Genomic DNA, 59791 nt, shown 5'->3' on the forward strand with positions numbered 1-59791 from the left:
GGGCAGAGGCCGCTCGGGAGCTCGACGCGGGGTGGAAGGCCTCGAGCCGAGGCAGCTGCTGGCCTCCCGCCTCCCTGTTACACCTCTCCGCTCGTTTTCTAGGCCTGTAGTTTTCCAGGCAGGGACGTTTCCCCGAGCGCCGGGCGCTGATTATCCAGAGGTGTACTCGGCCGAGGGGAGCGATGGTCCAGGAAAGCCACGTACTGGTGATTGAAGTGTGCTGCGTGGGTTGGCAAGCCCCACTCCAGAAACCTTACATCCCCGCCTTGCTTGCCTGTAAAAATTGATATCCAGAGCCTGAGGGACTTGGAGCTGCGGGCCCATCCCCAGGGAGGTGGCAGCTGGAGCACAGTCTGGAGCAGACAGGTCTGAGGGATGAGTTTGAAGCAGGGAAGCGAGCGAAGGCTTCGTGGTAGGGGAGAACTAATGGAGCCAAGGCAGAGATGAGGGAGGGAAGGGAGAGGAGAAAGCAAGAGGCGTTGAAGACACCTGTGCGTGCACAGGGAAATCCAACACTTCCTCTCTTTAAACTGGGAAGAGGGCGAGGGGAAAGTTCAAGAATACCACATTGATCTTAAATTCTGGTTTTAAGCCTGACCATTAATCCTGCCATTACATGCAGCGCTTGACTCTCTTTTAAACACAAGGAGGTGACAGGATAACGACTCTGTCAGAACATCGGGCCTTACAGCGTTGGAAGAAGTGACTCCACCTTGGTGGCTGTGTAGCCGATACAGTGTTAGTTGGAGTCTGTCTTGCTTTTGCATCATGGTTGATTCAGACTTTCTCCCATGAATATGACAAAATAGGTTTTCCAGTGCCTCATTGAATCCTCTCTTTTGCCACGCCCTCACTGGGAAAGAGCTAGGTATCTCCGGTTTACTCCTTGCTTACTTGCTTATATATAATGCATACACACCCCAAACATACAGGGCCTCAAAGTTCAACAGCAAAAGCCGTTCATTAGCAGCATATCCCTGCTGTTAAGGGAGTTTATTAAAAGCATGAAGTGTGTTAGCTGAAGAAAGGCAGTTGGAAGATGATTAGAGGTGTCTCACTTGAAAGACCTGGGACTTGGTTTATGCCCCCTTGCATCTTTAATGATTCATTAAAATAGAAGATTGCTGACCTTTTGCCACTGAGTTGGGGGCTAAGATGCTGCTTGAGCTTATTGTTTCTTTGGTTTTCTCTGCTGCGCGAGGGGATTTTTCTCTCCGTAGCGTATGAGATGATGCACGATACTGAGGATTGCTGGTAGAATATGAGCTGGCTACCTCATGTACTGAAGAGCCTCGGGGTTTTTCATCTCCTTTATTCTGTACGATGTAGCCTTCACGTGCTGCGGTCCAGATCATGCGTGAAAGGTCACTGACAAGGAGGAACACTAGATGGCTGTGTCTCACGCTGACATATGAGCAGGCCTTGGCAATTGGAGTGTCACATCAATAGAGTAAGTTGGAGATCCTGCAAGAGTTTTATAGATCCTTTGGATCCCTGTCTGGGAAGTGTGGGGCAAAGGAACAGAATTGCACTTGACAGCAGTTCCAAAAGATGCTTTAGTAATTGTGGGTACCATCTCAGTAAATACTTGGTATATATTGATGTCTCCCTCAAACCAAGAAGTAGAAAGAAGGGCAAGTGTCCATAAACTTTCTTCCTGGGGGCCTGGTTCCAGCCCAGAAGCTTTCCTGTTCTCTAGTCTGAATTAGACTGTGTGTAAATCAATGTGATGAACAGAACCAGCCCATATGTGGGGTGTTTGTGGTTTTGGTTATTGTTGGGTGTAGTTGAAACTCAAGAGGCTGATCTAGTAGACTCCAGTACTTTCAGTTTTGTTGTGAACAGGTCTGAATTGCATGGAAGTTTTAAACCAGAAATACACATTTAAAATGAAGAAACCTTCTTAATTTAAGAATCAAGAATTTTAAATGTTATTTTTATTGTGCCTGTTCCTTTTTATGCAAGCCTAAGGCAGCAGATGAAGTACAGAATGTAGTGCAACGTCTGCAACCACCTTTGGAGCATGCAGCTTCCTCGTTTTTGTTTAAATTCAGCAGAATGTTAGAAATCCCTCTCTCCTCCGTAGTGCTGGAGCACAATAAAAACATGTCAGAAGGAGGACGCTTCAGCAGAGAATTTCAGGAAATTCACATGCCGTCGTGTTTTGGTTTCGTTCGGTTGGTTGTTTTCCCCCTTGGCATGGGGGCTGCGAACAGCCAGCGTCACCGGCTGGGAAGTGATCTCATTGTATTGTCTCGCGAGCGCCCTAGCGCATGCGTGGTTTGCCCACTATGCGTTTTCCTTCTCTCTTCCAGCGTCAATGCCTGCGTAGACGTGGTCCTGTCTGGCGTGAAGTTGTTGGAGGCGCTCGGTCTTGAACCCGGGGATGGAAAAAACCATGCGGTCCTGAACTCCGGACAGGACCTGAAAGAAGCATTTGCTCACTTCATGGAGAAAGGGGCAGCTGCCGAGCGTTTCTTCAGCGATGCCGAGTCTTTCCATCACATTGCGCAGACGGCCTCCGAGTACCCCGGAGCACAGGTATGTTTTCCACCTGAAGATCAGTATTGAGAAGGGTGTTGTTTTCTGCATCTCAGTGACTTCCGTTTCCGTCTAGCGGGAGTGCAGATCGTTTACGGAAGAAACCTGTGCCATAGCTTGAGCGTGTTAACGGCTTCCACAGCACCCTGCGCCTGCTGCAGGTGGTAGTAGGGCTTTGAATGGTCCATCCCTTGACCGCTTTCCCAGGACTGGAACGTCAGGCCAGGATGCCTCTGTGAGAACACTCTTCTATGGGCGCCAGATGGGGCTGGTGCTGTCAGAGGCTCTAACATCTTGCAGTGAGGTGGGAAGTGAGGAAATGGATCTAAGCATTGGGAGCTGTAAACACTCCGGTCAGCTTCAGCTACTTTAATGCAAAATTTAAATTCTGTCTAGGAGGGATGAAAAGCAGTAATTATTTTTTCTGAAGCCTCCCTTTCCAAATGCAAAGTTCTGTTGCTCTAATTTATACTGGGTCTGAATGTAACCTGGTACCTTGCTTGGCAGTTAGGTAACTTCTACAAACTGCTTAATGCCGCCCTCTCTGCAGTTCACCACCTGCTTCTGAAAATGAGGAAAAGCTCTGAATGTTTTTTCTCGGTCAAGACTCTCCTGTGTTGACTTGTTTCTCACCACGTTTGTTACATTGGCTTTCTGGAGTCACCTGATTATTAGCTGTATCCTTCTCTAGCCTCTTTTCTGTCACCTCTGAGTGCCTGTGATCCTTCTGCCAATCTATGATTTCAAAGCTCACATCGGAGTTTTCTTACGTGAAAGTTTGCCCTTTCTTACCTGAAGTAAGACGGTTCCGCTCACTTCATGTGGGCACAGGTAGCAGGTTTAACCTTGATTTCAAACTGGACGAAGTACTGTTGGAGCTTTCAAATGATTGCTTGTCCGCCTTGCTGACACAGCACGAGCTACCAACCACCACAGAAAAGCTACACGGAAGTAGGGGCTGTTTATGTTACAAATGAATTGATTTGTACAGGGCTGTGAGTCACCTGAAGGTGAATATTGAGATTTTGAAAAGTCAGAGAATACTCAATATTTGTTGAAATCTTGGAGAACTATAAAATTCTTCTGCCTTCGGCACCAGTAGGCTTTATTAATGTCTGTATTGCTACACCCTTTTCTAAAAAGCTACAACCTATACTGAGTATATACAACCTATGTACTTGCATCTACTGTATACAAGCCTGTACTGAGGACTAAGCATGTATAAAGCTACCAATGCAAGGGAATGCCCATACCTGCCTCTTTGTTTTTCAGCTGTATGTAGGAGGAAATGCTGCTCTCATTGGTCAGAAGCTTGCAGCAAATCCAGACCTGAAGGTACGCGTTTCACAAGTTTCGTGCTATCTGCTTGTCTTTAATAAGGCTCACATGACTCCCCTGCAGATTTGGGGGATCTTGCACTTCTATCTTAGGTTACGGTGGAACATATGGTTGGCCTTGCAAGTTGAAAAGCACAGCTGATTTTTTTTTAAAATTGAATTATTTTTTTAACTCAGTTGTCTAGGTGATGGTTAAGTGCACTGAAATGCTGGCAAGGGACGTGCAGGGTGTCGGGGTTTAACCCCAGCTGGCAGCTAAGCAGCCGCTCGCAACTCATGGGTTGAGATAGAAACAGTTCAGCGGGACAGCAGAGGGAGTGGAAATAATAATAATAATAATGTTCCTGCTACAGGAATGTACATTAGAACCCCAAGTGATGCGCAGTGCAACAGCTGCTTACCACCTGGTGATAGATAACCTGTCCCCAAGCAGGGATCCTCCCTGCCAACTCCCCTCAGCTTATATACTGAGCCTGACGCCTTCCAGCGTGAAATGTCCCTTTGGTCAGTTGGGTCAGCTCTCCTGGCTGTGTCTCCTCCCAGCTTCTTTAGAGAAGAGTCTGGGAGAACAGGAGCGGTATGAGAAACTGAAAAACTCCTTGGCTTTCTGTAAACATTGCATAGCAACAGCTAAAACATCAGTGTTATCAGCATTCTTCTCAGCACAGATCCAAAGCAGAGCCTCATACCAGCTACAGTGAGGAAAATTAACTCTATCCCAGCCAAAACCAGCACACAGGGGATCCTTGATTGTTTTTTCTTGTTTTCTAGATCCTCCTTTGTGGCCCAGTTGGCCCTAAACTCCATGAACTACTTGATGACAATGTGGTCGTGCCACCTGAATCCATGCAGGAAATAGATGAATTCCATCTTATCTTGGAGTATCAAGCAGGTACCTTGTCAGAGGCTGGATGTTAGATGGGAACCCAGAACACAGTCCTGGTTTTAAAGTTGGTGTTTTTGACTCAGTTAATTCCAGAAGGACTGTATAAATTATCAGTACTGGCAGCTGTCACTGGGCTAATCCAGTAATTCCATGAGCTTCAGGGAGCTGTGGTAGGTGAACAGACATCTAAAAGTCTTTTGAAACTCTCTTCCTTTGTAGTGCAGTTTACTGTAAATACTGACTCGTGCTGCTGCCTTGCCATCCCTTTGGCTCTGTATGCCTGCACGCTGTAACCCATAGAAACCAAGCGGCCTTTGCGTTTTGTTGTGATGCTCAGCCTAAGCAGACCTGATAGGTAGAACTCTAAAGCTGAATGTACAGAAAACCAGTCAATAATCTCTGAAAACAGAAGGGTACCAATTAACCACACGCAGATGAAATTCAGGGTAACCCTAATGTAATGGACATACCAAATCTGCATGTATTTTCTTGCTGTTTTCAACCTGACTCATTCCACTGGTCCTGTGTCTATATATAGCTTCAGAAAGAGTTGCATTCATGTGACGGAAGAGGGAGTATTTGGCAAGGAGGAAGGCAAGAACCACCTAATTAAACTTTTTCAGCAGTAAAACTAAGGTGGAGCAGCCCCCAAAGCATCCACTCTGATGGACTCTTGGCTGAGACAAGGTCACTGTGACTGACAAGTGCTGTTACACAGTCGCCAAGGGAAAATACGCTTATCTTTAAGTGAATCTTGCTCTTCTCGCTCCTAGAAGGGTCCTGATTAGACGATACATTAGTATGTGATGTCTTCTTTTCTCAGTATCTCTGTTCTCAGGTGAGAGCTGCCCTCCTGATGCAAAGCTGGGGATCTTTGTCTTAGAGCTTCGCCAGAAGCCTTTTCTTAAGAGGAGGCAGCGCTGACGGCCGTTGGTGCCGTTTTAGTGGTTTTTCCATAAACGCTGGTCGTATTCTCCATGGTATAACCAGTGTACAGTCTGGGAGAGCTGAGCGAACAAGCACGCAGGTGGACATTTTGCTTATAATAGCCTCAGAAATTGTGGCTGAAGAGCGTTCTGTTCAGGCTGCGCTTTGTGACCTGTGTTTATTTTTTCCCTTTTCTTTCTGCCCAGTTGTCGTAACTGGCACAAGGAACTGCCTGCTCCATGAAGAGAGATTCATAGGCAGATGAGGAGACTGGCACAGGGCTGGCGGGTTGGACTGTGGCTTGTGAAATCTGAATCCTCTCTCGGCTTGCTGCAGTCACCCTCTTTTCCCATGGCCCAGTATCCTGGCGATGGAGGCTGTGTCATCTGTGACCTTGCCCAGGAGCACAACAGCTCGCACACAGAGCTGACCCAGCTCTATTCCGCAGGCTGCGCAGTAAAAACAGCGAGAGCCACAGGGTTGTTGCGGGTGTACCTTCGTGATACAGCTTGAGTCGGGCTAGCTCAGTCAGGCTAACAGGTGGTGGTTGCCAGAAGAGGAGGTCTCCCCTCTCCTTGCGTATCCCGCACGCTCCGTTTGAGCTGGCTGTGACGCTCCCCTAACGGCGTGATCCACTAACACAACTGCTGAAAACCTCACAAAGCTGGCAGAACCAAACACGTACTGAGTTTTCCTTATGATCAAACATCTGAGAGAGGCAGAGGGAGTGAGCAAATGGGGAAAAAGAGCAAGATTTCATATATGGCTGGCAGTAGCTGTCAGTTGGACACAGCCGTATCCGTGAAGTCATGCCTTCAGATTCCAGCAGGATATCCCAAAACAGTCTCCAGGTACCTGCTTTGATTTGCTTCTCTTCTGACTTCACTTGCCTCTGTTTGTTGGCCCCTAGGTGAAGAGTGGGGCCAAGTGAGAGCACCCAGTGCCAACCGCTTCATCTTCTCCCATGACCTCTCAAACGGCGCCCTAAATATGCTGGAAGTGTTTGTGTCCAGCTTGGATGAGTTTCAGCCGGATCTCGTGGTACTTTCAGGACTTCACATGATGGAAGGCCAGAGCAAGGAGGTGCGACAGAGACGACTCATGGAGGTAAGATACTTCAGTACCAGCGTCTCCTTCATTTCCATTCCAACAAGCGTGTTGTGGCAAAGACTTGGTTTCCCAGGTTTGAACTTGAAACTGGGCTTTGTCTTCAGACCTCCCGCAAATCTTCTCAGTATCGCATTCTAAAAGGAGAATGTGGACTGTAGGAATGGCAAAAGGCTAATCCTGCAACACTAATGTTTCTTGGATTCAGTGGGTTGTCTAGGGGAATCAAAGTACGTTCGCTTATCTAGTGGCTAAATTAGACTTTTTCTATCCCAGATGCTGAGATGATCAAGGTTATAATCAAGACTTGCATTTGTTAAGCAGCATCTGTTCGGTAATACAAGAGGCAGCTTTCTCATCTGAGCCCAGAAGAGCTTCACCACGTTTTTATTTACAGATCGCTGCCTGTCTTAGAGCTGAGTGCCCTTCCCCGTGCAATGCACCAACCTTCTTTTTTCCCTTCTCTCTGCTCTTCTATCAGCTGTTCTACACCTGCTTCAGATCTGTGAGGCTTGTGAATTAGTCCATGAGAGAAGTGCGGAGTTGGGTGCAGATTAGGGTTAGATACAGTTTGCCCTGGGATCCTGGAAACTGGAAGTTGGTGTTATTTCTTCCCCTGAGAGGTACGTTCTGGCACTCGTCAGACATCCTCATTTGGAACTGTGTTTAAAGCCACACACAAGAAGATTGAAGGATGTGCGTCTCTGGGTCAAAACCCCTTTTTTCTTTCTGTTTCTTAATGAACGTATGGTTTAGGGTGCTGAGGGTTTTTTTCTTTTCCTGTGCCCCTGTAGGCTGTGGCCTCCATCTCTGATATCCCCACTGACATTCCCATACACCTGGAGTTGGCCAGTATGACTGATCAGGATTTTATGAGCAACATTATGCATCAGGTAATGAAAATGAAAGGACATGCTCTTTTTATCAGTTTCCTTTTCTTCAGTGTCATAATGCACAGAGCAGTAGATGTACGTAGAAAGAAAAACCCAAAATGCGGGCTGTGCATTTGAAGGTAAATTGAGAACAGGGGTTTAATGTCTGCTGCTGCATCCTGAATGCTTCTGTTGTCTCTGCTGAGCTTCCCAGAGCCCGCCCTGTGCAGCGAACGAGAACTGCAGTGACTTAGCAGAGGACAGGTCTGCTTGCTGTAGCTCAGAGGGAGTATTCCTTTTAGAAAGCTCTCTCTGGGAAGTTTCATTTAGGAGGGATCTCGCGGCGCTCTCAGCCGATGAGCGCGCCGCTTTCAGCAAGGAGTAAGGAGTTGTTGCAGATCCGAGTGTATTCAGCAACTGTGTTCAGTAGAAATACCCTGTGACACAGCTGGGCTCTGCTCCCCGGTACAACGATTCTTCTTGGAGTCACAGGGAGGGAGAGGAGACCCAGGAGAGTCCTCACAGCGGCACAAGTACAAGTAACCTTGGCTTAGATTTAGCAGGTCTGTGTATTTCTAGAAAAAAACAAGATTTAAATTTGAGCTGAGTTTAAAATTTAAAAAACAACTCGATTTCTTTGCAAAATTCGTTTCCTGCAGATCCTCACGGTTCATTGTTTTGCTTGACACCGCTCTAATCTCAGTCGTATGAGTGCTTGATGGGGACTTGACGTTCTGTTACTGTTTAATGTCAAAGTGTGTGGCTAGAAAATTAATTGCCCGAAAGAGCATGCGTCCTTGGCAGGAAGTGTTGTCTTGGCTAAGTAATTCTTGCAGGCGTGCTGAACTGGGCAGTGACTTTGGCCTGCAGCTCTCCCGGAAAGTGGGTGCTCCCTGCTGCTGAGCACGCCGGCGACAGGCCCAGTAACACAGTAATGTAAGAACAAGGCCTTGAATGAGGAAGATCAAGGACTGATCCTCTCTCTGAAGGAAAAACTGTTGTTCCCGTGTTTCTGTTAGCAGGTCTTTCCCCTGGTGAACTCCATAGGGCTGAACGAACAGGAGCTGCTGTTCCTCACGCAGTCTGCCTCCGGTCCCCATGCCTCCCTCGCTTCCTGGAGTGGAGTTCCTGACGTGGGGGTAGTCAGCGACATCCTCTTCTGGATTCTGAAGGAGCACGGGAAGACAGCAGACCGGGCCTCTGACCTCACTCGGATCCACTTCCACACCCTGGCCTATCACATCCTTGTCACAGTGGACGGGTACTGGGGCAACCAGGTTGCTGCTGTGGCTGCCGGAGCGAGAGCAGCAGGGACTCAGGCCTGTGCGACCGAAACCATCGACACCAGCAAAGTCTTCCTTAAAGCTCCTCTGGAGTTTGTGACCTCCCAGGCAGAGGCACCTTCCAAAATCTCTTTAAATCCAGATGAGCCAGTGGTGCATTGGCAGAGAGAAGGCATCTCATTCCATTTCACTCCCGTTCTGGTGTGTAAAGATCCTGTCCGGACCGTGGGACTGGGGGATGCCATTTCAGCCGAAGGACTGCTCTACTCAGAAGCGTATCCTCAATAGAAGCCCAAGACCCTCCTTGTTCTCCAGTACTGTAGGGTGTCTGAGGAACCACGGTGTTCTCACTAGGACTTCAGCCAGTGGTGAAAGGGAATAGGAACAGAATTGGGGTGTGGTGTGTTTTCTGGATATAACTGAACAAAAGAGCCAAAGAATAATTCCAGGTATAAACTGTCAGATACATTCCAGTCACTTGGCGGTGACTCGAATGCTTCACACTTAGGTGCAGATGTTTTAGTATTTAATGTGAAAATTGGCTTTGCTTTGTCTTAAGCATGTGGGGAGGGAAACGAATATCAAATCCCCGTTTGGCTTAGGTTGGCTGTAACTCAGAATGGGTCTTGACGGTTAGTGCTGGAAGGTACTGCAGCCGGGAGAATTCCCTGCGATCCCCTGGAGCCCAGGGAGAGCACAGCAGTGTTCGTCCCTGTCTTGCCTTTGATAAATTAAAAATCAAAAGGCTCCTGCATTATCTCCTCACAGCACATTGCTGTGTGGGAAGAGCAAACCTTCCGCTCGCTCGGTGTGACGATGAAGTCTTTTACCGATGAAATTACCTCTCGGCCTTGGTGCCCCCAGCACTGGAGGGAGCCAGAGTCCCGAAATGTGATGTGTACCTGCTCCCCAGACGCACGGCGAAAACCTGACTCACGGCTGCGTAGATGATTTTGGGTGTCTGTCATCTCGGTGACGAGTGGTATTTCAGCTGAACCCTAGCAGCCCATGCTTAGTGTTCGGGCAACTACAAGTGAAGATAACCAGGGTTGCTGTCTGGGGAGGCAGCTTTATTTTCTTGCCAGGTAAACCACAAAGCGCTACCTGGGTTTGCTGTACCTGCAGTATCACGAGTTCCGGTGGGGGGGCTCACGCTGGTGTTCTTTGCCGACGGTGGCTGCTTATAGCTGGTGTTGCACAGAAAAGCTGTCGAGTGCTGGAGACTGATTGTTTTGTTTGAGAACGGTTGTGCAATCGCCTTCGATTTCCCTGCCTTCCCTTCAGGAGGGTTGATGTATTAGGGAAGGTCCTTCCGGAGGCTCAAAAGCTGCAACAGCGCTTTCCAGGTGAGACTGCAGTGAGGAGGGGTTTTTAGGGTTTGCTTCTGTTGGGGTTTTTTTCTCTGACGAGGTCCCTGGTCGTTTCTTTGCTCTGGAGCCTTTGAAATTAAAAAGTAGAACCATGCGTCCTTGTTAAATCCTTTGTTTACATTTTCCCTCTTGGTCGCACACTACGGATTGGCTGGCACCAGCATTTTTTGTCGGTTTCCAGCGTGGTTTTCTCTCTCTCCACTTCCAGGAACTTGAGATGCATTTGCACAGCTGTCGTACACGTTTTTTCGGTGTAACTGGATTAAATGCAGTCTGCTGGTCTGTGCAAGCCTGTGCTATACCAGAATTTGTAGGAGGTCACTTTGGGTCAGTCTTTGCGTCAGAACGGAGGGGAGGAGAGGCCGTATCAATTAGGCTGGAGTGAGCTGTTTCAGTAACACGCTCACAGTGCTGTCAGTGATGTTCTCCTGTTGGAAAATGCCACCGTGAATGCTCCGCAAGGAGAAAAAATGACAGCTCTTGTAACTCGTACTGACTTGGCACACAGTGCTGTCTGTCAACGTGTACTTAACTTCTGCTTTCCCTCCGAGCAGAGAGGAGAAATACAGTCAGTGCTGTGTTTTCCTGCAGCTCATCCTATCCTCCTCTTTCACTGAGTCTCAGCAGTTCATCTCAGTGCGGGATCTTCTTAAAACTGGAAGTATTTCTATCCAGATTATTATTGATAAATGGTAGCATGGGACTTGGAGTTCTGGTTTAGTCTTTCTACAGAAAAAAATAAAGAAAGAAATTCTCCTTTCCTCCGTCTAAAAGGCCTGAGGCCATTAGCAAGGTTATTGTGCAACCTTTGATCGTAGCCTCTGGCACACCACCCCGAAGGCCACCGAAGGCCACGCACCCCACCAGCTGGAGAACGAATCTGTTGCTCACGCCAGGTCCCGCTTTCCTGACGCTGGGCCAGGCTGTGTGGATTCTCGAGTTGGAAAGAAAACAAAACTAAATATACACAAGCTGTCAGCAGCCAGAGTCCTGCTGCTGTATTTCGCTTCTCTCTTCCAAAACCATTTGCAGGGATGCGAGGCTGATTGGACTGGCATTGCCTTATGGCCATCGAAAATCACGTAACTGCACAAACGGAGCCTGTCCAGGGGTAAGTTATGCTTGGATTTAACAGCAGTACTACAGGCCTAAATTACCTTTTTTTTTAAACTACTTTGAACAAATAACTGCTGTAAACAAGTATGAAAAAGAGGTTTATTGCTTAGAATTCATCTGGGCCTAAAAGCTAAACTAATTATTATTATTAACTCCTTCCTGCTGCTCCTGTTCTTTCCCACCAGGTAACGTTTCCTTGGCCTGTTGGTGTGCTGTGAGTCCCTGTCCCCCCGCGTCACATCTCAAATGACAGTAGCTCACGATGGCTGACAGCTGCTCTGTCTGTGTATCTGCTTTGAACAGAGAGACAGTTCACCTGGTCACCGAATTCACTTACCGAGGGTAATTCTTAACACGCGTGACCTGTTAAATCAGATGTGCCGTTGGTATCCCTGATTAAGTTCTGAAACAATCTATATGATAATAAACTGAAAGGAGTGGCGGGACCAGCAGCCTGCCTTCACTTCATGCTTCATGTGCTGTGAGCATGGTGCGCTTAACTTCCCCCTGCCTCCCAAACTTAATTACGGTAAGGATGGCAGCGTCTCTTGAAGTCCTGCTGCACGTGTAGGCTGTCTCACACCTCTGCACAGCTGCAGCAGTGACAACAAAGCAAAGCTGCTTTTCTTTAACAGCCCTCGCTGAACAACAGGGATGGAAATAGCTACTGGGGTGTTTTTGGTCTGGATAGGGGGAAAATAGTGAAATACCTAGTGATTGTGGGTTTTGTTGTTCAGTCGGTTTGGGTCTTCTATAAAACACAGAAGTCCTTGGCAGGCGAGAGATTTTTAAACAACTTGATCTAATGGATTATAAAATACCAGATCTCTCTTCACCATGAAGAAACAGAAAAGTTGCAAAAACACCAAAGCTTCAAAACCAGGCTTGAAGTGCTCTCTGCCTTACTCTGATCCTCTGTCTCCAGAAATTCTGTTTGTTCTCGTGTGTTACTCATACCTTGCCATCCGCAGTGACGGGTGACTCACACCTCCCCTACCCCTCCACAGAAGGGCTTCCCCTGCAGCTGCTGATTCACACAGTTTGCTGAAGATGGGACAGGTGAGCTCATCATCAGGACAGTAAACTGGGGGCTCTAGACGATAAAATCTGTGCACGCTGGTGTTTTCACTTCAGTGTCTGTAGCCAGCGCAGCCACGTCACTGTAGCATTTCCCTTACCTCTGATCAAACCAAAGGAATGCCTCCTCTTCCCTGCGTGTGCTGCCTGCGGAAGGTCAGGCAGCGGGTCATTGAGATGCGCGAATCACGGGAGGCTGGCAGAGCTTGAAAGGACACAGCGCTTCTCTGGTGGGCCCATGGTGGCATGGGATTGCTACCTGGCTGTGGAAAAGCCAATCCCAAATCCAACTCTTTGCCATTCAAAGGATTGGGTTTTTTTCTTTCTCCAGGGGAGTTTCACAGCATTGCTAAAGAATGATTTGGTTTTCTTTACTGCTGTGATTCTTGGTCGTCTCCTGCTGTGGTACCTGAGGGCCGGTCAAGCGCGCTCTTCTCTCGTGAGTTCCTTCTGCAGAAATGGTGCTGAAATTAGCCTTTATGCATTGCCTCTAGCCAGGATCTCACCTGCTTTCACCCGTGTTGGATGTTGCTTTAGAGCCCAACTCCTCAGCTACTGGATAGCAGCCGAGCGCTAGATCCACTTCCAGAACCTAACAGAAGCCTGTCAGCAGTGTGTGTGTATTTGCCATCAGTTGTCTTCTGCCCCAGTTTATTTTAAGATGAGTTGGCCTAAGGTAGGGGTTGGTTTTGTAGCCGCCTCTATAGTACACCTCCCAGTGACAATAAAAGGTGGATCTTTAAACCGTGAAATCCATTGTTGCTTTTTTTGCTGGCTCTAATCACATACTGAATTATCAAGAATCGCCTGCCACGGGGTGCCCCTTCCAGTCATGTCCTGAGGAAAGAAGTTAAAATGAACGTCGGGACAGGTTTTGTGCGAATGGTCCAAGGCAACAGAACTCTTCCCCGTTACACCAGGAGTTGTTTAAACGGCTGTGCTGTTGGGCTCCGGGTTGGAGCTTGCAGCTTCGGTGAAAGCTGACGCTGCTACCCCGGCGTGAGCAGCTAAGCTGCCCCCGCGCTGGTGTCTGGCACGGGCTGCGGATGTACGTGCTTAGAGCAATCTGTTCTGAAGCAGTCCTGTCAAGTACTTCTGTCACACTGCGTGCCGCGTTGCTATTTCTGCTGCAGGCAGCTTTTTAGTACATTTGGAAGAACAGTATAGAAACGGAGGAAAACACTGAATTTACATTTTTATGGCTTTAGTTGGGTTGTTCTTATATCCTGCTTAAAATCGTAATTTGAAGGTGAATGTTTGTTTCAAGCCATATTAATTGTCCTCATCTACAGTGCAATTACTGTTTTAGTAACAGCACAGAGTTAAGTTTTAAACCTGTGATCATACCAAAGTGGATCTTTCAATGTTTAAAACAAATTACACGACTGGTTGGTTAAGCCCAGCTAAAACAGACACAGCAAAGACTGTCTCACATTCTTCATTCAGGAACTAATGAGGTAACTGGAGAGAAATGGGAGCACTAAAGGTTGTCTCTGCACTTTGGTTTTCAAAGCTGGAGCGGTTAGGGGCAGAGGGAACCTGTTTGCAACGAGTCGTTTTGCGTAGCCGATGCCTGGCCGGCTCTCAGCCCTCGCTCCTGTCTGCTTCCTGCTCTGGCAATGCTGAGCCTGGTTACACTCTTGACTAAAATCTTTATGGTAGAGCCAGAGCGATTGTTCTCGTGTCTGTTCAGAGATGTCACATGTTCTCTTCTGTAACAGATGGAGCAGTTCCTTGCATAACATCTCAGGTGGATCCCAAGCGCCAACCGGGCTGAATTCTCAGGGAGGTGCTGACCCGAGCTCTTGTGGGAGGCTGTTCTCAAACGCAGGTCGGAAATAGCACGCGCGGCCATTCCCTTCTGTGCCAGAAGCTCGGGAAGGCATCTCTTCCCAGCAGCTCACTGCTGCTTCGAAAACTGAGCCTAGTGTCAGCCCTTGCTGAGCAGAGCTCACAGCAGCTGAGGGACACAAATGCTGGCAGCCAGGAGGGAACGACAGCGTTGTAAAATGGGGAAACAAAACACATACCCTGAAAACCTCCCCTATGAATTTCTCAGGAAAGCTGCTCCGTAGTCAGTGCCGCCTGGGTAAAACTGGGTTCAAACCTCGCCTGTACCCTTTGTTAAACACTGATTTTTGTGCAGTTTGGCCTGAGAGAGTGGCAGAGCTTTCCTTGCAGCAGAACTGTGTTTTCTGTTACACAGGACGGTCTGGCAGGTGAACTGTGTGTTACAGCGCGTGCGTGTCTTGTAGTGCGCTCACGTGCGCGCCTCGTTATTTCAGTGAGGTTTGGCTGGCTTCATTCAGCACGGAGCCTTCTCTGTCCCTGTAGAAGAGGCTTGCCAATTGAAACTCACTTCCCAACGGGGAAGTCTGAATTTTTAACATCTTACGCAAGAAGAGGATGTTGAGTAGGACCCATGGTCCCCTTGCTCAATTCTGCCAGTCAGTGACCACAGCAGGAGCTCGGCACGTGTACACCACTGCCACCTGTATCATAAATGCGCGTCCAGTTGTCTCAGAGACCTCAAAACCAGAGCTGTCTGGCTTGCATACATGTTGGCGGATGGATGGAGCACTCCTTGGCTCAAACAAGGTCTTGCTGCTCAGGTGTTGCTCTTGAGGTGTCTTCTAGTTTCCTTCCCGTGAGGAAGCCAAGCTGCAGTCCATGCTGTCAGCTGTAGGATTTAACCTGGTTAATGACATCCATTTTTCTAAAAGGGCAGAGGGAAGTCCTGAAGCAGATGGTTTCTCCTTCCCTAGAACTTAGGCTCATTATTCTTTTCCACGTTAAAATTTCAGTTATGGAGGAAAAAGCGAAGATTAGAATTACGGCCGATGCCACAAAGAGGTTTTGGAACATAAGGTGTGATTTCTAAAGTCCCTAAATGACTAAAAATCCCTTGCTGAATTTCAGCTGAAAGAACAGTCTGGCCTCATTCTCATCATTAGGTATCATGCAAAAAGCTCTCCATAAAGACAGTATGAATTTACTGTATGCAAATGCCATAGTCACAATACCCAGGGGAAAGAGAGGGGACAAGAAAAGGAATTGCAGTTCTGTTTATTATCCAACTGTAATTACATATTTAAAAATGCTTCCTTAGACATGAAACTCCCTTCTGCTCTGTTCATATCCAGAAAGTAACAGGTGCTACTGCTCCTTTTCTTAGAAGGAGAATTGGTCAATCATCTGCATAAGCTTTTCACCAAAATACGCATTTATTTTAAACCCCCCTACAGTGACTCCACGTGTAGCATACCCTCTGTACTAAGGTGTAACATTCACTCCGTAAAAGCATCCTAACGGGCAAGACGGTAGCAGGTAGCAGTGGGACTGGGCGAGAGGAGAGAGGTCACTGATTGTTCCTTGTCTCTGGGAGGCTGCAAGCTGAGAACAGTGGTGGGGCAGTGGCTGCTCCCATGCACTGAATCTAGCAGAGGAGTTTCATAATGCTGCGGTTTCCGTTCACTCCTCTTTTGTACTCGAGCAGAGGGCAGGGGAAAGCGGGTAGTGACATCACAATGCAGGGGCACGAGCAGACGGAGGGGAAGTCTTCCTGTATCAGCAATGCTGGTGCTCACCTACCTGTCATCACGCTGTTCTGATTGCTGTTCCTGGTATTGGAACTTCCATGGCTTGAAAGCCTTTGGGGTAAGACTAAAAGATCACAGCAATCAGTTGCTACTGGAAAAAACTGTCATGAAGTAAAGCTTTGGGGCCTACCCTTGCTCTGCAATCTTAACCTCTTCCTCACAGGCACTCTGTTACGCTGCAGTAACTTCCCGTGTAGAAAGTCTAATGTGAATAAAAATCACTGCACTGTACCTGATTTACACTGCTGCTTGTCTGGTTTGTTTAATTTGCCAGTGCTCCACCAAAGATGCTGTGTCTTCTTCAACTCCTAGCACGAGGGAAGGCTTACAGGAGTGCTGCCCGGAGGCTGGAGGTCCTCTACAAAACCAATCAGTAGGGGACAGCTGGGAAAAAAAGCCACATCAGAGATAAGCAGGCAGTTTTGGCAATCAAAACAGAGGAGAAAGCGAAGGGTTCCTACTCTTTCAGTGTTCTCCCAGGAGGAGGACAGCACTTCAGTTCCTGGTTGTGCTCTGAAGATGCATTAATGTCATTCTGGATAATGGCAGCTAACCACACGAAGGATGTTGATATATCCAGAGCCTCGCTGCTTTTACGTAGTTGCTACAGAGGAGTTTCCATTACTAACCCTCCTCTGCTGGACTGGTTAATTATGGAGTGATACAATTCAACAGTGCAGAACTAAAAGCAGGAAATACATTTTAAAAAGCCGAGTACCTTGACCAGCAAATACACCGAACCCTGAAGCTCCGCTTTTTGCCGGCCAGTGCTACACGTTCTGTTTGGAACGCTCAGATCGCAAGTCCCACAGCGACCGTAGCCTTGTGTACTGCTCGGTACGCAGAGGGGAGGATGAGAAAAACTGTGCTTAACCCACTTACTGGTTCTTTATGGAAAGTATGATGGCCCCGCCTTTGGTTCCCAAAAGCAGTTGTTTTGAGGAGCTGTATCAAGCCTTGGATAAATCCCAGAGGCAACAAACTGACAGTGGCAGAGAAAAGGAAGGCTGAGATTTTGCTGTTTGAGGACAGAAACATTTTCAAAGCATCTCTAGTATCACATGGGCATGAAAATTCCTTGCTCTGCTCACCCAATGGGCTGCTGTGCTGCCTTGCAGCTAGCATAAATGATTTCTCCTAAAACACAACGGGAAGGAGGGCATAACTAAATTATTCAGAGCATGGCTCCTGTCATACTACAACAATTTAAATTTAGCTCTGAAGCTGACCATATCATCTTTGCTGAAAAGGCTTGCTCTTTTTCCTGCAAACCAGTCCTTCCCCCCACACTGAGCAATACAAATTCTCAAGGAAGAACTCCAGTCACATGGGCAGAGCTTCACTGAGGCTCATTGACCCTGTTTCTCAGCAAACAATTAGGAATTTGGCAGACTTTTTTGCTGCTGCAGCTAGCTTGCTTCCAGAATAGCCAGCCCCTGAGCACTTGCGTTCCTGCAGGCCAGCTTTGCAACTTCCCTAGCTACCACACAGTAGCTTACGCTGAAAAATAGGCTGGATTCAAGAAATACAGAGTGATCCTGGGATCCGAGGATGCACAGTCCTAAAGAAGCCAGCCTTACAAGTTCAGCCGCTGGAACGGTTTGATCCTGTTTGGGATCCAGAGTGCTAGGTCACAACTGCTGGCTTTTCTAAACATCCTGGATGTCTCAGCATCCTTTCTGGAGGACTTACACCGAACACTGGAGACTGCCAACCCCGTGGAGTGATGGATCTCCATCCTCTAGTCTCTTATAGCACTAACAGTGGCTACACAGATACCTCTTCTGATCACTGCAACAGCTCCTTGGGGCAAGGCTGATACCACGTGCTAAAATCATTAACAGAAGACAGCTGCGTTTGGAGTAACTGACACCGGGCTGAAGCCACCGTGAGTCGGGGGAGAGGACAGGTCCCTTTCACACAAGTCAGCAGGCAGCTCTGGAGGTGCTCCTGCACCTGCCTGTCCTGAGAAGTCCATCCTAGTCTGCTGCCTGCCGGCTCTTGCGCTTTTCTTTCCTCTGCTCCTCGCTGGCTGTTGGTGCCGAGGTCTCCTCGGGGCTCATTTCCGAGTCTGGTTCTGGTTCCAGAGGCAGGGAGGGAGGCTTTGCAAGAGGAGCTGATGCTCCAGCACCTGGGGAGAGAACACACTTACAGTTATGGTATGACTATGCATGTTTTGTCCATTCTTTTTGCCCTTCCAGGTACAAGGAGATGCAGAACAATCACAGCTAGTAATGACTCTCGGATTTCTTCTGTCTGTCATTAGCTTATTGACAGCACTCAACTCTTTGTGAGTTCCCCAGCCAGAAACCTTACAGTACCCAGAGTTCTGCTGAAGGGAAGCTACGGTACAGTGTCTCATTCAGCTGGCCTGCTGTGAGAAGTCAGTACAAACTCAGGAATTAACTCATGCTCATGCTTTGGAAGGGAAAACAGTTCCACTGCAGCTGGTTAACCTTAAGGGAAGCCAAAACCACAGAACTGTTTCCAGTTCATAGTTTTTGCAAACGCAGAGACAGTTTCCAGGCAGTTAAGGTAGCTACTTACAGCCTAAAATCACAACAGGACACTTCGTTGGTGAAGTTTTTCTACACTTAGATTTAGACTGACAACGGATGTTATGAACCAGCTCCCTTCTCTGATACAGATAATAAAGTCCTTCAGGTAAACCCTAAACTCCTGTTATGTTTTATTTTTCAGCTTTCCTGCCCAAGTCTTCTCTGCATGGAAAGTTTATTCCACACATGAGAAATGGAGCAGGTCCTTAGGGGTGCCAAAGAAAGAGGCCTGGATTACACAACGTCTCTCCTGGCTCAGGCCACAGGCAACAAGACTAAGAGTGACAGAAAATCACCACTATGAGCAGGATCTCTAGCAGATTCCTCCTTGGAAGCCAAGGGGTGAGAGGAGGTCAGGCTATGAATGGTGGCTCAGGAGATGCTCCTACCCCACCTCAGCAAGAAGCAGAATGTACAGCCATCAGCGTAAGCACTGTACGGCTGACTCTATCCTCTGAGCATCCTTCAGTCCAGTGGCCTGCACTAAAAGGTAATCCAGCAACATCTGCAGGGCAGGGACCTGGCTGTACAGCTTCAAAGCAATCCAGCTGCAGTGATTTTTGTAACAGAAATTATAAAGCTCTTTGGAAAATTGTCCCTTATTCCCTTTCTCTCAGCAGCTTGTCTGTGCACATCAGCTCCTGGGCTCTTCCAAAGGAAGACAAGAGGGCTGGTTTCTGAAACCACCTCCTTTCCAGAGCAAGATCTCAATTCCATGCTAATGGAGTCCTGCCCATCGTGGCTTAAACAGCAAAGGAAACTTTATTGGCTTTGCACACCCCTGCAAAAGCAGGATAATACAATGCACCACAGAGAGCATCTTCCTTACACACTTCCTTAACGCAGAAATCTGGGAAAGTTATTACCAAATATTGACATCACTGCTGTGTAAGCAAGTCAATGCCTTCCTAAACACATGCTGTAACTGTACTCAAGAGAGATTTCTCTTCTCCCCTCCCACAGTTCTACCCTAAAGAGTAGCAAAAGAGAAGTACCTGGGGGAAGCTGCATGGTTTTCCCATACCCCGCGGCTGAGGACATGGCTTGACCCAGGGCCTGGTTAGAGCCCAAAGGCTGCTGAGTGCTGGAGGATTTCCCTGACGGAGCAGCTCGCTGCTTGGATTTAGACTCTTTAGAAGGCTTAGTCCAGACCAGGCTCTCCCCCACCTGCAGGGCAGCTCCCATCTTCTGGGCAACCTCCACCATCTTCTCAAGAAGCAAAAAAGAGAAAACCATTTTAAACAGGAGCACTTCAGACAACAATAAAGTCAACAACACCACAAAAATAACCCGTAAAACAAGAGCTGTGCAGAGCTGGCTACTGCCTTGGTGCTCGAGGGAAACATCCCCACTAATTCATTCCTTTAATTAAGAGGAAGACTTCTCTTGCTGCGTATTGATTGAAGAACTGGGCTTCAAAGAGCAGAATTGAAGCAAGCAGCTCTCAGCAGGCGACTGCTCTACTTGGAAAATCTCGTAAGCAGAATTTCTTCCTAATAATTGGACTCCAAAGTCAAATTTCCTCCTCATTTGTTGCCGGTCTTAGTGTGGCTACTTAGTTCCGGCTGACAGCCGTTAGGCACGTACCTCAGGGTCAAAGTCAGGCATACTGCTCTCCTGCGCTGCGTTGACCTTCTTCTCCATCTCCTGGTACTGGCAGAGGGCTCCCTTCTTGTCGCCCTGGTTATACAGCAGGACAGCATAGTTCAGGTTGACAAGGGGGTTGCTCCTGCAGCGAACACAGGATGCATCGCATTCACCATGGGAACACTTATCCTGACTCGAATAACGTTAAGATGTGCCCAGGCAGCAAAGCTGGAGACACCTTACTGTCTGGCACAGAGAAGCCATGGGGTACTCTGACCCCGAAGCACATGAGGGGCTGCACAGCCAGAGTCCTTTGGGAACACCAACAGAGTCCCACGTGCTTGGTGACAGACATGGTGCCCGTGCTCAGCCAAGTATCCCAGTGTCAGTGACAATATAAACAACTCTGCTGACGGCCTCACCCGCTGCAAGGCTCTGCCCCGCAACTGCCCCTGGGGACTCTCAGGACTGTCTTTAGCACGTGCCTGCTCTCCCAGGCCCTTGCTCCCAGGGCAGGTAGAGCAGTTCATCATGTTGTGAAAGCTGGTCTCTGCTCTGACTTACCTTAGGCTCTCACAGACTGCCAAATTCAGACAGGGCAGTGGAACAGACTCATGCTTATTGACTGTATTTTCCAACCCAGTGTGCTACAGAACGTGGTGTTTTCATTTCAGTTCTCTCTCATTCACCCAGCAAAAGCACACGTAATTGTATGCACTGTTATATATGGGACACCTACTAATGAAGGACTCACACAGGAGACCTGCGCCGCGGATAACACTGTCACCCTGTGCCGTCCTGCCTCCCTTCCTGATGCACAGCAGCATATGAAGATTTCAAAAGGCAGAATTGCTCCATATATTCTCATTTTCCACAGTATCCATTTTCTTCACTAGGCTACATTAACCCCAAACAGCAGTTTTTCTTCTGGCATAGCCAGGAGTGTGAGCAAACTAAACTGGAGAGAAAGAATGAGCTGATTCCCTTGGCTCTGTAACCAGTAAGTGAAGCTCTTCCTTCATTGCCTGCCAAGCCACACAGCAAACTGCTCTGACCATTCTTCAGCAGTCTGAATTTCACCTTTATTCCGGAGAAGCAAAATGCATGTGTGTTATCTGACAAAGAAATGAAATGCAAGAGGGTCACTGGCTGCAGCATGGGAGCTCATACAGACGCTTGGCTGATCCAGGCTGCAGGATGAGACCTGGAAGAGCAGAGGTTGCAGTTGGTGGGAACATGGGATGTGCTGTCGAGGGGTGCATGGGAGGTCACTGAGCGCAGCTCCTCCCTGCAGAGCAGCCGCACACATGTATCACTGCCCACAGGTCAACGAGGGATGCTTTGTACATTGCTCAGGACACGTGAGTGAGGGACTGGTGCCCTCTCCTGGAGTCCGGCAGGGATAACTGGAGCCATCCAAGGACTCCAGCACCCAAGTGGGGGGGCCAAGGCAAAGAGGGCATCCTTTGTGAAAAGTGCAGAAGGGAAAGCTCCTGCTCACACCGTTCAATAAACAGAACGTGTCATCTGCAGGCCATGACTATCCATCCTTGGTAAGTTATACAACAGCGCTGCAAGAAAGAAGACTATTAGAAGAAATCTGATAGCATTTATAACCATGGGTTTTCCTTTAACTCAGAAACTGGAACACTGATCCTGCCACAAAAAGAAAGAACAAAATTCCTCACTGTCTTTTGCCAAGCAAAGGAGGTAATGCATAAAAAATTAAATATCAAAATCCCATCTCTTCAGGGGGAAAAAAAAAAAAACCAAAAAGAAAATAGAGAAACCAAGCCCACACAACAAACCACTGAAAACAGAGACCAGACAGATCTGGGAACAGCCAGTTTTCAAATTAATTGAACCTTATCAAGCTAATTTGCCTTCAAGAGCTGAGAAGCAACACGACAGTTAGAAAAAAATCAATAGCTGAATAACCACAGAAAGGACAGCTATGAGCTAGAACCAGTACTAAGAAGAAACACCATCTTCTAAAGATTTTTCCAAGATGCTTTCCGTTCCAGACCCCAGCAGGGCACCCAGGCCAAATGTCACAGCACCGCTATAAAAGTATTTATGGCAGTGGAAACAAACATGGCTATCTTCATCCCAGCCAAACAGCCCATAATACGCCAGCGAAGGAAGCCTGTGGGGACATGGATTCAGCCACACAGTAAGTGTCTAAAATATACGGCATGTCAGCTGAGCAAGCCTAACAAAATCTGGATATGCCTCCCAGCAGTCCCTGGCAGTTGGCACTCATTTTTGCTTTGAGGAGGTTTTATTTTCCCAGTAAGACCATATAGCTGTAGCATCACAATCGTGCCAAACAGTTAGGCATAATCGTAGGGTTAAATTTCTATTCCTTCTCCTTGATCAAAGCAGGCAAATTCATGACTAAGGAGCCTGAACGAACTGTGAGGTCGTGCACTGCCTTGCTAGGCAGGGAAGGCTGGTTAGGAAAGCCAGGCAAAGGTGTCGGCTGGACTTAGCAGGGCCGCTAGGAAGGACTGATGCATAACTGCAAAATGCTCCCACACAGCAATACCTCTAGAAATCTTTGGCCGTAGTTTGCACAAGTTTGGTTTCTCTGAGGCGGCTGCACAGACCTACTGATGTTTGAAACAGATGCAGAAGTAAACCTGCTTCGTAATTCTGTTGATGCGTAAGGACGAAGAACTTCAAGTGCCAGACGTGTGCTGGCTGTGCAGGGCTAACTGACTCGAGCTCTGGCATGCATGCAAGCCCTGTAATTCCCAGTGAACGTCGGAGCGCGTTTACAGCACCTCTTTGCAAAGAGAACTGCGCTACAGCACCAGACACTCTTTTCTTGAAACCTGCTGCCCTTTATAAGGGGCTTAGGAAATTCCAGAATTCCCAAAATACGCCTGAGCAGCGCACCTAGGTTAGAGGGGACCGAGGGAAAGGGACAAGCATCTTCTCGTGCTGCCTTGTGGAGGCCACTGCCGATGGAAATGGTGCTTTGCCACAGCTGTCACCAGCACAGACTCCTGGGCTCAGGAGCACCATGCGGGTTGCTCTAAGTATGCAAATGGTCACAGCAAATTGGGGAGCCACACAAAGCTATTAATAAATTCGAGACAAATTTGGTTTTCTGCCTGAAACGATGAAATCCTGCAAGGTTCATCTTAACATTTCTGAAACCAAGTGCTCTGGTTTTAAGAGTTAGATTGCAAACACAGACGTGGTTAACAAACTGGAGGCGAAGGGACTACACTGCTGCTCTTGTATATGCTGTGTACTAACTTCTTGCCCACATTCTCCCAGCTAAAATCTTCCCTCTGCCCAATTCAGAACAGGCTTTATGCCAAGCACCTCCTTGCTCTGCACAGCGCTTGATGTCTGGGTTACAAAACGTTATGGATGACTGATTTTCCTCTATTCAATCTGATCCACTGTGTATAAATATTCACGGAAAGGAGGCATGAAATCCAAAGTCATCACCACTGACTCACTAACTAAACAGCAACATAAAAATCAGTTTTGGGTTAGTCTGCAACAAAATTTCCCTTTCGTTTCTCAGAGCTGACCTGAATTTAAAAAAGGGGGTTTTAAAACAGTGACTTGCACAGCTACAGGAATAAAAACGTTTCCCTATCACAAACCATTTAGGGCCAAACATGCAAAGGAAAGCAGGTGAGAGAGGCAAAGCAACGCGATCAAACAACCGACAGCGATGATTAAGACTCACGTGTCCAGTGCCACGGCTTGCTCGTATGAACGTTTTGCGTTCTCAATGTCTTCGAGGTTTGTCAGAGCAACTGTACCAAAGAGAAACGTACACACACAGGTTGATGCTTCACAGGGATTTCATTTTTAGGACAATCCTGAATGTCATTACATCTTAAAACGCTAGCAGGGTTGTCTGGACTGCTGCCAGGATTAACCCTACTCGTGTCATTTCTGACAAATACTTGTCTCGCTTGATACCAAAAATGTCCAGTGCTGGAAATCCACACTCCCTCCTTAAGCAACCCAAACCCAAACTCTTACATGTAGAAAGTCTTTTCTCATGTTTAATCTGCATCTGACTGCAGTTTAACCTTCCTCTTCACCAGAGAGAGAACAGACTATTCAGACTACATACCTGTCAGAGACCTACTGGAGAACTGCTCCTTCGTACTGCCTTTGACCAACATTTATTTACTTTCTCTCTAGTGCTGCATCCTCTAAGCTGGACATCCAGCGGAGCCGGGTAACGGAGCATTGCGTACCTGCAAGCAGCATGTACAGCTCTCCCATCTTGGGCTGGAAGTTGATGGCGGCACTGAGGAAGTGGAAAGCAGAGGCGTACTGCTGCATCGTGAGGTGGACTAGCCCCAAATTGTACAAAATCTTCCAGTCAAAGGGAGCCAAGTAGTTTGCCCGCTTCAGGCAACTGATAGCCTTCAAAAAAGGAATAAATGTGCTGTAACACAGCTCACCCAGAGCAGACCTCCTGTCTCTGCCACAAGAAGAACCTTGTTCTTCCATGAAGTTGGCTACAGACGAAAAAAGAAAGGAAACCAGACACTTACTGCTACGTATTTCTTCTTCCCAAAGAAGCACATGGCAATGTTGTTCCACAGCGGGGGGCTTTCAGGCACAGTGCTGGCTACCACCCTGTATTTGGAGAGGGCAACATCAAAATCTCCGTGCGCCTGCATCATGCTGCCAGCAGCCAAGGTAGCCTTGAAGAAGACAAGAGTGACCAGCTGAGGAACTGCGTTTTCCCAAAGATAGCACAGAGACAACAGGCCAAAATTAATAAACTAAAGCCATCTCAAGAGCAACCCTTTAACTTTTTCTGGTGTTTTCTTCTAGGGACTGCCAAGACCAACGGTGGGGAGCAGATAGGGACTCCAGAAGCTTCCAGCATACAGCAGAAGACAGGGTAAAGAAGTGACTCGAGTTACTGCACCATCTCAACCGTAACGACCTCAGAAATACTGCAACATGACAAGCATTTAGGGTGTGTTTTGGGGTGACAGCAGTACCTCCTGCTGTCTGTGTCTCTGAGAAGATAGATGCACTAATAGTTCCTTTTACAAACAACTACTGTTTGTAAAATAGTTCTGGTGTGGGTTAACCAGAGAGTTAAACACAGGCAAGTGAGACAGAGGCAGCCAAGCTAGCCTAGTTCACACTGACTGGTTGATACTGCAAATCACGGAAATACACATGGGAGAAAAAGCATGTGGTTGCAACACACCATTTAAACCACACTAGTTAAGTCCTTTATAATAATTCACAGTGAAGAGTAACATTTGCAAGTGTAAAGGTGTTTTCACAATAACCTTTGGCTTGCATTCATGTAGCATTTGCCAACCACAGGTTTCAGTACTCTACATTGTTAGCATTGTACAGAAGGAAAAAGAAGCAGAGAGAAATGAAGTAACATGCCCAAAAAGGGTAGCAGTTTCACAATCGGGAATGAAACCTAGATGCCAAGCCCAGCTTTCCAGGCCAGAGCCAAGGAAAAGTCACATTTATACACAACAGCTGGAAGCACAGACAGGATTGTTAGCAGATGGGAGAGTGATACAATGGAACATCACTTTTCTCTGTGCTCTGTCCCTAGGAGTCACAGGGACCCGAGCACAGCTCTTGGGATTTTTGAAACCATGTCTAGAACGTTTTTCTTGCAAAGTAAATTCCATTTATTTTGTTTGCGACTTCCGATTAAAAACCAAAGGGATCAATTTAACATCCCATATGCTGCCTCCTCCCCTTTCCCTGCCTCCCCCTCCAACTCCCTATGCCGGGAAAGGTCCCAGAAATGTGTTTCAGGGAAAGCTTTCTGGGCATGATACTTTTCAGTCTCTCCAGGCTCAGACCCTGGATATAGATGGCAAAGCTCTGATACTGGAATTAGCTTTAAGAGGTGTTTCATCAGCATTCAGCTGGTTCGTTTCCACTCCTCAGCATACCTTGTAGTTGCCTGGGTCATAAGTAAGCGCGTTTCCAAGGTGTTCAAAAGCCTTCTGGTAATCCCCAAGCTGGGAAAAGAAGTAAATGAGCATCAGAAATTCAGGAATATGGGGGTTAAGAAGAAGAACACATGCTTTTTGGGCAGCAGAATTTATGATTCAATGAAAACAAAGATTCAGAAGAGTGAATTTTACAGTGCTCCCATCACAGACCGACATTCTTGTTTGGGAATTTACAAAACAGATTCTAAAATGGATTTAGCTGAGCTGGATTCACTGTTCGGACCAAAGCAAAGGTTTCCATATAGTTTGTGTTCTGACATTTCTGTACAGGAGTGAGCTCTGGGTTGACACTCCTCTGCTCCTTCCTCTCTTCCAGCAGAGACTACAAATTGCTACCTGCACATCCTCCATTCCCTCACAACTTCCTCATGCCCCAGGGCTCTCTTTCCACACTAAAAGGTCTTCCCCTGTCTTTTAATGGGCTGCAAGTGCTAGTGGGCACGACTGTGATCACACAAAAGCACATGACTGCTTAGAATCACTTAAATCCTACTGTTCTCAATTGACTTGTGCCAGAATTGTACCAGCCCAAACAGGATAAAATTCTGGATACTGGTGTCCTTTTTTGGTCACAAAACTTGATGAGAAGCCCATCTGTCACTCCAGCAATTATACCGATGCATCACAGCCCAATGCCTTCTGCAATTAATAGCAAGTGGGAAAGCTGCAGAAGCATCTTTAAAATTCCTATTCCCTTCTAAATCTACACATACCCACTGAAGACATGGAAGGCTCCTATTGAATTTCCCTCTCTCTAGAGCATGGCAATGTTTTTAAGATCTACATTTTATTCTCAAGCACCTAAATTATTAAAGAAATGCTTAAGGATCTTTCCAAACCAGCACTTGGTGCAAGTTTCTGGGCCCATCGATCCTTTCAGGCACTACTGCCTGTTCTTCTTTGCTTGTTCATTCTTTGTGAAGCTTACTTTTGGAATAATCAGACAGTCCTTCCCATAAATTGTACAGACCCACGTGATAAGCATGCCCTTGCTGTTCAAATCGATGCCGATTTTCTTCTGTGGTGCATTAACACTAACAATTTTAAGGCTGCTTTTGTAGGAGAATAACATGCTAGACTCCTCCTCCAGAAGCAAGGTAATGACTACTCATGTTTTGTTGTATTTGAAGGATTTATAACAGAATTAGGATGGTTGCCAAACAGAATTCCTGCTCTGGCTCGGGCCCAGGAAATCAACTTGCCTTTAGCAGCAACAGGAAGATAGAGAAAAGCAAGCTCTGCCCTGTTAAATGCAGCCTTTAGAGAAACATGTGCCAGTCATAGCAAGGTGGATTGAAATTAACTCTAATAAAAACATCCAAACCAGCACATGGTCATTCTGAAAATAACTAAGTTCACGTAATAGCTAACAGTCTTCAGTACCTGCAAGTAAAGTAACCCCAGTGTTGTAAGGAGATCCGTGTTTTCTGGAGAAAATCTGTAATACAAAAGCCAGAGAGCTGCATTTAGCCCTTCTAGAACATGGCACTATGATGCTATATTATACTAGTATAACCCCAGGAAATTAACTGTTGTTATTAAACGCAAACGTCAGAACAATTGCCATCATGGGGACTTCCTTTGAACAATACTACACCTAAGCTTTCAACATGTCTTCTAGATGTAAATGGGAAATAAACAGAGCTCTGGATGCATTATAAGATAATGTGGTTTTGTTAAGCTTCAAAGCGAGTCTGTAACAGTGACCTGGAAATACAAAATGGGATTTTCCATCGTCTCTCATAAACCACCCTGTAAATCCATCCCAAGCCTCCTGGGCCATGTAGAACAGGCAATCCTCAGCATTTCTGATGGGTCCTAAACATACTCATCATCAGACTTTTAATTCACCCTATAAAAAGATTACGAACCTGGTTTCACAGACCAGCTGTGGACTGCTCACCACACCTTTGTTCTACACTGCAGCCCACAGACCCGAGCGCTCAGACAGGCACTACCTGTTAATGTAGCCCTGGACACACACACCACTCCATTCAGCACAGAGAAGCTTGAAAAAATACCTCCCAAGGGCTTTCAACCGCTGTATACTACTCCCAATCCTTCACCGCTAGTATGAGGTTCACACAGCGATGGTGTGAACCCTTTTGAAAGCAGCCCCATCCCCAGCAGCTTTGGAAGACATAAATAGGATGAAAACAAAACAAAACAGAAAAAGAAAATGCAGAGGCACTGTACATGTCTGTGTCCCTGCTATCGAGAGTGAAGAAATCCAGTATGCACCATCACGTAGGCCTCTTTAAATCTGAACCAGAACAAAACTGCCTGTGCCTGGCGGCATAAAAACAGAGAGCAGCAACAGACTACCCTGTGCTGTAACAGCAGGCAAAATGTAATAGGCAGATGAGAACAAAAAAAACAGGAGCGAGGAAGAAGGGAGGGCAGGGGAGCACTGAGATAAGATACGTAAACCTGGTAAGATGCTTAGCAAGGATTATTTACGTAATAAACATTCCAGATTAGTCCACATGTCTACCCAACGCAACATACTGCCAGACAGCAGCCAAAAGCAGATGTGTAAGGAAACAGTATGTGAAAAGAGCTGGTGCAAAATATAGATCCTGCACTGGCTTACAGCATGCTCCTGCTTTTCTTCCGTGTTTGCCTCCATTACAAAACTACATTTTAAAGCACTGGCAAATCAGATGCTCAGCACTGATAAATCAGATGCTCAGGAAAAAACAAGATAGATCGGTACTGAGGAACACTGACGGGGTGGGAGAAACTCACTGCGCGCCAACCCATCTCTAGTCCGCCTACTCATGCTCTTTCCAACACAAATCACTCCAAGTGAAAACAGTATGTGAAACCCAGCAACTGACTTTGGACAGATGCTCCGGGTTAGAGAGACACCCGGAGTTAGATCTTTTTGGTAGATAAACCTTTGGGATTTATGAAGTCAGTTTTGGATAGGTTTGCTCCCAGGCATCTCTGTCCATTTGTTTTTCCACTTTTCCTTGGCAGACCTTCAAACAGCTACCTTCTTCCCTGACACATTGTCAGCAGGAGGAGGACTACAGCTGAGAGCAGAGACAGCTGAAGAGCTTGAAAGTGCCAGCATTGCACAGAGACACTATAATTACCATTAGCTTTTTAATCATGTCCTCAATTCAGATCTGGGGCAGCAATCAAATTTCTCCTGGCATAGGATGGGACATGGGCAGACAGAAAAAGGAATATATTCTTACTCTACTGCTTTCTTATAGACTTCAATGGCTTTATCCGTCTCCCCCTCCAATAGGTGAATTTTCCCCAGCATCATGTAAGTCAGATCATGTCTGTTGAGCTCCAGGGCATTGTTTAGCTGGTCTCGTGCCTAAACACACAACCACAGAGAAGAAAACAAAAATAGTAAGCGATTACAGAGCTCAAGAGCAACCCACACCAGCTAGCGAAAGGGAACAGCAAACACCCCCTGAGCTCAGAGAACCCTGCTAGCAAAACCCAGCCTAGCTAATTGTTGAAACGAGTTCTGCATCCGGAGCTGCGTGCTCTCAGGGGCAGAAAAAGGCAACACGGCGTGCGTCAAGCCAAGACAAGAGGTAATGATCTCCCAAGGAGAGGAGCACAGGCCTGTTCCCCTATTTGAATTTGTTTGGTTTAAGGGAATCTCCAGATTTGTTAGGTTTACAGGTACATTACAGTTTATTCTTCGTTAAAATGCTTATTCCAGCAATAAGTGCGGATTGCAAAGTAAAAAACAGTGAATCAACTCCTCCCAGGCACACACCGATCCCCCCCAACAGGAGACACTCTGAAGCCTGTCTTCCCCATACTTCCTCAGGCCTCACCATCAGGACAGCAAAGACCATTTTCTGTCTCTGAACACGTGATATATTAGAAAGAGAAATGCTGACACCGTAATGGAATTCTGCAATCCAGGCCATTTGTTTCCAGTAACTACTGAAGAGACAGTCATCCCCGAGGGCTTCATTACATTTTAGACATCCTCATGGAAGGACTGCTGCCCAGGGTGACCAGCACATCTCCAGATGTCAGCAGCTCCACATTTGGAAGGTGACAGCACAGACAGCAAATCCCAAGTATGAACCTATACTCCAGAGCTTCTTGCTCTGCAGTGATGCCTCAAACCGGGAACACATCAGGGGTTTGCTGCAGGGGCCACAGCACTCCACCAGAAAGAGCAGCAGGGCCAAACCAGGAACAAAAGGTTTCTAAAGGTTTCCCTTATAAATTAACCCCACAGGATCAGAGACAGCTCAGTGCCCACCACCAGCACCTAGGAGAGGGTTAAGTGAGGAGCTGGGAATGGCATGCTCCGACCTGGGGACAAAACTCCATTTCAAGCTTTCAAGAAGTTCTTTATTAGCTACACAGCTAACAAAGTTAGTGCTGACCGCACTGCAGCTACGCTCTCTTGTGACTTTTGCTCCAGGCTTAGTGCAAAAGGAGGTTCAGACAGGAGCAAATCCTTGCTGTGGAGGAAAAAAGGTGCCTGCCGCACCTCCAGCAAACAAACCCCGTAACTCTTCACCGCAGGGCAGCAAGTCCTCCTTCAGAACCTCTACACGAGGCACAGCAGTTTTTGAGCTGTAGGCTGGGAAAATGGTTTGGGTCTTTACCATCACACTTCCCTGTCTTCAAGAGATGGAACTGGCACGCTCTACAGATTGCTGTTCCTCACAAAACCAGCAGTGTTTATGGTTCTGGTTTTAAAAGGCTCGGGAACAGAAGCAGCTCTTGTTGGAGCACAGCTGTTTTCCTGTCTCGTTTAAGGTGGCTCTTTGAGGTTTCTCAAACATTTCTTTTAAAAACAGAAATACTATCTGAAAAGTCCAGGTTCAGAAAAAGCCTCCTGGCCAGCAACAAGGCTAACCTCAGTTTCACTCTTGCCCAACTTCACTTGCAGCCGACTCAGAGTCATACAACATGCAAATGAAAAAAGAGACAGCTCATAACTTTTGCTCCCAGAAATACACACTGAAGCAAAAAACTTCTTTGACACCCATCACTGCAAATGACCGACTTCAAACTACCAGAGAGAGTGAAATTCCTGGCAACCTTGCTTCCCATTTGTCAGGTAGATGAGACGAGCATTTGCATTACCTTGTTGAAGTGCTTCAGGTACATGTAGCACACACCCAGGTTGTGGCTGATCTCCTATAAAAAAACACAAGAAAACCCAAGAAAACAAATCAGCATGAGGTTTGAGATACATGCTGCCAGTGATAATACTCATCACACCTGGATGGAGAGACCCCTGCGCCTGCCCACAGCCTTCTTGCTTTGTAGTACAAATAAACCTATAAATTCAAGGAGCTTCAGGAACCTACAGAGCTTCAGTGTGATTGTACACAGAAGACTATGGGCTACTGACATAAAAAAACACAGAAACAACGATGGTCTCTTCAGAGAACAAGGAGCAAAGGCTGGTTTCTTCACTGAGATGTGACTCAGTTCCCAAGGAGATCTCTGAAGCTAGATAAATTGCTCCCAACCTACCTGTAGAGTCATTAGATACGCACAATGCTGCACCCAGCTGGACAAATTTTGAAGATGTGCCTGATTTTCCAAACCAGAAGTCGAGCACCAGAAGAGCTGATATCCCTCTGGCACCTTAAACACATTGGCAACAGAGTAGGAAGATCACTTAGGGATCCTAAACACTTTGGTGACACTGTAGGGAACAATCATGTCTCTAATCCATCACCGACAGCTTAACAGGCAAGCTACTTGCACCCTCCCCACCCTGGCACACTGTGGGGAGCTGAAAAGCAAGGTCCACTAGTTCCTCGTTTCTATTCTGGTGAGCGTTGCACTGCTTCATCAGTTTAGACAGCCTTGACCTTTAGGAGGAAACTCTCTTATTTCCCCATTAACCCTCTTAGAATGATATTTTCCTCCACACAGTCTCTCCAACTGTGGAGAACAGTAATGAATCAGTAACTCCTCGTTACTGCAGCTTGCAGACGAGACAGCGCAAGGGCTGTCGCTACTGTGCTGCAAGGGCAGCACAGGCTGGCTCTGCTTCCAGTGCTGAGCCAGGTTTGGGAAATAGCGAATGAAAATGCCCACTGAAGCCTGCCTGCTGTGGCTGGAAATAGGGTTATAGGCATGCCAAGCACATACTGCAGGTCGCTTGGTTAGCTAAGGGGATGCAGACTTGAAAGAAGACCCACAGTATGAAAGGTTTCTGAGTTGTCTGGCACAGGATAAGTTGAATAATACCAAACGTATACCCTTTTATCAAGCCTGAATTTTAGATGTACTGAGCACCTTAAGTACGGCTAAAGTCACTGAGTGCCTGATGTCTTAGGGAATGAGATCACATGTAGCAAGTCTATCTTAGAAATAACACTTCCACAGGCAAAAGTCACCTGCAGAAAGCTGCCCACAGCCAACTGCAAGCCATGTCTTCTCTCCTCTCACCCACTGTCACACAGTCCTTTTGCAATGCTCTTCCTTCACTTTTTGTCTTCTTATACAGAACAGCCAATTTAATTATTGCCTCTGTAGCTATCAGCCTACATCTTGCCAAACGAGGTAACGGTACCCTTTCAGGTAGTTTGAGGGTCACCTTTTTCCATGGTGTTTTCCATTCTCAATTATCTTTATTCCCAAAAAGATTCCCAATTATTCAAGCCAGTTTTAATAATAACTGAAGGTTTCCAAACAGGGAGCTCCTTCTCACCTTTTCCTTACAGTAATTTAGCTCTTTGTACTACATAAGGCTCTGTTAATACTGATACTTTGCAAAGCTCAAACGTTGCTCGATTCTCTGTGCCCCAGGATGAGGTGTGGGATTTTGCAGGTAGAAACGATGCCTTGCTCCTGTGACCCAAACCAGACGCTGTAGAGGCTCGTCCGTGCCCCTGAGGCTGTGCTAAAAGGCAATGCCTCTCGCCCGCAGCTCCTCCTCTGCTCAGACTGCAGGCAGCACCAGCTCACCTCTGCCTGGAACAAGTCCGCAGACACATCTGCCTAGTGAACAATCTACAACTCACTGAAACACTTACCCAGTCCTTTTCATTGAGTTTAGCTGCTTCGTTGTACACTTCAATGGCTGCCTTGTGTTTCCCCAGAAGAAACCTGTGGAAGCATTTCAGTTTTTATTTTTCAAGACCTATTTTTATTTTTTCTTGCTCTGCAACCCCATTGCACAACCACTCTCACCTTCTCCAGTGGGAAATGACACTGTTTGCTAGTTCTCCAGAGCCCTGAGAAGTTGGCAATCTCAGCGATACGACAATGGGAGCACTGCTCCCTTTCAGGGCCAAGGCCATCAAACCTGCGAGATGCTGAGGCACTCCCTGACATTACTGGAGATGCAAGGAATGAATTCACAGGCTCTGCAGCCTGCCTTTGTCTCAGAGGAAAAGGATGATCTAGCTGGACATTCAGAGCCACAAAGGGGTCTGTAGAGCAAGTTTGCACAGCTCAAGTCAGCACTCTTAGCTCCGGAGCTAGAAATCAGTGCCTTACCTCTCTTGCTTAAAGCGCTAAGGAAAAGAAAACACAATGGCAGCCAGGCAGATAACAGAGATGCTGCCTTCAGGAGTAGCCTACACCGCTGGAAGCTAACTCAAGGGTTGATAAGGAGGAAGCATATTTAGAATTAAGCAGCCTGGGATTTCACTTGATATCTGGGAGAAAAACAAAACATGGAAGGTCCTGGGTGGGACATCAAAGAGAAACAATAAAACACCACTCACAGCGATCGAGCCACCTGCTTGAGGTTGTCAGCACTTCGAGGGTTCAGAATGGAACATGTTTGAAAAAGTTCAAGAGATTCTTGAATTTTCCCCTCCAAGCGAAATATCAAAGCTGAAAGACAACATATGCCAGGCAAATCAGTCCATTATCTGCAGGAAAAACGTGCCTCCGACAGCAGGGAGAGGAGGGGGAATACAGCTATATTATAACAACACTCATTTGGTCTTTCCCCTGAAAGGCAGAAGCTGTGTCTGAGGGCAGAATCACAATTCATGCAAAGGCCTTGTGCTTGCTTGGAAAAATGTCTGGTTTTCAGAATAAAGGCAGCTTTGAACCCTGGCAAATTGCTCATTAAGATGCAGTCCAGATTTCTCCCCCCACCCTGACTTCTACAGGCTGCAATATGTGCTTGGCCTCGTCCTGGTCATCTGCCAACGTGACATGCAGCACTTTGAATTGCAACACCAAATTTTGAGGGACATTTTTTACCAGACGGAAGGCAGGAGAGGAAGAGGAAGATCATCCTTAAAGCAAACAGTAAGACAACAATCACCTGAGGCTGGTAGCTCTAACAGGAAACACATCTATAATACAATCAAAACCACAACCCAAGCGCACACCAGCACATTGAAGGCCAAGAACACAAGGAGGAAGTGGTGACAAACTCATTGATATGGAGAAAACAGAAAATCTAATCTGTCCATTCATGTGAAAATTCCAAACTTCAAAACTAGACCTAGCAAGAAGAAAAAAGCGAAATATTTTTTACATATGAATTTTATAGGTTTCTATCACCTGTTCCCCTTACTGTTCACTGTATCACAAATCAGAAGTAACTTGCTTTAGCAAAATTTAGACTTTCGGAGGCCTCCGGTGACAAACCTTGAACGTAGACTGCATATTCACACAGCCCGTGAGACTCCTGGAGCTGCTCTTTGATGACAGCCTGAAATGACAGAGTGCAGAGAGTACATACCAAACGCATCCCCTCACCCGAAAACCTGGTTCACTGCTACCCCACTACTGAACTGCAGCATGGCAGCTTTCAGAAGGATAGAAACCCGGCACGTACTTTAATGAAGGCAGTCCCTAGGGAAGAAAATCGATTTCTAACTGATCAAATACCTTCTGCAACCTTGATTTGGAGTATTTTTTGTACAGCAGTGCTGTATCTGTGCTTCCTGCAGAATGCCCTAAAATAACCTGAACTCAAACATCATGCAACATGTTGATGGACACAGTTCTAGCCTACATGATCGTAAAGGTGGTATCGCACGGGACATGACAACCGCAACATTCATTTAATGAGAAATTGTGCTTGGGAAAGTCAATGTTAATACAGAATTTGTAGCCCATTACTGCAATATACTATATTAAAATGTCCTGAGAGTGGTAAACTGTCAGCATTTTAACAAAGCCAATGACAGAGATTCAGTTTCAGTTACAGAAACCACAACCCCACATATAATAAAGGCACTGAGCTGCGAATGGGACAACTACAAGAGTGCAGAGAAGAGTGCAAGATCATCACCGTGTGTGAAGAGCACTGTGCCAGGAATACTGCAGCCCTTTTAGCATTTCTCTGTTCATTCCTATTACCAAAGATAATTAGGTATTACCTGGGGAAAATGCCACGAGGAATCTCTGAAACCATCCTCTGCTGATAAGGGTATCTACTCTAGGCCCTTCGTGAAGAAACAGATTTAATTGGAATAACTGCAGCTGAGTCTATGAAAGCCAAATGGACAAACGATGAGTACATGGGAAAAGGAAGGGGAAAAAACCTGATGGAAATATAAATTCTTGCTGGCTGCATTCATGCAGCTGACAGTCTGGGGCGCGGGTGCAGTTGGCTATATTTCATAGTCACACGTGACCTGAAATTGTAAAACCGGTCAAGAAGAGTGACTCTGGGGAGGATGAGCACCGTGGCTATCAATCAGGCATATCATTTCTGCTCTGAGACCCCTCTTTTGCTTGGAAGTGGAAGAGACATAGGGAGGGAAGAAAGGTATCTGTGCTAGCAATAACCTGGTGCTCAGCTGACACCTCTGTGAAGTGCATGAGCAGCCTCCAAGACAAATATAAGTGAGGGACCTAAAAAATAAGGAGAAAAATTAAGCCTCAAAGAGGGAAAGTGGGGTGGAGGCAAGGAGAGTTCTTTTTGAGAATCCTCACTCATAAAAAGAAAATTAAAGAGAGGAAGGAAAAGGAATAACAAGCCTAGGCCGTTCTTCCCAGATCTGTACCTGCTAGTATCTCAACAAGAGACCCTCCACAAGCTACATTTCAGTCTTTACAAAGTACGGTATTATAGGACAGACTGGGCGTAAACAAGCATTTTCTGAATACAGATACTCTACATCGCTCTGTGTACATAAAGCCAGTTTCTCAGAGCAAGAGAGGGCAATAGAGAGCTATCTTTTAGAGAGATCTGATTAATTCTACAAGCCCTAAAAAATCCCATAGCAAAAGGCCTCGAGCTGAGAAACATAATCTGTATTCCCAGCTTTTCCTCCCAAGTTTATTTAACTCGCTGACTGAATTTAGACATACTGGCAGGAGACCAACCAGCATGAGCGATTTTAATTAATTAAAAGCATCTGGTAATTTTAATAATTCCTTCCTCGCACATACAGAAGCAGAAGATTTCTGCTGTGAAAAACGGTGAGGAGGCAGGGCTGGGATTGACGCTGCAAGGAGAAAACAGAGTTTATTAGCTTTGCATGTGAAGAGCAAGAGCAGAGTGACGATCACTGCTTAGCGGGGCTTGTCCTTCCTCTCCCCCATTCCTCCCCGCCTGTGCGATCGCAGAGGATGCTGCAGCCGCAGGCTCCGGGGGACGTTTGCCTTGCGTCTTGCTGGGCAGGGGCCGAGTTGAATCAAACAGCCCGCGTCATTCATCCCTCGCTCTAACGAGCAGCAAAATTTGTCAAAAGCTTGGCAACGCCAAAACAGACGCAAGACTGGCACTGTAAGGATTAAAATCAATGTAATACCTTCACTTTGGGGAGCTAATGCTGGTAAACAAACAGTTTTTTCTTGGTCTTCTACATCGCTGAAAAATAAGTGAGCTTTTAAAACTGAGTTAGAGAGGAAGCATTTCAATGTACTGAGTGGGAAAAAGGATCTAGCAAGATTCAGACCCAAATTGATAGCATCACAGGTCACTTGCTTCTTAGCTGGGTCTTAAAAGAAAACTGATAGATTCTAATGAATGCCCAAACTATACTGAAATCAAGGAGTTAACAGCAATTTCAGCCCTTGGGGATACTGTCAATACCTCTTTCATTTTTGAAGGTATTAGCCCAAATAGGATGTTTGGGAATGCCTATGCTTACCACGTATGAGAGCGAGCACCTGGGGCATCCAGGTTAGCTCCATAACCACATGTAACACCAGCAGAGAGAGACTGAGCTTACCCGAGGGCAGCTCAGCCCACCTAACATCTGAATCGCATTTGGGATGTGCCTATCACTCCTCAGTGACTGAAGAAGCATCCCAGATGCTGAGGGTCTGTTTTTTTTGGAGAAATCCAAAGCATCTATCCATCACACATGGGTGAAAGGAGGGAAGATCATTTAACCAGCTATGGTCTGGTACTGAACTCTTCCAACTTTGCCATAAAAAGCCTGTTTTGTGAGCCCTGAGGAAAGGCTTTGCTGCCTTTTACTTTGACAGCTACTGCAAAGCTGGCCTGCCAAGCAAAAGAGTATTTGCTGCCTTTTCTCAATTTTTTCCCCCATATTTTGCTTGCTTCCATGACTGATGAAGACGTGGAGAACTCAACGTTGCATTATATCACCCACTTGGTTATTTTCTCTGTTTTCCTTAGCCGCCTATCTTTTCTGCACTCCGTGATTCTACATTCCATTACAGCGACAGTAAAAGTACACAATCCGAGACCAGTCAGATCTAATGCAGTCAGATCAACAGAAGAGGGAAACAATTTTCTACTTAGACTGACAGTCCAACCTTTTTTTATATCTATTTAAACCAAGATCTGAGAGGAAATTGCTCTACTGGTGATACAACCCTCTGGGCTCCATTAATTAAAAGCTAAATTAATTCCCTCCAGCCTGCCACTTTCCTAAGCACCCCCAGGAGTCCTCCAGCAGAGAGAGACAAGTCCTGACCAATCCTGGTGTTTCAGAGCAAAAAAGCCTTTTCAGATCTTCCTTGCACATGACAGAAAAAGAAAGGCTTATTCCCCTCCTCCTGCCCACTGGCATATTGTCTTCAATACCTCATGTGCTTTTTATCAGCAAAACACACTGTTTAATAATAGATTTGCCATTTCCTTAGTCCACTTACTATTACAATCCCCAACAACCAACCACTTCCAAGATATCCACCAAACCCAGGAGAAATTAGAGGGTGCAATGTATCATGTGTAAAGTGAAAGAATTTTGCTCAAGGGTAACCAAGATCTTTTTATTTTAGATTTGGTGGTAATGTTTTACTCAAGTTAAGTGGTTTTCATAGCGTCTCTGTAGGACCGTTGAGAGACCTGCCCTATGGAACTGTGTTATTATGCGTTTGGAAGACCCTATTCATCACTTGGAACAAGAGGTTTTCACTTCTTTCCATTCTTCCACTCCCAAAGACATAGTGAGCTCACAGATTGCTCCAGAGAACTGCACGCATGAATCCCAAAGGTAGCCAACAATTTGAGAACATGAAAGTTATTTTACTTGTATTTTCTCCTGGTCTTCTTATTCCAGAAGTCAGGAGAGAGGGTGGTTTGAAAACTGGTATGAAAACTATCATTTCATAACATTATTAAAATACTTCTTAATGCAAGGTCTGAAAAGCAGCTCTTACCTTACACTCGTCGTAGTCTCTGCGAGCATACAGCAGATAGATCAACCAGTTTTTCCTCTCTAGGATTGGTAACTCTTGTGCTACATGTAAAACATGAACAGAATGCAGTAAATCAGGCTGATTACCAGATACACTAGGCACAGCACAGAGATACTCTGAATCTACAAGCACAACTAATTCAAGAACTGTGATTGCACTGGGCAGTGCAATTAATCATTTGACTTGAAGCCTTGAGTGTGGACATACAAACAGCATCCAGTTTCACTTTACTTCTCAAACTGATGGATGAAATGCATGGTTCAAGACAGACACAAAGTAAGACCTGTTAGCAGAAAAGTATGACCCCAAAAGCCTTCAGGCATTGGCTCCTTCTGGTGCAGTTACTAGGGCAAACAGCTCCAAGCACCAACTACACGTTTGAATTCAACACTAAAGGTGGTTTGGTGGAATCGGTTCTTCCAAATAAGTAACAAGCATCTCGGAGGAAGCGAGCTGGGTTCACATTTTGGAACTAGAGTGGAAGAATCAAAGGTCTCTAAAATGAATTTCTGGGCATGAATGAGAAGGAAATGGGCAATACACAATAAGGAGATTTTGGAGATGTTGACGGTGTGAAGGTGTGAATAATTTGAAGAGGTCAAACCTAGTTCTTTGAAACTGTGATTGGGCTATGAAACATCACAGGTCTGAGATACTGTGAAGCTACTGGCAGAGAAACATATTTGATGCAGTGGAGGAGAAAGATTTGTGCTCCAGCATTTCAATCCTAAGGAGCTTGCAGCAGTAATTATGGCAAATCACGAATTGATGTTGCTTAGTGATATTCACGTTGGGTTTCAAAGTTTAACACACTGCTGTGCATTTCATTAAGCCTTGAAATGTATTGCTTGTTACTCATTTCTACAGTTCAGATGTGGGTAGCCGAGAGGTAACCATAGCAACTGGCAAAAAAGCTATATGTTTGCAAGTCAATATTATGACAGAAGTGCAGAAGCAAAGCAAGGCGAGGGCTGTTGCAGGAGCCGGGGCAGCGGGAAGGGCGATACAGCACCACGCCACCTCTTCCCAGCCCCGTGGAGCACGGCACGGACCCACACCACCGACGGAGATGCAGGCTCAGCTTCAGAAACCCAGAGCAGAAGGCATTATTTGAAGTGGCCCGCAATCCCCTCTGCCAGCCGGCGGCACAGGTCATCATCAGATGTAGGAAAGAAGAAACCAGAGCTGGAAGAACTGAACCATGGTCGGGAGACGTTCTGGTGTGCAGTGTCATTATCCCTTAGGAACGCTGAGCTCTAACACGTGAGGACTGCACCGGCGGCTGGTAGCAAACTCATCTCAGGCATACCAGGCTCTCCCCCACAATTCACACCAAGTCTAGCATCACTGAGAGCACTTAAAAACAACCAGAGCCTTTTCAGCTGCTTTTTTTTTTACAAAAAATTTTGTGAAGCCATTCTGGTTTTGTTGTGGTTTTTTTTTTTCCTTGAATTTCAGGGTATCCAGCCAGATTTATACTGGAGCTGAGATTTAAGTGTGCACACCAGCAATTTAAGGTCAAAAGCCGTATAAAGAAGGTTCAACTACCCTAAAAAACAAATAGAAAGATTACCGTCCAAACAAAAAGGTAATCCAAACAAGCTAAGCTTACAGAAACGTACAGATCAGGGATCCAAGTGTTCTCAAATTCTGCTCTGCTGTGTAGCATCTGGATCTTTGTAAATAAGGCATTTTAATATGCCCATTCCCAGATCAAATTAATTGATTTGTAATTACTTCATGTTTTCTATTTGTCCTGATAGTGAAACCGGAAGGGAAGAGTTAACAGGCTGCCTAAACAGCTACAAATTTATTGAAAAAACACAATTTCATAGAGTCTGGAGGGCTGCTGATCTGAAGTCCATTGTATTGAGGCGTTAGCTAATTCATTAACAGATTTGTAATGACTTCCCTGTAAGTTACTACAGGTGCCAGGGTTTGACAGAACTTTCTTTTTCGAGAAACACAGCACTTGGAGATGCTAGAAACGAACTGCAGAAAGCAGCCAGACTTGGGTGCTTTTCTTGCCTAGTGTCTCCTGCTGTCACTCTCTGACACGAAATACTCAACCAGACACGTGTCTTAGACACTTCATGCTTTCTTTTGTAAGCATGGATTTAAGAGTAGATATTGCAAACTCTATTTAACCTTAAAAGATTTTTATTACAGTCAAAACTAAAGTATATTTTGCCACTTTGTGCCTAACACAGCTTAAAATTACAAAATCCTGCATCATTATATACACCGCAACTGTCTCAAATAGGGATTAATCAGAAGACTCTCCAGATGTCCTCCAGCTGGTCTCCAGCCATCTGTAGCGCACACCTTACTGGGAGGTTGAAAAGAAATAGCACCATTAAACGTTAAAATATGCAGAAAAGCTACCTGGCTGGGGCATGTTGCCAGCTGAGATGGGAAAGACTAAATTATGTTAGATCCTCCATGAATTGGCTAAGCCAAGAGAACAGCACATCAGCAAGTGGATGGAAGATTCGTTGTTTAATTCCTGACAGAAAGAGCTTTTTCACGCTTTTAAGACCATAAGGACATTATACCCCAACTCCCACTCTACGGAAACGCCTGCTGAGAATGGGGTTGGGAAGGAAGAAACGCTGAACATCACAGCGAGCACTGAGCAGGGTATCAAGCTGTAAAAGAAAAAGGAAAATCAGACACCACCAGCCTTCTAGTCTGAGACTGCAAAAACCCAGAGGAGTTACCTAAAAGAGCCAGGCTGGAGAGAAAACAGAGAAATCAAAACACACCACGAGACACAGGAAGTGAACAGCGTTCACATCTGCAGAGATAAAATACTTTTGTTTCCCCCGATGATAAGCTGAACTAAGGAAAACTATGTGGAATTAGGAAAACACATGGAGTTTTTACGGTCCTAAAACTCATTTGGAAATAGCAACAAGCCTGGCTGAGGAGATACTACCCTCCTTTTTTCTCTTCTTTTTCCCTAAGACAAGAAAATTGAAAAAAGGCAAACAATTCTGATCTCTTTCTAAAAAGACGTCTAGATTAATTCACAGATATAAGTGAATCCTATATCTGAATACAAAGCAAACACAAAGATTCATAGAAGCAAGCTGTTAAGACTCCCTGAATCTATCCGAGAAAGAAAATGGAAACAGTTTGACCCCCTTCTGTGAAGAAATCCAACATGAATCTGGTGTGGATCCCACAGGGGACTGTGAAGAGAGAAAGGACATAGCAACCATGAGAAAATTTGAATAAATTTGACACAGGAACATGTCTGATCCCCCCAGAAAGGGCTGTGGGTAGTACAGGATTATTACCAGGCTCTATATTCAGATGCAGAAAGAAATACAAATTAATTCTATCTGGAGAGGTGTCACCAGAGCCACAACCATCTTTATCTGCATCTCTGGTTTTCCACCAAAGCAGTGAGATCCCTACTTGTGGCGTATTTATCTCCTTTAGGTGTGCTCCCCAGCCTGCTGATAAGGGCTGTCCCAAATGCTCATGGCATTTTCTCTGAAGAAAAGGGAAAGACAAATCCCTGGCTACTTGGGACTCTAACTGCACAGAAATGGAATAAAACATCCTGTGCCTTCTGAAAGGACTCGATTCAATCATTGCTGGTCCTAAAATCCATGTGTTTTTTCCAATAATTATCCACATAATGCCAAAAAAACCCCACACACAGATGATGTGTCGCTCAGCTCTTGCTGCATCGGCCTGAACAGCGACGTATGGCTGGATCCGGCCACAGGAGATGCTACGAGGGGCAAAAGAACAGAAATAAGCACCAGCAGCACGCCTCAGTCATCTCGAGTACGAGGATGATCGGGAACAGTGGAGGCTCCATATGGCATATAACGGTTTGCAATCTCACACTAATTAGAGCCGGGAATACACACTGCCACAACCGGTCGCTCAGGTGGTTTCCACACAGGGAAAGGCTGCCGAATTCGGCCTGTCCACGAGGAGCTGAGCACATTCACCAAGTCCCTCAGGTTGCCTACACTGCAATTTTTCACCTTCTTCAATATATGGGCCATCAGAAGTTCCTCATATGTAGCTAATACGGCTCATATTAAAAGGCGCATTTCTTTGTCAGCTTTTGCAGAGCCCTCGCAAATAATCCAGGCACTGCAGGGCCCACAGGTTAGGGAACAGAGCTGTGTACCATCCCAGCAGTGGAAAAAAGCCCATTATTTTCTGTAAACCAATCTGCTCAAGGGCCAGTCCAAGAAAATACAATTATCCAAAAACTTGGTATCTACAGTGAAAAGGGTTTATAACGTGCATAATTATCTTTCGGCCTCTCTTTTCTGGGATTACAAAAGTCTAGTCTCATTAAGCAACTGCGACAGGGAGCCAGGCACCAAATATATGATTAAATACCTCAGTCGAGAGACGTGCCAGTTTCTTTGAAGTGTTTTGATTGAATTCAAAAGGGAATCTATCTGATCCCCCACTTTCTCGGTGGCCAGTGATTGATTGCACAACCCACTTCCAGCAACGTGATTTTTCTTTCTGACAATGCGCCTTTAAGGAAGCCACTGGAGCGGAAACCCCAACAGAATCGGAGTAAGATCATCAGGTTTGTATCTGTGCTGTGCTATCATCACTCTTTGCTTTATTCATCCTCTTACAGATTTTCCCAAAGGACTGGAAAAAAAATAAGCAGAGTTATTCCCTTTTGTGTAAACCTCCCTAGGAAATTATTTTGTGCTTGCATCTTCATATTGGGTAATTATAGCCTAGATATGAACTATCAAACAGTGGGGTTTAGATTTAATAAAAGGGTTTGGAAATTGCTGTAAAATGAGAGGAGGAAAAAAAAAGAGCCCCGGAAGGCTCCTATCAGACTTCATGGGGGAAACGATTGCTAGAGCACCAGTCAACCTCTAAAGAAATTGCCAGGTGCAAGGAGACCACTTTTGTTGTGGGCACAGCCAGGCTAAAGTGGGTTTCATCATAACCGTGGCCATCAGGCGGCTTTTCACGTTATTTTCTCCAGAATGCAAACTGTCAGCTGCCTGAAGCACCCCAGCACCCTTCCTGTGAGAAGCACACATCAGCTGTGGCTCTCTGAGGTGGAGACAAAGCTCAAGAACACATTCTAGTCTCATTGGCCTAAAAAAACAGGTCAGAGCCCAGTTCTTCCCTCCCGGCTTACTGAAAGGAGTCTGAGACCCAGCTCACTCCCCGTCCCTCCAGTTTTGCAGCCCAACCTGCTGGGACTGAGCAAGAGCAGCAAGAGGAGCCTGGAGGAGAAGCAGAGAAGCAGAAGACTCAAGGAGACACAAAGAACAGACCAAAATCCGTAACAACCTAAACCACACATCACATACAGCCCAAGGAGAGGGTAACAAAATCTCCAGAAAAGTAATCAAATCAAAGTATTCTGGGTTTTTTATTCTGCAGTAGCCTCATGAACCACAGTCTGGGGGTAGGTACCATGTAGGTGGGTCAGATTACCCAAAATGCTTAATTTGGAACCTGACCCAACTGTCCCTTTCCAAATCCTCATTAAAAATGGCATATTGTAAAACTGCATTCAAGCAGACGGTATTTTTAAAATTAATAAACAGAGGCAACGACTCAAGTCTCTATTGTAATATCTTGCTATTAAGAGAGCTGCACCAAAGAATTTGGTGAAGTGCATCTTGCCCTGAAGAGACCAAGCGGGAAGCTTTGCTGCGGCGAAGCCACGAGGGAGCGAGGTGACCATCTCCCATCGTCAGGCAAGGCTTGCTCTAACGGACAGAGGCAGGACTGATCTTTTCGAGTTGAGCTTCATTTCCCATTTTAAAGCAATTCCAGTCATGGGCTTAACAGCAAACTCGCAACAGCATAAAGACAATTCACCTGCCACTGCAGGAGTCCATCCAAACCCGAGAGGCAACACACACAAGTCTTTCAGCAGCAACATCCACCCCATCCCCCAATTCCCGGCTCAGCCTCCTGGAGACAGTTGCTGACATTATTGCCAGGGTTACAACTGTTCCCACTCGCAGAGCTTGCGGAAGGTTTACTATCAAGCACTGCGGTGGTTACAGTCCAAAACGAAGCCTGGTGCTCTCCCAACCCTATTTATTTAAGCGTTGATAGGGAGGGCAAGGCAAGGATGAAACTGTATGTCATGAGCTTCGCAAGCTGCCAACGTCAGGAATTACACCACTGCTTGCAAAGCCAGTGAAAGAGAGGTAATGTGTGTCTTCTAACCAAAAATAATATTAAAATAATAAGGCACAAACTCAAATAGCTACTATAAAACCGCATACCACTGCCAGGGAATTGTATTTTCCAAAAGAAGTTATAAATAACAGACAGAAAGCATTTTCAAGCTCTCATCTCAAGGTCTTTAGATTTAAAAATAACAGACTGCCTTGATATCAGAGAAGCATCCTATAAATTCCCAGCTAGGCTGATACACCGACAAATTTAACAAGAAATCCTCTTCCTTACTCAGTCGCTCAAAGGCTTTTACTGAGGCTGTAAGAAAATAAACATTATAGCTCTGAAAGGAAACTAACACAGGAACATTGGCCTTCCTACGCCCAGATCCATCCTTGGAGCTTGAAAATGGAGACATAATGTATTCCAAATTCGGTAATGATGCAAAATAACTCCAAAAACCACCACGCAGAGGAGGCTGCATATGCTGCGTTTCACACACTGCCTGCGAGTATACGCATATGCATGTGAAAATACAGTTGTTTGTGTACACAAATACCTGTAAAATGGATGTAAACAACAGAAAAAAAGAGAGCGCCCTTCACTGTCACCATTTTCTCTGTTTAATCCTCTTGCCCCTATTTTTCTTTTTGCAAATTGCTGCTGGAACACCTTTAAATCAAACAATAAACCCGTACGGTTCCTTGGTATTTACAGTCAGCTGGGGTTAATGAAACTCATCATACACAGTTCTGGTGCTGGCAAGAAAGCCATAATTCATAGCTGTGATCTTACTATCATGTATTAATAGCTTCACAATACGCAGAGAAAACTGGAAGGAGGCTGAAAAACAGCAGTAGGTTTAAACAAAAAAAAGCAACATTTCTGACTCTACACCTCCCCCTGCAGGAAAATTAGCCAAAGCTATATAAAGAGCTGCCAACTGTCTCTTAAAGTTGATTTATACACCAGGGAGAAGAAAAGGGCATTCTGTGTTCTTAGTTTATACTGCATAAATCTTAAAGAGCTGCTAGCTGAGACTCCAGTGGTTTTTCTGCTTCAGGACATTTAGAGTTATCCCAAATAAAAAGGTTTTTATTTACAAGACAAATACCTACACTGATCGTTCAACATAACTGTCTTCTCGTATGTGCTTAAGGCAAGTTTAGCCTTAAGGCAAATGGGAAGATCAGTAAATAAGTACACACTTGTGACCACTCCGGACTGCCCAGTGCCACAGCGAGGTTCCCAGTGGCAGAACCAGTTTGGTTACTGGGGAATCTCCATCAGCAGTACAAGGCCGGAGAGATACCACTCTGCAATCCTGACTCCATTCGACGAGCAAGGGGGGAACTACACACATTAGCACAAGTATACTAGTCTGGTCATGACAACACAAAAACTTTGATTCAAGCCTAAAATTTGATTCAAGCAAACAATATTGGGGTGATATTTAGGAGCAAATGCATAATTTAAAAAGGAAATTGAAAAACTATAACCTTCTCCCTTTTCTTAAAAAAAACCTGAAAGTGTTTCCTCTGCATGAGCCAATTTTGACCATCACCGCTGACTGCTGAGCAGAGACACACGCTCCAAACAGAAGAAAAACAAAGATCCAGAACAGCTTTTGCTATTTTTGCTTTTAAACACAAGCTAATTGAGGAAAAAATTGGCTGGTTCACGTAACAGTTCTCAGATCCCTGAGGATGCAGACTCTACGCTGGGAGATGTTCAAGGATCCAAACCCCTAGCACAGCACCCCAAATGTTATCTTCTCCATATGATCCAGGTTCTATCCTGCGTGATGCCTTGTGCTCTTGTAGGGAAGGAGACTGAGCTCCCTCCGGGTGTCTGTCTGCAAATGCTGTTCCTAAAGGAGGTGGAGTACACCATGGCAGAGGGCTGTGATGCCTTGTGCTCTTGTAGGGAAGGAGACTGAGCTCCCTCCGGGTGGAGTACACCATGGCAGAGGGCTCGTGAATAAAATGGCTTATAAATAGCACAGGAGGTCTGAGACATTAACTGCCTCCTCCCACAGCAAAGCAGGGATGGAAGATACTTCCCCCACAAACAAAGCAACACTGGCGGCAGGCATTCCCAAAATAACCTGCGTAACCAGCTTCTCATTAATTCCAGCATCAGGAGCATGGTAGTTTTGGGATTTCCAGTCTAATCCTTCCTTTGGCTTAAATTCTTACGCTTAGTCTTTTTCTGTCGACGGCGCGAGGTATTTTACACAGAAACTGAAACTAAAATCATTATAAGGCATTTGTAAGAGGAAGCTTTCCTCTTAAACAGCAAAATAAAATTACAACCGCAAGAGGACCACAGACCAGCTCTGGCAGTCTTCGAGACTTCCCACTCCATAGGGAGCAGAAGAACCTAGAAGCTGTCTTCATTTCATCCACTGCCAAAGAAGAATATTGTATCAGCAGCTTTTTATATTAGAAAAAAATATGTATTTATATAAACTAAAGAAGTTGGTCTTGCAGACGGTTCAACATTTCCCACTCCAAGACCTTATTTTCTGAATGTGCAAACTTCTTCCAGACTTGTTACCTCAGGATGAAGTTTACGGTGTTGAATGTGTGTCCCAGGATGAATATTTGCCTGTGCAGGCTTCACTCTTCCCTACTGCACGAACCTCTTAACGATACAGTCTTGAATTACATAAGCACATCTACAATTACAGGAACATACCAGTATTTTCACCAGGCGCCTTGCCTCCTCCTAATGATGATGAATATAAAAATGAATCAAGGTCAGATAGTGAATGAAAATGTTGAGAAATATGAATAAAACAGTGACTAAATCACAGGACTTCTGCAGGCTCTGTTACGCAGCTTAAAACATCCGAGGCAAAGGGGACAGACCCTGGAAGGAGTGGTTGAACAGTCTCTTCGTTAAGATGCTGTAAAGCTGCTCATGCGACAAGAAACCTCACTCCGATTTCTATCACAAAGCTGGAAAAATCACCTAAACAGGCTTCCTGAAGGCAGCCACTACATGCCCATCCATCGGTTTTAGCTGTACGACTTGAAAGACCTGAGACCTGGCATCTCGCAGCCAGCGCTCCAGCAAGCGAGATGGGCAGCAGCCGTGCTCTGGGCATGGAAGTGTTAGAGCATAAATGCACAGCAGCTCTGAAATAGCACGACCTCAGGCACTGGGGAGCCCAAAATCTCTTCCTGACAAGCAAGGATTGTCTCTTAAAAGACTCTAACACACCATTTGAGTGTGATACAGAAGAACCTTGCAGCATCAGGGAATTTATTTATGGGATTTGAAAGCTGAAGATAAACATGACATCTAGCTGTACACTGCATAATGGAGGTATCTTTTATATAGAGCCCTCACTGAGCTGTCCCGTCATTCCTGTGCAACGGATGATGCTGGAGAGCTGTCACTACTGTAATTACGTCACTAGAGAGGCAAAGGCTCAGATTCAAGTTCATAGAATCACAGACTGGTTCGGGTTGGAAGGGACCTTAAAGACCATCCAGTTCCAACCCCCCTGCCATGGGCAGGGACCCCTTCCACTAGACCAGGTTGCTCCAAGCCTCATCCAGCCTGGTCTCGAACACTTCCAGGGATGGGGCATCCACAGCTTCTCTGGGCAACCTGTCCCAGTGCCTCCCCACCCTCTCCGTGAAGCATTTCTTCCAGATAGCTAATCTAAACCTCCCCACTTTCAATTTAAACCTGTTACCCCTTGTCCTGTCACTACAGACCTTTGTAAAAAGTCCCCCCCCCCGATGTCTTGTAGCCCCTTCAGGTACTGGAAGGTGCTATAAGGTCTCTCCAGAGCCTTCCCTTCTCCAGGCTGAACAAGCCCAACTCTCTCAGCCTGTCCCCATAGCAGAGGGGCTCCAGCCCTCTGAGCATCTTCGGGGCCTCCTCTGGACTCACTCCAACCAGTCTATATCCTTCTGATGTTGTGGGTTGCACAGACGTTAATTCTGACATTTTTGAGTGGGATGCATCTCCCTTAAGTGTTTGAAAATTAAGATATCAAAGTGACTTGCCTTGAGCTTTCTTTACGGTAGAGGAATACACATCCTCAGGGATGCGATTCATCACATCCCAGGATAGGTGGCTGGGAGTGGTCATAGGAATGGCATCGGATGGGCTTCCCACTGACTAAATACAGAGCGCAGGTGATCTGCTCAGACTCGTTCTACCTCAGAGACTCCTCCATTCAGAAAGATGAATCCCACCCTTCCTAAATTTCTTACTTACTATTTTTATAAAATTAATTTTAAATTCACAAGAGGAGATGTTATTTTATCTGTAAGCAGCACACCAATAGACAACTGTGAAGCTGAATACTTTAAAATACAAAAGAAACTTGCCTAGCACCAAGGACTTTCAAAGGAACTTAAAAAAAAAAAATTACCAATTTAACTGTGATACTGAAGTCATATGTTGCAATCTATCGTTAGATCAGCTGAAGCTGGGCTATCAAACTTCAGCCTCCTCCTGATCCTCATCCAGTGTAATATATTTCTTAATTATGAAATTATCAAAAGACACTCAGATTATACTTGCTTTCCACAAGAGGTGGCACTTTTATGGCACTTTTCATTGCCTAATTAAGTTTGCAGTAGGCTTAAGAAGCAGATAGAGATTTTCCTCTTTGCAGAGAGGAAATTAAGTAGGCTGACAACTGCCAAAAGATGTAAAGCTGGAACTGAAAGCATGAATTTTCTGATTTAAAAGTTAGCACTAAAATTTTACAGTGATACAGTCCTGACAGAAAACCACCCTGGCTATGCTGTCTGCAAAGGATTCCCCATTCCTGTAACCACAGGTCCACACGTCCACACACACAAGAGGGCAGAGCTGTGCTAGCACATTCAAACCTAAATATTACCAGTTCTTTGTGGTGCAGGGATTACTGGGCTGTTATTTTGGGGAAAGGATGAACTGAAGTGTATTATACAATTTAATTACCCCAAACCGGTAATTCTTTTTTTCAATCCCACCGTTCAAAAGGAACAGCTGTATCAGATCCTGAACAAAACACACACAGCACTGCTATCCACTTATGGCAGAGAGATGAAAATACCAAATTCTGTTATATAAAACAATGATGTAATTACCAACTAACCTATGCTACTTAGAAATTATTTCTTTCCTCCAAGGCTGTATGTTCAAATGGGCTAAAAGAGCTGGCTTGCACATGGCCAAAGGAAAACAGATTTGCACGTACAGATACAGGGACCGCATCTGCTCTCCCCCAACCGCGACATTTCCACTAACGTCTTGTCTTTTTGACACACTTAAAAGCATTAATTAATTTAACTCAAGGGGGTTGGTTTTTATCTGGATTTCTCAGGCAGCTTCACTTTTACAAGTTCAAAGGCAGCTTTGAAGCTGGCTCAAAGAACGGATTTATATCGATTAAAGAAAATATATCAGGAATTCAGAAATGATCAGCTCTGCAAGTGCACAGAATCGACTCCTCGGGGTACTGAAAGGTTCCTGCTCCTCAGAGTGCTCGAGCCATTCACACACTTGCAGGATCCCTTGAAGATGCTGCAGGAGCAGGAGGCATCCCCTTCGGTTCATCTGCGGGAGCAGGAGCCAGCTGGAGAGAGATGCATTTCTGCAGGACAGACCATCAGAAGCCACTGACCTACTTCTGCATAACCTGAAAGATTGCTTATCACCACAAGCACTTCCGAACCACAGTCAACACCAGATAAAGTGAGCTTTACTGCCTCTCAAATCAGGACGTGCAGTTGTTTTTCATCAGAACCCACTGACCAGGAAACCCTTGCCTTCAAGGATGAGCACCCCCGTGGAAAGGACAGCACTATCACTGCTTGAGCTAAACACTGATGTGGGATTTAGCTGGACAAGAGTAACACACACCACTTGAGAATATTTCAAAATTCAATTAAACAAAAGAAACGACCCTGTTAAGATGCAAATTACCGTGTCGGTGTCATCTAGCGAAAACCCAGGTTGCTGTGTGGTAAAATTGTGGTGACTTTGAGCCACAAAGAACATCCTCATTACCGCAGAGTTTAAGAACAGGATACCACCACAGCTTTAAAACACACATTTACACTAGACACTTCCCCTATTTCCATTATGAACTTTATCTGCCACAGCCAAATCTAATCAAACTTTGCCGTTACTTACAGAGGGACACCAAGCACTCGTGTTTAACGCTGATGAACCTACTTCATCAGCTGCTGTCATCTCAGGTCAGTAGCTTACCTGGTCTCTGAAATGGAGACTGTAATAAAAGCAGAGAGAATTCCGCTTCCTCCCTTTCAATGACCCACAATGGCCTTAGGAGACTCTTTTGCTACTTATGCTCGTGATTATACAAGACAGAAGTGGAACTCGACTAAAATAAAGTAAGATGAAGACTCACAAGCCTTGAAACATGCAGACACCTGGTTTATTTTGCAGAAGTACTCTGACGCGAAGTGTTGAGCGTGTTACAAAGCCCCACAGACAGACCTGACCGCAGGGTACGCTAAAACTTCTCCCTGTACGATTTCTCCCACACGTCTCACCCACACCCTTGGCTACTATCTTTAGCAGCACCCAAAGAGGCCAAGTAACGCATGGCAGTATATCCATTTATACAGTAATTTTTATTTAACGTCCCCACATGTTCTGTTTACTGAAAGCCTACGGCATCCAAAAACTGTCACTGAATATCAGACCAATCTTGTGGTTGATAAATGGAAAGAAACAAAAGTCGAAGCTTTGCCAAAGGTCACAGTTAATCCAAGGCAGAATTCCTTGCTTCAAACACCAGAAAAAACATACCTACAAAGTATCCAAAAATATCCCAAAGCCCAGGACTGGGGAGAACACTTAATCCCTGCTAATCCTTTTACAATTCACAAGGGAAAGATACTTGCTTTGAAAATTATCTACCTGATGCTTCCTTGGGCAAACATAGAGGTGGTTGGTAACAATTCAGAATTCTCCTTCTTCACAGTCCAATGGATTTCTAGCCCAAGTTCTTCCTAGTGACTCCAGTGAAATCTGTTTTATTTTGCTTCAGTGAATGTACTGTAGTTCATGTATTTTTAGGATTCTGTCCTGTTATTAAAAAGCCATCACTGTATCTCAGAAAACCTGAGGTCTAATATTTGTGTAGAAATCCAAATGCATTTAAATGTGTTCCATTAACCTCTGAACTGTTATTAGACTAACATGAGCCCAGAACTTCCTTTCTAAGAGTTTTTTACCACAATAAAGGGAAATAAATTCAAGTTATGTTCCATAAAAATCAACAACACAAGCTAGTAAATGCGCTTCTCGCTACAGTATTATCAGATACTATAAAATGACTTGATTGTGGCAAAAGGGAAGGGGAAAGATGGGAGGCAGCCTATTTCAATTCGAAACCAGCAAAGCACTTCGGAAAATATCTGATTAATTTAAAATGTAGCAGGGAGATTAAAACCTCATCTCAGCAGGCTGATATTAACTCTACATCGCTTCAAGGAACAGAGCTCCCTTTATTCTACCACCAATTGCTTGGGGACAAAATATCAACACGGGGAGAGTTATGGATCTCGATGTAGCAACAAAGGGAATTGATTTTCAGAGCAGCTCTCCCCACGGGGGGTAAAGGACAAAATAATGAATGATTTTAGCTACCAACATGTCAGCTGCTGAATAATGGTTGTCACCGAGTGCAGCTACAAGGTACTCCGAGGGGTTTGCCTTCTGCCGGTCCCTTTAATTTAGATTGCTAGATTTAGAGATTTCTAGCCTGATTGCTGGGTACAACGCCCTTCCCCATCACCACCACAACCTGCTCCAGATCCTTTATGTGCTTGTTGAATGCTCGTCGTCTTCCCTTTGGGCTGACCTGCCTGCAAGCCAGACTCTCTTAAATCCTAACCTTTTGGGCTTTCGCAACCTAAAAGCCGCGTGACACATCAGCCCTGACAGCAGCTAATTCAAGAGCAAATTCTGCCTCTTAACTCTGCATTATTCCTGTTTAAGAGCCACAGAAGCAGGTTGCTAAACACTGGCTCTAGGTTTCCATTTTTCCGTGTCCCATGGGCAGGATCAAAGGAGCACACGTGGGAGGAAAGCAAGGGACAGCGAGGGGAAGCCGCATGACTCCGGGCTTGCACGCTTCAACCGCATCCAGCGTGTTCTCATCCGCACCACAGGCCAGACTGAACACACAGCCTTCCGGGCTTCCTTCTGGCCGAGCAACAGAGCCCACTTCTCTATTCTGCCATTCAAATGACTTTTGGCAAATTTGAGGCCACGTTCTCAGAAACATACATTTAATACCTTACCCGGTACACACACAGGCCAGCTGCGACACCGAATCCAGACAGTGTGATGACTGAAGTCAGGACTGCAGCGACGTCTTGGTCACACTCTACCACATTTGTGTACAACAGCTTTGTTTAGTTATTACAATACATGGTCTGTTTGGGCACCAATTTTATCCACACCAAACTGTTTATAGGAGAACATATTAAACCATATGGTCTCTCTACTTCACAGACCTGCTTGCACTAATGGTGGTTTCAGAATCTCTCTCTCATCCTACTTGAAAATACAATGTAAATATAAAAAGGCAAATTGCTGCACCAGGAAGTTACCATTCAGTGTTTAAAAACATCACGTTAAAATAACTTTATCACACTCCTCAACCAGAACTGATGTAGGCTGGCCTGACTCCTTAAGTTCACTGCAATTCTCCTCAGCCAGACTAAAATAGGATGACACACTTCATTAAGATATTCTAGAAAAATCCTACTTTAAAATAAAACAACTTGTCGTGGGAAAAAGATGCCATTCTTTCTCCCAAATTCCACAAAAGCATATGCAACATCACCTTTGTTCTTTGCCCTCCTCTCTTACATGCCCCCAGCATCATGCCCCCAGCATCATGCCCACGCACAAAGCACACTGTTACATCACTCCCCATTACAAATCTTTTTCCTGCCCTCATTTCCTAGAGATTAACGATCAGGCAGCTCAAATCAGCTTTTGACCACTGCACTGCAGGCAGCAGAGTCAAATGTTAAATGCCAAAGCACAAAAGGCTTCCAAAGCATTTCATTTACAAACTACCTGAGGTCTGCCAGGCACCGGAGATGCCTCAATTTGCCCTAAGAGACACAAACCAGAATTACAAGAGTCAGAGGCCAGATTATTTTTTTACTTCACCACAGTTAATTTTGAGTCAAGGGTCATATCGGTATAAAAGGAAGATCCAGCACCTCGAATAACTGGATTTCATTTACTACTTTCTCCCCTCTGGCAACACCAACACCAAAGGAAGGAGGTGGAAGGAACATCAGCCAGTGATGGAGATGGACCAATTCTTCTGCACGGCCTTTGCCCAGCCTCAGACTTGCAGCCTTAAAACGTGAAGGAGTGCTGGCAGCCCTTTTTAAAGAATCATCCAGCTCTCTTTCAGGGCTCTTAATGCAAAATGCTGAGTAGGAGAGAAAGCTCCCGCTCGGCAGCCACCAACAAGCAGCCCTTTATCAAACAGCAGGCGGGATCAGGAGAAGCAGCCCCATTAAGAAAGTTGCAACCTCCACAGTTCATTCTCCCAAACAATCGATATTAAATTGTGCACACTTAAAAGCAGGAAGGCACTTGACAGACGGTTTAACAAGCAGGCTGACAGAGGCATGACAGCTTCCATCCAGCACACCTCCATGGCTTGTTTGTAAGGCTGATGGCCCCATCTTTCTTTTTCAGCTATTCCACTCGCTCATTAATTATGTAGAGTTGATTTAATAGACCTCAGCCTGCCAGGAAAGAGCGCCAGAGTGACAGTCCATCTCTCGGCAAACACCATCCGCCTGATCCTTCTACAGGTTTTTATCTAGAGCGTGTATGCGAGCGTATGCTGTCCTGTAAAAAAAAAAAAATAGAAGACGCAGCCTCCCAGCCCACACAGTCAGCACAAATATCATAGGTAGGACATGCATGACAAGGCAGAACAAGGTGGGGGTTACTGCGGATCGGGTAAAGAGATCAGTCATAATCTTTAGAGAATAGGATGGAGATGAGCCATCTCGTTAAGGAGTGAATCAGTACCTCCGTGGGAGCCATGCTAACTGGTCCAAAGCAATAGCTATCCATGCTCTAAAAGAGTTGGCAGTCAAGATAAACTTGGGAGTTATTTTTACTTGCATACAGGCCTGAAGCAGAAGCAATCATTTTCTCTCAGTTCTGAGCCATGAACGAAAGAGGCTTGGACATGTGCAAGCCAACCGCTGTGGGTCTACACCAAGCACCTTCTCCAGGATAGCAATATTCTGCTCAAGTGCTGGAATTCTGCTGCCAGGAATCAGGACCACGTGATGTTAGCCTGATCTCCCCAAGAGAAAAGCAAAGCGGACTTTCCAGCTTCCCAGGGCCTACATCCAAGATGAAGAACTTCACGTTTAGGCAGAACCTACAACGTAGTACCGAGTTGCCAAACAAGCTCCTTTTACTGCCAGCATTACCACCGAGGCAGTCTCCATCACAGGGAATTTAGAGATAACGGCAGATTTCCTCCTAAAGCATGCTGACAGGCACATCACGCACTGAGGGTAGAAAAAGGCCAAAGTACAGTGCTCCCCAGCTGAGCTTCCCTGAATTAAAAGGTAATGGAAAAGGTGGACTGCTGCTGACGTGGGGTTCTAGCAACACTGCAAAGTTCACTCTTCATTATAATCTGAAGAGATGGGGCCCTTTGAATGCTTGAAAAAGGGAAATCCACAAAAAAAACCCCAAACCTCACCTTAGGTAGGTGCAAAAGTCTCTACAGTGAACAGCTCCATACTAGGAATGTGAGCAGTCCTGCAAGGAAGGAAATGCTAATCACGTACACCAGGAAAAGCCACGTCTCAAGAGCAAGGGAAGAGGGGAAAGGAAAGGCTCCGACATCAAATTGTGCTGCGGGCTTTAGTGAACCCCCTACAAAAGATGATGCTTCAGTCAATCATTTTCAACCAGTAACTGAAATTGTTCCTGTTCCAGTTCAGAGTCAACCACGATTTCGAAACAACAACTCGGACTAAGTTAAGTAATTCTCACTTTCAGTATGAAAAAAGAAACAAACCCAAGCAACCTATAGTTAAAACCTTTTACAAAATGACTGGTTTGATCTCATTCACACTCCTCTTCTACCCCAAAACTTAGGAAATGTGACATGAAAAATCAGTAAGACACAATGTTAGTTTCCCAAGATCATTTCTACAGCAAGACATTACTCTGAAGAACCTAAACTGAACAAACCCCTCTTATTATTTGAGAAGATAAATGAGTATCAAGTTCATCAGCAGCCCAACAAGTATATACACAATAAAATAAACAGTGTCTCAGATGATAAGCCAGTATGATGCAGGCTGTAGGTACAAGAAGTCAGCCAGAAACAGCACTAAGCTAGTGACCACACAGATCCTGGAAAAAAGTACTCGTACTCAGCCTAGATAGTCTCATCTTTTCCCCATGGACATTCATTTCTTACTAGATAGCTGCACATGCTATAAAAGCAATCTTAAAATCAACCTGCCAAGGAAACACAATCATGTTTTCAAACAAACCTTTTTTAGGATGAGGTCTTGGAGGTTCTGCAGCCACTGGCAATGGAGAAACCTGAAAAGACAGAAAAGAGGAGTATTAAAAACAACAGGCAAGGTTTCTTGAAGAACTATTCCACACAATAATCAGAAATGACAACTGGCAAATCCCAAAGGAGGGCATAAAAATAGCATCACTGCTGCTAGACAAATTGCTCTGCCATGCACTGATCTTCCCTGGCCATAGCTGGGTAGAGATTTCTGTTCGCCATGTAGATTAAATAAACTCACTCATTTTACAGTGCATTCTTGTTCCGCAGGTTCGCTGCTATTTATCAGGATTCTAGAAAGTGATCGTCACATTGTAAAAAACAAGAGACAAGTGTTTAAGATACTAATTAGAGAGCATGGGAAAACATCAGAAGCATTTATTATAAAATATTTATAAAGTTAATTAGAACAAATTGTTCCTGGGAAAAGAGAACCAAAATAACAGCTAGCCTCTGTTCTGAGCTACACCTAACAGATATGCATGAAGCTTTGCAGGATCAGCCCCTGCCTGAGCGGAATTCACTTCAGAGGAAGATCAGTTTTACACTGCGCCTCAAAACGGGTTTGGGTGATCCTTAAAGGATTTATTTGGGGGCAAGGTGACCTAATTAATACCCCGACTGCTGCCTTTTCTCGGTCGAGAAACGTCAGGTGGAAGTCACCCGGCACGACAGGACAGACAGTCACGTGCCTTTTCCCAGCGTGCTGTGTGACAGCAGGTGTATTCTCAACAGACTTGTCGGTTTCTTGCCGATTCTCGCTGCTTTTGAAAATAAGTTTAATTACCCTTAGCAAATGTACTTACGTCTTACTGAGGAAGTCAAGCAAAACCATCAGGAGGCCTGCATGAATGAACAGGGAGCTCCTGGACAAACTCAGACTCAAAAAGGAAGCCTACGGAGGGTGGAAGCAGGGACAGGTAGCCTGGGAGGAGTACAGAGAAGTTGTCTGAGTGGCCAGTGATCAGGTTGGGAAAGCCAAAGTCCTGACTGAATGAAATCTGGCCAGGGAGGGAAAGGGCAGCAAGAAAAGCTTCTCTAGGTACACTGGTGACAAGAAGACTAGGGAAAATGTGAGCCCCCTCCAGAAGGAAACAGGAGATGTGGTTACCTGGGCTACGGAGAAAGCTGAGGCACTCAATGACTTTTTTGCCTCAGTCGTCACCAACAAGTGCTCAAGCCACACCACTCAAGTCACAGAAGGCAAAGTCAGGGACTGGGAGAATGAAGAACCGCCCACTGTAGGAGGAGACCAGGTTTGAGACCATCTAAGGCACCTGAAGGTGCACAAGTCCATGGGACCTGACGAGATGCATCTGTGGATCCTGAGGAACTGGAGAGCTGGGCCTGTGCCAACCTGCTGAAGTTCAACAAGGCCAAGTGCAAGGTCCTGCACCTGGGTCAGGGCAATCCCACGCAGAGGTACAGGCTGGGTGGAGAGTGAATGGAGAGCAGCCCTGAGGAGAAGGACTTGGGGGTACTGGTGGATGAAAAGCTGGACATGAGCCGGCCGTGTGCGCTGGCAGCCCAGAAGGCCAACAGTAAATCCAGAGGAGGCCATGGAGATGCTCCGAGGGCTGGAGCCCCTCTGCTATGGGGACAGGCTGAGAGAGTTGGGCTTGTTCAGCCTGGAGAAGAGAAGGCTCCGGGGAGACCTTAGAGCACCTTCCAGTACCTGAGGGGCTACAGGAAAGGTTGGGGGGGACTTTTTACAAGGGCCTGTAGTGACAGCACAAGGGGTAACGGGTTTCAACTGAAGGAGAATAGATTGGGATTAGATATCAGGAAGAAATTCTTCACGGAGAGGGTGGTGAGGCACTGGGACAGGTTGCTCAGAGAAGCTGTGGATGCCCCATCCCTGGAAGCGTACAAGACCAGGCTGGATGAGGCTTGGAGCAACCTGGTCTAGTGGAAGGTGTCCCTGCCCATGGCAGGGGGGTTGGAACTGGATGGTCTTTAAGGTCCCTTCCAACCCAAACCACTTCATGATTCTCTGATGATGCAGCCTTTTTACTGAAAATGAATGTATGTATTGGAATACGGGGAGCAAAACAAAGGCACATGTAGGGCAGACTTCTGCCCCTGAGTACGGCTGAGGAAGGCCTTTCAGAAATCCATGGGAGTTTGCAGGTGTGAGGCACAGCAACGTCCCATCACACAGCAGGCAACAAACCTCGACCTGCAAATACTGCCCAGGGCTCACACACAAGCAGGCCCCCAGTCCACAGAAAAGAAAAGCATGTTATATTTTTTTTCCTTACTTTGCATCAAAACCCAAGCATTCACAGAAGAGAAACATTATTACACAGGAAAGCATTTTTGTCTTCCAGTTCTTGCTGGGGAAGTGACACTCCTCTCTCCTCTTCCCCAGACACCACACGCGATTTTATAGACCTGTGTCATTCCCTCTTCCTTAATAAACAATTTTTTAAAGTGGAGATTCAGTCTACCCATATTCTTTGCAATGTTTTGGCAACATTTTCTAGTTCTACTCTCTTTTTATTGGAGGTGGAGAGAATGAGAACTTGTATGGTATCTGAGGTATGGAAAACAACTTAGATTTAGAGAGGAAAAGCTTTTACCAGATTTCTTTTTTTAATAATTTCTACGATTTCATTCACTTTTCTGATGCCTATTGTGAAAAGCTGAGGTAATATTTTCACAGAACTTCCCAACTCCAAGACCTCATTCCCAAGCACCAATAACCAGCACAAACCCCCTCATTTTTTCTACATATTTGCCTTTTTTTAAAATCTATACCCAGCATTCCTATTCCCAGTCCTGTCGCTCAGCAGCATTCAGACTTTCCTGTATTTCCTCACATTCCGTCCTGACCAGAGGGACGTTCTTGCCATCCTGCTGTCCCCATCACCCGCAGATCCACGGAACACGCCGCAGGCCTGGCACAGCTCCCGGCCGGGCTGCGTGAATCACCACACTCCACCACAACAGAAGAGCAGTTATTCCTCCTTTCTGCTCCTCACGTGTTTAGCCATGAGAGGATTTTTTCTGCCTTACTCCAAGACCGTTTATTTTCCTGAGGAGCATTTGACGGTAAGAAATCGGGGCGCAGGACACGGCCTGCTCAGCGATGGAGGGCAATTTTGGAGGAGCAGCCTTTTTCCACGGGTGAAAGCGAACTGCGACGCTGAGAAGGGCTTCGGTTTCACTACACAACCGCACCACAGGGCAGAATCAGGCCGAATCAGGCCCAGTCTCCTTCCACGCCAAGTGTGCAAAGCCTACAAG

The 59791-nt window shown here is 45.8% G+C and overlaps 2 protein-coding genes across 2 annotated transcripts; one reads left to right on the forward strand and one right to left on the reverse strand.

Moving 5' to 3' along the window:
• Positions 1–2315: 2315 nt before the first annotated feature.
• ADPGK (ADP-dependent glucokinase) lies at positions 2316–9641 on the forward strand (the record flags this gene model as incomplete). The annotated part of the gene is made up of 6 exons (XM_010147201.1): positions 2316–2541; positions 3814–3876; positions 4650–4770; positions 6602–6798; positions 7593–7691; positions 8693–9641. Coding segments are annotated over 6 exons (1255 nt in total), but the record flags the coding sequence as incomplete, so codon positions are not given.
• An 8453-nt stretch (positions 9642–18094) lies between these two features.
• On the reverse strand, positions 18095–38798 carry BBS4 (Bardet-Biedl syndrome 4). Its single transcript, XM_010147190.1, is given in 14 exon segments — positions 18095–18246; positions 19669–19879; positions 20261–20402; positions 23973–24042; positions 24496–24667; positions 24799–24951; positions 26191–26259; positions 27637–27691; positions 29460–29587; positions 31339–31392; positions 33249–33321; positions 33945–34023; positions 34824–34891; positions 38770–38798. Coding segments are annotated over 14 exon segments (1455 nt in total).
• Between the last annotated feature and the right edge of the window lie 20993 nt (positions 38799–59791).

The sequence above is a fragment of the Eurypyga helias genome, unplaced genomic scaffold, assembly GCF_000690775.1.
Source record: "Eurypyga helias isolate BGI_N326 unplaced genomic scaffold, ASM69077v1 scaffold4090, whole genome shotgun sequence".
Taxonomy (NCBI): domain Eukaryota; kingdom Metazoa; phylum Chordata; class Aves; order Eurypygiformes; family Eurypygidae; genus Eurypyga; species Eurypyga helias.